General features: G+C 42.5%; 2 protein-coding genes across 3 annotated transcripts in view; both read left to right on the plus strand.

Annotated features, from left to right (window-relative positions):
• selenok (selenoprotein K) overlaps positions 1 to 6,558 on the plus strand; it is a 9,508-nt gene extending 2,950 nt beyond the window's left edge. The window contains exons 2-5 of the mRNA XM_068051720.1: positions 458 to 548; positions 662 to 748; positions 4,720 to 4,809; positions 6,299 to 6,558. Of these exons, the coding sequence (XP_067907821.1) occupies positions 458 to 548; positions 662 to 748; positions 4,720 to 4,804 (263 nt within the window). The 3' untranslated portion in view covers positions 4,805 to 4,809; positions 6,299 to 6,558. The remainder of the gene's footprint in view (positions 1 to 457; positions 549 to 661; positions 749 to 4,719; positions 4,810 to 6,298) is intronic.
• An 8,895-nt stretch (positions 6,559 to 15,453) lies between these two features.
• Positions 15,454 to 51,539, plus strand: actr8 (actin related protein 8). Of its 2 annotated transcripts, XM_068051721.1 has the most exons (14): positions 15,454 to 15,787; positions 15,916 to 16,123; positions 18,356 to 18,526; positions 19,473 to 19,583; positions 19,936 to 20,040; positions 21,618 to 21,791; positions 25,392 to 25,485; positions 25,940 to 26,072; positions 28,142 to 28,295; positions 33,838 to 33,933; positions 34,918 to 35,058; positions 35,258 to 35,522; positions 39,092 to 39,255; positions 51,095 to 51,539. In XM_068051721.1, exons 2-14 carry the CDS (start codon positions 16,016 to 16,018, stop codon positions 51,236 to 51,238), a joined length of 1,860 nt encoding a protein of 619 aa, XP_067907822.1. In that variant the 5' UTR covers positions 15,454 to 15,787; positions 15,916 to 16,015; the 3' UTR covers positions 51,239 to 51,539. The 2 variants fall into 2 exon arrangements, with proteins under 2 accessions (XP_067907822.1, XP_067907823.1); XM_068051722.1 differs by lacking the exon at positions 15,454 to 15,787 and having other exon boundaries at positions 16,035 to 16,123; positions 18,409 to 18,526.
• The last annotated feature ends 20,550 nt before the right edge of the window (positions 51,540 to 72,089 follow it).

Below are 72,089 nucleotides of genomic sequence, written 5' to 3' on the forward strand. Positions count from 1 at the left end.
CGCTCAGTATTGTTCCCCGGCAACATTTAATCTTTTATAGGGGAACATTCAAAATTGTGGTTGGCAGGCCCTCTTTGGATAGAGTACAGAGCTGTTATTATCCTAGTGGAAAATTGTTTGTATTCAGTTTATATAGAGAAGTTTCCTAGGTTCAACGTTGGCCATGATATTTCTTCTGTATATCATCAGTACTTGTTTACGACTATGTTGGAAAGATAAAAGGTTACGCAAAAAAACTTACAGCAGGATGATTTTGATTAATTGGGGCTGAGAAATGGTCAAAGCTATGCCTGTTCACACAGCTTATAGTGAAATTGCATTCTAGGATTTGAACTGTTGTAGGCTAAAGAGGACCAGAGTATTTAAATGTTCATTTGAATAATGTATATTTCTATGGTGTATTGTTATGTACTGAATAAAATGCATAAACACTATATATTGTAATTCTTTTTTGCAGGGCAAGTTGTGGATAGCAGGAGTCAGGCACCATGGAGTTTGTCATCAATTATTCAGTTTTTCTGGGGAATAGTGGAGTTTATTTCTTTTTTGTAAGTTTCAACTTGCATTTATGATCTTTCTTAAACATACATAATATTTCTAGTGATTAAAGCAGTGTATTTATTCTGATGAATAATAAAAAACGGTTGTGTTCCACTTTTAGCTTTCGAACATTGTTCAACCCAGCTGGAGCTGAATATAAAAGAACTGGAAGTCAGTCATCCTGGGGAAGACCTGACGATGGAAGAGGGTAATTCTATGTTAAATACAAGAGGATATTTCTTTCAGTAAAATATCTTTTTTTGTTCTTAAGCTTTTCCTTCACACATTTTCCTCCAATTGTGTCTCCTTACTCCTCCTGTGCTGAAAATGGAAGTTCAGTCATTTAGTGGTGAGGTTCATCACAGCTCAATCCAACCTGTCATTTGAATTAACTATGTTGAACAAGTATTAAAGAGGAGAGTTTGACAGTTATCTCTTACTGTATATAAAATTCTTTTGTTTTTGTTACGACTGCGGCGGGAGCAACGCACTGTCAATTCAGTCCCTTCGCTCCACAGGTCACAGCATATTATTTAAAGCTTTCCACTCGCCTGGAAAACAGACAAATTAAATAATCTAGTAAGCCCCGGAATAAAACAGACCAAATCAGGTATCTTTAGACAACAGCAAATTAACTATTTATTAGAAAACTAAATCTTAAACACTATTAAGATAATCCTATGACTAAAGACCTTATAACTTATTTTAATCAACTCCCCATTTGCACGCGCACTCAAAAATAACATTAGTTAACCGGTTTTACAAGTGGTTTTAAAAATTAGCTGCTTCTTAATAAATAAATAGGTAAGTCGTTGTGGGTTACGTTCCTGATGGATGAGGTATTCTAATGTGAAAATAGTTAAAGGCCACACATAGTCTTCACGTGGATTTGATGCAGTAGTCTATTAATAGGCATTCAACTCTTCGGCTGCAGTAGGCATCAACAGTTCCTTCAGCAGTATTAAACGATTTCTTGAAAAAAGGCTTTTCGTCTTTAGGCAATTAATTCAGCCTGTAGTTCCCTGTAGAATTTTTGCTGAGAGAAAATAGACAGCTTTCTTCTCTTCAGTAGCACACCTCATTGGAGAGTCTTTCAAAACTAACTCATTCAGACCAGTTTTTGCCAGTTTTACACACCGTCAAATCGAAACATTAAACCATGTGAGCGCTCTCCTGCCTAAGGTAACAAGTGCAGCTGCTGGCACACTGTCACGCAGGCCCCCACCTGCCAAGAATGAGGCACACATTATTTTGCCACATGAACATTTTAAAAACTTAAAAGATCTTGCTGGAAAGAAGAGAGGACATATCACGGGGAATTACCAGGCCCCTCGCCTGAAAGACCTTTTTTGCATGCTCGCAAATAGTGTTGGAACAAAGGACCCAGTCCCTGTTTCTCCAATATACACAAGACCTGGTGAGACCAGTTTAGTCACATGGCTAACTGTCTGTTTGAATTTGAACTTGTCACAGAATGTTTGTAACTCAGAAAGCTCTTTTCTCCCGGACTGAGAACACCCCTCTCCTGTCTGCTCCCATCTCTTTCTCACGGTACAGAAGACCCATTGAAGACACATGAACCCCAAGAGAGAAAAGTATGCTACAGTGAACAAGGTTTAAGAATAATACTGGGCCTCACCGAAAAGCAAGACTACCTACAAAAGGACTACAGTGACCTCTAAGCACAGTAAATGAGAAGCTCTTCTGATATTGCCTCAAACATCTATTTTTCTTCTCTTTTCTGTCCCTATTTGCATATGTGTATCGCGCGTGCATGCTAGCATAGGCGCGTCGTATATTCGTAGGCGTTAACCGTATTAGAGTTTAAGTTTTAATAACTTTCACTTTTCTTCTTTAAACTTAAGAAAACCTGGTGTGCTAATTTTTTTGCCTTATAATTGGAAAGCGGTAAACAAGGGTTCACCAAGGGGAGCTCAAAACTCTGTGTTTAAAAATTAAACCCTGTTACAATAAAACCAGGTGAAGACCGTAAAAGACCCCTAGATACCTTTCTCACTTGTTCATAACACTGTCTTAGAAATTCCAGAACTTTCTCTCCCTTAAAGGTGCACTGTTTTTAACAATCTTAAAGGCACACACTCTTTTTAATCCGAGGAGAAAAAACAAGAAACCTTGGGTTGTTAGGATTTATTTTCAGCTCAAATTAATCTGTATTGCCTATTCCTGTAATTATGCAAATAAAAACTCTTTAAAAAATTGCATCAATTTAAAGAACCTCTGTTGTAAAACAAAAATATAATGTAAATCTTTTTGTTCAGTGTTTAAAACAAACAGATTAACAGCTTTGTTTACATAGCAAAGGCATTTTATATCAGCATCTGTAACTCCTCAAAGTAAATAACTATTTTGACCAAAAATGTTCAAGCAAATATTCAAAAAGCAAGAATTTTGAAGCTAATGACAGTCATTTGTAATTTACTTTTTTTCCTGCCCTATGTACGAATTGCAACATTAGCTCCTGAGTTGTAGATGTAAGTTACTCCTGGAATATTTCTGAAATATTAAAATAGATGGGATATTGCCATCTTAAACACAAACATAATGTGCCTTTGATATTTTAAGATATTTATTAGTATCTCACAACATGATTTCAAGGTGTATATTATGTGCTGATTCTTAAGCACCCTTGCAGTATAGTACCTTGTGCACTATTTTGATGCATTCTTTTACAAATTGAAGTAAATTCTGTACAGTACATTGTTTTCCTTTCCATAAATAAAATCTAAATTGGACAAAATGTTACATTCATAGAATCAATTGTACCAGCAAAAGAATATTAAAGAAATACAAATGATTATGATATGCAGCCACAAAGACATTATGGTCACACGTGTTGTGTCTATACTCCTAACTGAAGTTGGGTAAATAAATAAGTTATCCAGTAGTGCATATTAGATATGTTTGAAAGTGTGTTTGGAAAAACTGCAGTTGAAAACTTCTACTGAAAAAAGCTATAGATCTAATTCAAACTGTTAAGTACTGAATCAAGTAAAATCTTGAATGTAGAAAGATAAAATGACAGAACTTCAGCATTTGTAAAAAAATTATTTTTATTTTTAAGTGTGACTTGTGATTTTACTATCTATGCTACTTTGTGGGCAAAACATGATGGGAGAATGATTTTTAACTGATGAATTAGTATGTTTTCATTACATTTTTAAAGAAACAAAGAATGTTGCCTTCATATTTGTCTTAGTTCACTATTTTACACAGTGTAGCAAAGACATGCAACAAACTGAACAGGGTATGCTTACTGTTTTTTGACCAATGGCACCTGGAGTGCTGACCTCTTGCAACCATTGAGAAAGAATTTTGTAGACTGGTGAGAAAGATCAGTTCACTGGTCTCCCTGGCTGCCATCGTTCAGAGAGGGATGGGCGAGTAAACGTACTGCTGTAGTGGTAGCATCATGACACTGTCATGGCATCAGCAGAACTTAATGGCTCGTTAATCATCAATAATACTTGTATTTAAACTGGTCAAAATGTCATGGCCAGTCAGTGCATGCACTTTCCCCCTTTGCCATCAGCCCATGTGGAGACTGGTAGTGCAATATAAAAATAAATTCAAGAGAGCAGCAGTCCGAGTCCCCTCGCTCACTGGTCAATGTACAAGATTCTGAAGGGTTGACAAAGTAGACACTGAGAGGTTGTTTCTACTGGCTGGAGAATCTAGAACACAGTTGTGGCGGTGGGTACAGTCTCAGGATAAGGGGTCGAACATGTAGGACTGAGATGAGGAGAAATGTTTTCATTCAGAGGATACTGAATCTTTGAAATTGTGTATGCTTCATTGTTGAATATATTAAAAGCTGAGATATATAAATCTTTGATCTCAGGGAATCCAGGGATATGGGGAGCGGGTGGGAAAGTGCAGTTGAAGCAGAACATTGGCCATGATTGTGTTGAATGGCAGAGCAGACTCGAGGGGTCATATGGTCCACTGCTGCTCCTATTTTTTATATTCAGTCTATAATATAAAAGGCCCTTATGAATAATGGGGAGTGGGAGTGCTTATTAAATTTATACAGAAGCTTCTGACTGTACATAACTTATGTTCAAGCTGAATTATTACCTGTAATAGTGGTTGGCTGTATATATGAATCCTATTATAGCAATCTTCTTTTAAATTCCTTGTTTACTAATTTTTTTTTAACAGACCTCCAGGAGTTCCACGAAGGAAAATGGGTCGAATAAATCATGGTGGAGGGGGTCCTGCACCGCCTCCAATGTCTGGGGGATGAGGAAGGTACAATGCCTGTTTCAAAGCATATATTACGAAGTTTAGTATGTAAAATGATTATTTGTTGACAAGTTCAGTAGGAATCCTAGTCACTTTTTCTTGTGTTTTATCCTCATGTTTTTCTGTGTATAAGGACAGCAAATCAAATAGAAATAATTATGGCAAAAATCACATTTATTGTTTACAAGTGAGAAAATAATTAAACAGGTCAGCAGGGCTACTCATTACAATGGCCAAATAAGTCAAATTCCATTCTTATTTCATGGGATATTTAGAAGTTTTTTTTTATTCCTTCGTGGGATGTGGGCATCGTTGATAAGGTCAGCATCTATTGCCCATCCCTAAATGCCCTTGAGAAGGTGATGGTGAGCCACCACCTTGAACCACTGCAGTCCATGTGGTGTAGTTATACTCTCAGTGCTGTTGGGAAGGGAGTTCCAGGATTTTGACCCAGCTACAGTGATGAAACGGTGATATATTTCCAAGTCAGGATGGTGTGAGATTTGGAGGGGAACTTGGAGTTGGTGGTGTTCCCATGTGCCTGCCTGCTGCCCTTGTTCTTCTGGGTAATGGAGTCACCGGTTTGGAAGGTGCTGTCTAAGGAGTCTTTGGTGAGTTGCTGCGGCGCACCTTGTAAATGGTACACTCTACTGCTACAGTGCACTAGTGGTTGAGGGAGTGTATGTTTAAGGTGGTGGATGGGATGCCATTCAACTGGGCTGCTTTGTCCTGGCTGGTGCCGAGCTTCTTCAGTGTAATTGGAGCTGCGCTCATCCAGGCAAGTGGAGCGAATTCCAGCACACTTGTGGCTTGTTGATGGTGGACAGGATTTAGGGAGTCAAGTGAGTTACTTGCCACAGAATTCCTAGCCTCTGAGCATCTCTTGTATGTACAGTATTTATGTGGCTGGTCAGTGGTAACCCCTAGATGTTGATGGTGGGAGGTTAGCAATGGTAATGCCATTGAAAGTCATAGGGAAATGGTTAGATTCTCTCATTGGAGTGAATCTTACTTGCCATTCAGCCCAAGCCTGAATGTTGTCCAGATCTTGCTGCATTCAGGCACAGACAGTTTCATTATCTGAGGAGTTACGAATGGAACTGAACACTGTGCAATCATCAACGAACATCCCCACTTCTGACCTTTATTATAGAGGAAAGGTCACTGCATTGAAGTTAGGTGATTTCATACTGCAGTTGTCCATCTTTCCATTACAACTGTATTCTTGGTCATCTGATTCACAGAGTCGGTTTGTAAGCATGATCATTGATGCACTTGTAAATGTTGAGTCTGCACAAAATATTTCTTCTACTGAGTTTGGGGAATTCCAAGTGCAAAACCACGCTTTACTATTCTATAGCAGTGTGTGTTACACAAACTCAACTGGAAAATTGAAATTGATGTGCAGTGATTACAGATTAGAATCAGTCATTAGATTGATTATTGGGGGGGGGAAATAAGTTAACGGATATATTTTGTGAAACTTCTTTTACAGGTAAATGCCTGCTTTCCAAAGCAGGCACTTGGACGTGCATTCGCAAGATGATGCGTAAGAAAATTGCGAGAAGGTGGTGAAATTGGAAAGATCGGGTGTTACTGATAATGTGAATGCACTTGTCCATCTAGAAGAGTTGCTCAGTGTTAAATACACTGATTAATGATTTTGAGCCAGGAATACCTGAATTTAAAGGTACTGGCACAATGGAAAGGCAACTGTGCAATATCTTGTGTTTAATAAAATTGACTTTTCAAGCATTCCTTTCAAAATTTATGTTGAATAATCATCTATTGAACTGAGCTTTTCTTCAGGTCTTGGCATCAGTAAAGTATTTAAGAATGTTTTGCTTTGCAGTCTAAAAATGCTTAGTTTGCAGAGTTGGAGCAGAAACACCTGATAGCACAGCTATATTTTTGTTAGCTATATGTCTAATGTGTGGAATATTCCCATTATGCTTCATGGTCTCCAAAGTCAAACTATTGAGAAATTGACAGAAGTAATATCCATTTGCCTGACATGGACACAGGTTTGTAAGAAGGAAGTCCTAGAAACCATTTTTTTAATGAAGTAATACTGGAGTTTAATCTCAAAATACAATGCATCATTTTAGTACAGAGTACTGGTAAGTTTCCTGCTCGGATCCCTGCTGCCCAACACGAGTAGTCACCAGCTTTATTTTTAGATAACTAATAAGCATTGATTTTTGGCTTCTCATGGCAGAAACTAGATAGCTGAATCTGCTGCTTAAAGAGCATGGAGAATGCCACAACTCATCGTAAATTGTGTGAGTGCATCGTCACCTTTTCCCCTGATCATAGTGAAGACGCATACCATTCCCAGTCAAACACTGGTTCCACCAGTTTGATGTGCAGATCTTCAAAATTAACTGCCTTTCTGTAACTGTCTGGGAAGCCATCGCATGCATATTTTCATTACCTGTCAACGAGAACGCCTTCTCACACCTGATGTCACTAGCTTCCAGTTTCCTCATCAGCTATATGTTATATTCCTCAAACATGAGGGTAGGACCTTAGGACAGTTTGTGACAAGCCAGCCACTTATTGTTTTAAACATCAGCAGTACAATATTGCACACTTTAATACTTGTTACTCATGGAAGGTTTTGCTAAGAGATATGCCTGCTTCTATAGGAACAGAAGTACGCCATTCAACCTCTCAAGTATGTTCCACAATTCTATTCGACCATGTCTGATCCCATCTTTCCTTCATATCCTTTGATACCTGTTCTGATCAAAAATCTATCACTCTTAAATTTCAATGCACCCAGCATCCACAGTCTTTTGGGGGAGAAAGTTCAACTTCCCTTTGTGTGGGGGGAAAAGTGCTTCCTGATACCATGCCTAACTGGCCTAGCTTAGGGTGTAAAGTTAATGGGATTGTAAACATAAAATTCAGTGGTAGACTCTATGATCTACTTATTTATACAATTGCCATGTCAAAACAAAGGGATTTGTTCAGTGGATTTCTGAAGGTTGTTGAAAATAAAAAGTTTGATTCGTGTGAAACTCCATAGAGAAAGAAATTCTAGCAAGAGGCTAGAGGAAGGAACTGATGGAAATGGAGCTGTAATGGGAAAATTATGCATATATTTTAAAGTATTGTTCTTTTGTCCATCTTGGTGGCATTACCCTTGCTTTGTTTCAACTTGCTAGCCAGAAAATCTCCAGCAATGATTTCTTTTCCTGCCCTGCACTGTTAGAGCCTTGGGGGACTTCAAAGCTATCTTTGGGCCCCCTCCTCTGTCTCATCTACATGCTGCTCTTTATCGAAATAATCCACAGACATTGGATCAGTTTCTACATGTAAGATAATGGTATCCAGCTTTACTGCCCCTCCACTTCTGCCAACCCTTCAACTGTCCCTGGATGAGCAGCAATTTCCTCAACTTAAACTTTGGGAAGACTGAAGCCATTGTCTTTGGACTCGCCACAAACTCCATTTTCATTTTGCCCCTTGCCACTGTCTCATGCTGAAGCAGTGTTGGTATTCTTGGTGTCCTGTTCACTGAGATGAGCTTCAATCCCCATACAATTTCAATCAGAAAAAATTCTGTTAAAACATTTTGAAGTTATTTAAATGGTCAAAGTAGCCCAGCATGCTTTGCTTTAGCCAGAGAGGAAATGTGGAGGAAAGGGGACATTACGTCAACACATGAACAAAGACAGTTTGGAAACTGAAGACAGAGATTGATAAATTCACGAGTCAAAAAATGACCGAAACAACAATAAGGCGCCACATACCACTGTAATAGATGGCTTTGAGATACTGCTAAGGTAATCTGAACTCTGAAAACCTGCAAGGCCGTTTGGCCTACACATTTAAAGTACAATAAACAAATCCTCAAACAAAGGAGGAGGCCGAAAGATTAGAAGGGGGGGGGGGGGTAAACACTTCAATATGTGACCTCAGCAAATGTGCGCCTCTGCATACTGTTGTGCATGGGTGCAACCTAAGGTAGCCAAGTAGTATAAGAAAGGTCCTGTGTCCTCTAAATGTTAGCATGCTCTCGAGAGAGTTGGAAGTCCATTTGTCTTAATGGTGACCCACAAATCTGATCATCTTGCACAGTACTTTGTGGAGGAAACGGGTTGTAAATTGTTCGCTAATTAATGTAATATTGTTAATGTATATTAAAGTTTTTTTAAAAAAATCACTTGAGCTTGTATCATGCGGAGGTTATCGTTCCAGGATTAACAACCCTTTGAGCAACTGTTTCACAAGAAATCTGCTAACAACCACCTCCATAACATCACTTGCCACTACCTTGTTGAAATACTCATCTGTGCCTTTGTCACCTCCAGACTCAACGATTTCATTGTTTTCCTGGCTGGCCTAGTAACCTCTTCCCCACCATAAACTTCAGCTGAACATGTACTGACCCAATACCTGGTTCTCCACAATGCCTCCAATTTAAAATTTTCATCCTTGTGTTTAAATCTCTTCTTTGGCCCCTTCTCTGTTACCACCTGCAGCCCTATAATACTCAAAGAACTTTACATTTCTCTGCTTTTGCCTATTGTGCTTCTGCTCTTTGCCCCACCATTAGCTGCTATGTTTTCAGCCTCCTAGGAATTTCGTCCTTAAATCCGATGCCCTCCTCTTTTAAGGCTGGGCTTAAAACCCACCTCTTTAATTTAATTTTTGGTCTTAGCATCCATTAAACCTCTGAAGAGCCCAGAATGTTTTTGTACATTAGAGGTGCTATATAAGTGCAGGTTTTTGTTCTGTATATTAAATGTAATTAAATTGGACTCATTATTTTAGCCTATACTGATTTGGTTTAGTGTGAGAATTTTCACTATCCAATGGATAGAAGGCAATATGGGAATCTTCAGAATCACAGAATTGTTACAGTGCAGAAGGAGGCCTTGCAGCCCATCGTGTCTGCAGTGGCTCTCCAAATGAGCAATTCACCTAACACCATTCTCCTGCCTTCTCCCTTTAATCCTGCACATTCTTCCTTTTCAGATAACAGTCTAATTGATTTTGAATGCCTCAACTGAACCTGCCTCCACCACACACACGCAGTGCATCCAGATCCTAACCACTCGCTGCATGAAGAAGTTTTTCCTCATGTTGCTTTTGCATCTTTTTGCCAATCACTTTAAATCTGTACCTTCTAGTTCTCGATCCTCTCGTGACTGGGAACAGTTTTTCTTTATCCACTCTGTCCAGACCGCTCATGATTTTGAATACCTCTATCAGATCTCCTCTCAGCCTTCTCTTCCCCAAGGAAAACAGTTCCAACTTCTCCAATCTGTCTTCATGACTGAAGTCCCTCAGCCCTGGAACCATTCTCGTGAATCTTTTCTGTACTCTCTCCAATGCCTTCACATCGTTCCTAAAGTGCAGCATCCAGAATTGGACACAATACTCCAGCTGAGGCTGAACTAGTGTCTTATACAAGTTTAACATAATTTCCTTGCTTTTGTACTATATGCCCCTACTAATAAAGCCCAGGATACTGTATGCTTAACTGCTCTTTCAATCTGTCCTGCCACCTTCAATCACTTATGCACATATACCCCAGGTCCCTCTGCTCTTGCATCCCCTTTAGGGTAGTACCCCTTCTGTTATATTGTCTCTCCATGTTCTTCCTACCAAAATAAATAACTTCACATTTCTCTGCATTGAGCTTAGAATCATAGCGAGATACAGCACTGAAACAGGCCCTTCGGCCCACCGAGTCTGTGCTGGCCATCAACCACCCATTTATGCTAATCCTACATTAATCCCATATTCCCTACCACATCCCCACCTTCCCTCAATTCTACCTACACTAGGGGCAATTTACCTATCAACCTGCAAGTCTTTGGCTGCGGGATGAAACCAGAGCACCCGGCGGAAACGCACGCGGTCACAGGGAGAACTTGTAAACTCCGCACAGGCAGTACCCAGAATTGAACCCGGGTCACTGGAGCTGTGAGGCTGCGGTGCTAACCACTTCATCTGCCACTTGTCTGCCTATTCCAGCTTGTCTGTCCTTTTGAAATTCCACTCTATCCTCACAGTTCACAATTGTTCCAAGTTTTATATCATCTGCAAATTTTGAAATTGTGCCCCGTATACCAAGGTCTTAGTCATTAATATAAATCAAGAGGAAGGGTCCCAACACTGACCCCTGGGGAACTCCACTACCAACCTTCCTCCAGCCTGAAGAACATCAATTGTTTCTTATCACTCAGCCAATTCCATATGCATGTTGCTCCTGTTGCTTTTATTCCATGAGCTATAATTTTGCACACAAGTCTGTTGTGCAGCACTATATCAAATGCCTTTTGGAAGTCCATGTACGCCACATCAACAGCATTGCCCTCATCAACCCTCTCTGTTACCACTTCAAAAAAGATCTCCAGCAAGTTAGTTAAACATGATTTTCCCTTAACGAATCCGTGCTGGCTTTCCTTAATTTTTTTAATGCATTTGTGGGAGTCGCTGGGCTAGGCCAGCATTTATTGCCCATCCCTAATTGCCCTTGAACTGAGTGGCTTGCTTGGTCATTTCAGAGGGCATTTTAAGAGTCAACCATATTTCTGTGGGTCTGGAGTCACATATAGGTCAGACCAGGTAAGGACAGCAGATTTCCTTCCCTAAAGGACATTAGTGACCATTTTTATTTTTACAACAATCAACAATGGTTTCATTTGACTAGATTTTAATTTGAGATTTATTAATTGAATTCAAATTTCATCATCTGCTGTGGTGGGATTCAAACCCATGTCCGTTAGCCTGGGCATAGCCTGCATTTCTCCATGTGACTATTTCTTTGGTCCCGGATTATTGTTTCTATAAGTTTCCCCTTAAATAAATTCTAGTATTTAATTTACCACAATAAGGCTTAATTGTTGGTCCATGCTACATTGTTGTTTCAAGGGTAGAAAGGGAAAGTTGCATTGTTCACCCTGTAAATGTACCTTAAAGAAACTGTTGTCAGGTTGTTAGAACTAGAAAACAGTGATTTAAAAGCCTGAACTACAAGACCCTTGTTTGTGGAAAATGTAGTTGCATTTATTACATACACCAATTCTGGCCAAATGGACAGGAGTCCTTTGGTCTGAGTGTCATGAGCTTTGACTGAGATTGTATGGGACTCGTAAGTCCTCACATTTTTCTCACTCTGGAGAGGAGAAAGCATATGCACACTATGGAATTGGGACTATCACACTAAAGGCCTGCTCAGGTCGGGAAAAAGAACCCGAGCGATCCACAGCGGACCCGAGCCCGACCCGGCCCGAGTCCCTCCAATTTCACCCCGACCCGAACATCCCTTTACTTACCTTCCGACTGGGAAGCTCCACGAAGCTGCAGTGCATGCGTGATGACATCATAGTGACATCACTTGCTCACTGCGCAGACTCTGTTTCGTCCCGGACTCCCAGCTCAGCTAAGTTTTTTTATTTTTAATAGTTACTGGCAGAGCACTTACCGTGTGTGTCCAGCCCGACCCGGAAGAGGGGCCCGACCTGAACCTGACATATGCTGTTGGGTGGGGTAGCAGGCCTTTATATCACACCACGTAGCGTGAGTGAAAGTCCCTATTAAGTCTACACTTATCTTTGTTTTATTAGAGCATTCATTATGACTATGAATCCTCTCACTTTTCACTGAAAGAAAGCAAATATAAAATATTTGCAAATCCTATACAAATCAGAAGTGTTATGAGGAGAGATAAGGAAAAACAGTTAAAAGAAAATGTATTAATGCTAATTGACTGGCCCATAAAGAGACACGCAGCATAATTTTTTTAAACTATATTTAGGTTTTTGGCATTGAGTGGATGCCTCAGATATACAGCTCACAACTGAAATTATACCTTCGATTTGCCCAGTGTTGGCAACTCTGAACCCAGGATTCTTTAGATACAGAGACTTGCACACAGAGCAAGCAACATCAGCAGACAACAACTGCACAGGTTTTTTAAAAAGAGGACAGTGAGCAGCACAAGCTCTGCAGCCACACACAGGAGAAGCAGACACACAGAGGGGAAGCTGCACTGCCACAGGATCTGCAGCCACATAGGCTGGAAATTTACACACCCCCAAAGAGTGGGTTGGTGGGGGGCGGGAGTAAAATGGATAGGGAGGCTAGGGGGACCCTTCCTGGCCCGCTCCGCCCGCCCCAGGCCAATCAAGGCCCTTAAATGGCCAGTTAACAGCCACTTAAGGGCCTCCGCCCGCCACCCCAGGGATTTTACCCGGGGTCATCCTTTGTCTTATTGAAGCTGGGTTGCAAACCCAGCAGTGGCTACAGCTCCCCATGAGCTGCTTGGACTAAGAGCTGCCGGGCGGCTGATTGGCCAGCAGCTCTATTAGACGGGACTTCCTGCCTCAATGAGGTGGAAGTCCTGCCCAAAACCAATTAAAGGCCTGGGGACCGTAAAATGCAGTCCGGATCCCCAGGCCAGACAGAGGCGGGTTGGACACTGACTTTTCAGTCGGTGGATGGCTCCCGTCCAATGAGGGTAAAATTCAGTCCACAGAGTGGAAGCAGCACTGCCACAGGATCTGCAGACACACACACACGGGAAGCAGCACTGCCACAGGATCTGCAGACAGACGCACAGAGGGGAAGCAGCGCTGCCACAGGATCTGCAGACACACACACAAGGGAAGCAGCACTGCCACAGGATCTGCAGACAGACACACAGAGGGGGAGCAGCACTGCCACAGGATCTGCAGACACACACACAGAGGGGAGGCAGCACTGCCACAGGATCTGCAGACACACACACAGAGGGGAGGCAGCACTGCCACAGGATCTGCAGACACACACACAGAGGGGAAGCAGCGCTGCCACAGGATCTGCAGACACACACACAAGGGAAGCAGCACTGCCACAGGATCTGCAGACAGACACACAGAGGGGGAGCAGCACTGCCACAGGATCTGCAGACACACACACAGAGAGGAAGCAGCACTGCCGCAGGATCTGCAGACACACGCACACACACGGGAAGCAGCACTGCCACAGGATCTGCAGACAGACGCACAGTGGGGGAGCAGCACTGCCACAAGATCTGCAGACACACACGGGAAGCAGCACTGCCACAGGACCTGCAGACAGACGCACAGCGGGGAAGCAGCGCTGACACAGGATCTGCAGACACACACACACGGGAAGCAGCACTGCCACAGGATCTGCAGGCAGACGCACAGCGGGGGAGTAGCACTACCACAGGATCTGCAAACAGACACACAGCGGGGGAGCAGCACTGCCACAAGATCTGCAGACACACACGGGAAGCAGCACTGCCACAGGATCTGCAGGCAGACGCACAGCGGGGGAGTAGCACTACCACAGGATCTGCAGACAGACACACAGAGGGGAAGCAACACTGCCACAGGATCTGCAGACAGACACAGAGGGGAAGCAGCGCTGCTACAGGATCTGCAGACACACACACAGAGGGGAAGCAGCACTGCCACAGGATCTGCAGACAGACACACAGAGGGGAAGCAGCGCTGCTACAGGATCTGCAGACACACACACAGCGGGGGAGCAGCACTGCCACAGGATCTGCAGACAGACACACAGAGGGGAAGCAGCACTGCTACAGGATCTGCAGGCAGACGCACAGCGGGGGAGCAGCACTGCCACAGGATCTGCAGGCAGACGTACAGCGGGGGAGCAGCACTGCCACAGGATCTGCAGACAGATGCACAGAGGGAAAGCAGCACTGCCACAGGATCTGCAGACAGACGCACTGAGGGAAAGCAGCACTGCCACAGGATCTGCAGACAGACGCACAGAGGGAAAGCAGCACTGCCACAGGATCTGCAGGCAGACGCACAGAGGGGAAGCAGCACTGCCACAGGATCTGCAGACAGACGCACAGAGGGAAAGCAGCACTACCACAGGATCTGCAGGCAGACGTACGGCGGGGGAGCAGCACTGCCACAGGATCTACAGACAGACACACAGAGGGGGAGCAGCACTGCCACAGGATCTGCAGACACACACACAGAGAGGAAGCAGCATTGCCGCAGAATCTGCAGACACACGCACACACACGGGAAGCAGCACTGCCACAGGATCTGCAGACAGACGCACAGTGGGGGAGCAGCACTGCCACAAGATCTGCAGACACACACGGGAAGCAGCACTGCCACAGGACCTGCAGACAGACGCACAGCGGGGGAGCAGCACTGCCACAAGATCTGCAGACACACACGGGAAGCAGCACTGCCACAGGATCTGCAGACAGATGCACAGCGGGGGAGTAGCACTACCACAGGATCTGCAAACAGACACACAGAGGGGAAGCAGCGCTGACACAGGATCTGCAGACACACACACACGGGAAGCAGCACTGCCACAGGATCTGCAGGCAGACGCACAGCCGGGGAGTAGCACTACCACAGGATCTGCAAACAGACACACAGCGGGGGAGCAGCACTGCCACAAGATCTGCAGACACACACGGGAAGCAGCACTGCCACAGGATCTGCAGGCAGATGCACAGCGGGGGAGTAGCACTACCACAGGATCTGCAGACAGACACACAGAGGGGAAGCAGCGCTGACACAGGATCTGCAGACAGACACACAGAGGGGAAGCAGCGCTGCTACAGGATCTGCAGACACACACACAGAGGGGAAGCAGCACTGCCACAGGATCTGCAGACAGACACACAGAGGGGAAGCAGCGCTGCTACAGGATCTGCAGACACACACACAGCGGGGGAGCAGCACTGCCACAGGATCTGCAGACAGACACACAGAGGGGAAGCAGCACTGCCACAGGATCTGCAGACAGACGCACAGAGGGGAAGCAGCACTGCCACAGGATCTGCAGGCAGACGTACAGCGGGGGAGCAGCACTGCCACAGGATCTGCAGACAGATGCACAGAGGGAAAGCAGCACTGCCACAGGATCTGCAGACAGACGCACTGAGGGAAAGCAGCACTGCCACAGGATCTGCAGACAGACGCACAGAGGGAAAGCAGCACTGCCACAGGATCTGCAGGCAGACGCACAGAGGGGAAGCAGCACTGCCACAGGATCTGCAGACAGACGCACAGAGGGAAAGTAGCACTGCCACAGGATCTGCAGGCAGACGCACAGAGGGGAGTAGCACTGCCACAGGATCTGCAGGCAGACGCACAGAGGGGAAGCTTTCCAAGGTGCGGAGACTCTCACTGAAGCGGCCTGTTAACAGTGCGAACCATTTTGCCTAGAGCCCGGGGCCGGTAAAATGACCCAAGTGGAACAGGATAACGGCAAAGAGAAAGAGAAGGAGAAGGAGCAGCGCGGGGTGAAGCGGCCGATTGTCCCCGCCGCCATCCCCGAGTCTGTACTGGAGGTGAGTCCCGGCAGAGTGCGGGGCCGAGAGCCGGAGTTCAGCAGAGATAGTGACTGGTTTCACATCCTTCCAGCTGGCACAGCGGCCTGGGGCTGGGTATTGGAGCCTGCGGCCGAGCATGAGAGCCGGGGTCTGGGGCCGGGGATTGGAGCCTGCGGCCGAGCATGAGAGCCGGGGTCTGGGGCCGGGGATTGGAGCCTGCGGCCGAGCATGAGAGCCGGGGTCTGGGGCCGGGGATTGGAGCCTGCTGCCGAGCATGAGGGCCGGGGATTGGAGCCTGCAGCTGGACACCGCGGGCTGGGGCTGAGTACTGGGACCTAGGGCTGGGCATTGTGGACTGGGCTCGGGGCTTGGTGTTGGGTACTGTGGACTGGGGCTGTACACCGCGGGCCGGGACTGAGTACTGGGGCCGGAGATTGAAGCCTGCGGCCGAGCATGAGAGCCGGGGGCTGGGGATTGGAGCCTGCGACTGAGTACTGGGACTTATGGTGGGCACTGGGGCTTGGTGCTAGGTACTGTGGACTGGGGCTGAGCACTGGGGCCTCAAGCTGGACACTGGGGCCTAGGGCTGGTCACAGATGGCCTCGGCACGGGGCCTGTCGCTGGGCACTGGAGCCTCAGGCTGGGCACAGTGGCCTGGGTCGGGGCCTGATGCTGGGCACTGGAGCCTCAGGCTGGGCACAGTGGCCTGGGTCGGGGCCTGATGCTGGGCACTGGAGCCTCAGGCTGGGCACAGTGGCCGGGATCGGGGCCTGATGCTGGGCACTCTGGGCTGGGCTGCGCACAGTGGCCTGGGTCGGGGCCTGACGCTGGGCACTGTGGGCTGGAGCTGGGCACTGGAGCCTCAGGCTGGGCACAGTAGCCTGGGGCTGGGCATCGGGACAGCAGCCTGGTCTGGGGCTGGGAACATCAGGCTGGCCTGCCTAGGTCTGGGCTGGGCCTCCCCTCCTTCACCTGCAGCTTCTCCCCTCAGTACCAAAGTGCTGGGAGTTTGTCAGAAGCATTGGGTAAAGATGTACCTTTCTTCTGTAGACTGCCCACGATTTATGCAGTAAGACAACGTATATAACCGTGACCTGTAATTGGGTGGCGGGGGGTAATAGTTAATATCAAACTGAAAGAGCATGCAGAAGCGAGTAGTGCTCAAAAGCAATGGGGATGGATTATAATTATTCAGAAATGAAATTAGCACAAGGTGCTTTAAATTTTTTTAAACCTCTGCAAGATTTGAATAATGCTGTTAAGGCTACATTTATTGCTCCTCCTAAGTTGCTCTGAGAAGCTGGCAGGCTGTCTTCTTCAACTGCAGCTATTGTAATGATGGTGATAGGTATGCAATTCCAAAATTTTGACTCTGTCACAATGAAGGAATAATGGACGACGTATGTCCAAGTTAGAACATGTGTGACTTGGAGTTTATGGTGTCCCGACCACATTGCTGCCCTTGACCTTCTCGGTGGTGGAGACCACAGGCCGGCAGGTGCCATTAGGGCAAAGTTGGTCTATGGATGCAGTGCATCCATGGATACTGCATACTACAGTCAGTGAGCAATGGTGGTTGAGGGAATTGTTACTGAATCAAGTGGCAAGTTGCAATCAAGCACACTGCTATATTCTGAATAGTGGTGAGCTCAAGTGGTGTGGTGAGTTGCATGTTTTCGATCACGCTCCTGACATGAGCCTTTTAGATAGTGGAAAAGCTTTGAGATCAGGAGGTGAGCCATCATCACAGAGTACCCAATTGCTGGTCTATTCTTGTCACCATGGCATTGATACAGCAGGTCCAGTTAAGCTCTTAGCAATGAACCCTTGGAGAGGAGACAAAGACAAGCAGCATAACTAGTCTCCAAGTGCATATGGGATGAGTTATGACTGAGGATAACACTTATGTACCACCTTCACCATAATACAAGTTACCTAAATTTCTTTAAACTTGAGCTGTGTAGTCTATAAAGAAGAAAGTTAAAGGAGGTATAATTAATTAATCACTTTAGATTTGCCTTATCTAAGCTAGGAAGATAGGATCAGGGATTTTAAATTAAATTAGTGAAAAATGAGTTAAAAATGTGAGATAAAACTTTACCCACAGATCAATAAATGTTTGGAATAATCTACCCAGCAAGAGTAGAATACTCGAAGGTTGAACTTTAATTACTTTTTTTGTCCTTGACTTTTCTTGTGTATGTTCTTAAGATAGGTTAAAACTGAGCCTTCTAATATTTACTTTTGAAGCCAATCCAGAGTAACTTCATTGTGGTTATTCATCCTGGTTCATCCACTCTAAGGATTGGTCGAGCTGCAGATACACTTCCCGTTTGTGTGCCTCATGTCATCGCCCGAAGACATAAACAGCAAGGACAGACGCAATATGAGGACCTATGGCTGCAAAGGGATGGTCTCAATGTAAGCTTGTTTTTTTATTATTGTGTCCTTTTTAATGTCTGAGTTCAGCTTTTTAGCCTCTAGTCATTCAAATTGTAGATGAGGTAAAGAATTAATGGCCCCAGTTTTGTGGTCAGCAGCAAAGTGACAGCGCTCAATGCTGATCTCAAAGAAAGCTGCCTACAAAGATCTAGCGATCTCTCTGGCATGGATTTCCCCTGTCCTGATAGTTTGAATCTGGCGCCAAGTCAAGGGGATCTCCTGGCGTGATCTCATCAAGCAGGGTACACGGCCAATCGCATTGAAGTGTTCTCCAGCAAATTAGGAAGCAAAATGCACTGATTATCTTTCAGTTTTAATTAAATTTTACAGTGAGTGAAATAAGTAATTGGGACATACACATAGGATTAAGGTAGAAACTGATACATCATAAATATTTTTAAAAGAATAATTATTTTTGAAATGTAAATTTTTTTTTATCATAATTTCGAGATTTAGCAGTAACTTAGTCTGCAGTTGAAAACCCAGTTACACCTCATTCAACAAGGTATAACTTTTTCAAGGGTTTTTTACAATGAGATTAATGACATAAAAGGGCAATTCCTGTCAATTTAATGACTTATAATTGATTGCAGTCTGAGGGGGGACTTCCAACAATGCACCCTTTGGGGAAGCATTGAATCACTGACAGAAACCTCTTGATTTCCATGTTTAAGTGCACATGTGCAGACTCCAGAAGTTGCTGTCTGTTGCAGAGGAGCACTAACAGTTTTGCCGTCATAACACTGCAAAGTCTGGGCCAAAGTCGGGCTAAATCCTATTGGACAAATTTTTGTCTGAGAAGACGAATTTCATCTTCATTTTCATTCGAGAAATGTGTTTTCTATCTAATGATATACTTAGTTGCTAAAGTGAAGATAAGCTAAAATTGAAAATCCATAAATCAATGCACTTGTTTTTTTTTAAGAAACCAGAAAGTAATGAGCAAAGACAGAATGGTCTTAAAATGGTGGATCAAGCCATATGGTCCAAAAAGATGTCAAATGGTGCGAGGCGAATTCCAGCTCCTCCAGATCAGGTATCGTTATACAGTTTTCTGGAGTAAGATTTCATTACAGCATTGATTGTGCACATGGGGAAAAGGTGGCCATCTCCTTTAAAAGAAAACTTGGTTAGTCTCCGCAATCCTTATTGAAATATTACTTTTGTACAATAAAATATGATCGATAATTCAGAAGATCATATATTATTATTAAGCTCTTTACAGTTTGACATTTTCCTTAGAGTTTAGATTAAACTTTTTTGCTTGGAAACAGATATTTGTAAAAAAAAAATCTACAGGTGGCAAGGCAAATGTTTCCCCAGTACTTTAAATTTGAGAGCTTACTGAGTAGTGGCTGGCATGTTATAACGTCTTATGTACTTTTCAGGTGAGAGCATATAACAAGCAGATGAGACCAGCAGTCTTGGACACCAATTCTGGGGTCAAATGGACAAACACCTCGCATCAACCTGAGTTTCTTGTAGGAGAAGAGGTAAAAAAAATTTAACTTGTAATGTAAACGTTTTGTTGTCCTAGGTGTGTGTATATTCTATATAAATAAACATTCTATGATTGAAATGAATTTCTGTACACGCGAATAAGCACTGGCTTCTAGAAATTACCTAACAGTCTATAATCTCAGATGTGGCTAGTTAGCAATTTTATGCAAACAGAAGGGGAAGTGAACCACACTGTTGTTATTTCTTAAGTTCAAGCCTTTTGTTTATATTGGGAATAAAAGAGCTGGATATCAACAATGTGTCAAATAAAAAGTCCCAGACATTACACCAGCAATGAAACTTTATGCACCACATCAGCCTATGGTTATTAAGCTGTGTAACTTCAAAATAACAGTCACTAAACTTCAGAAAGTAATCTATTAAGTATGAAATCTGTTGTGACATTCCAAAGATATGAAAGGCCCCACATAAATTGTGGCTTCTACCAGTTTCAGCCTTGGCTCAGTGGTAGCACTCTTGCTCTGAATCAGAAGGTTATGAGTTTAAGTCCCATTCAACGATTTGAGCACATAATCGAAGCTTGCTCGTAAGTGCAGTACTGAGGGAGCACTGCAGTGTCAGAGGTGCTGTCTTTTGGGAGTAAGGTGATAAACGAAGACCCCATCTGCCCTCACAGATCAACGTAAAAGATCTGATGACACTATTTGAAGAAGAGCAGAACAGTTCTTACTGGTGGTCTGGCCAATATTTATCAATCAAGCTACAACACTTCAACAGATTATCCGGTCATTATCTCTTTGCTATTTGTGGGACCCTTAGTGAATTGTAAAGTGCTTTGGGACAACCTTGGGCTGTGAAAGCCATTTTATAAATGCAAGTTCTTTTTTTCCTTTTCTTTCTCAGTTTATTGTACATTAACTTTCAAATGCAGGGCTAACTATTACTTGCTTTACATTCATTGAGTCAACAAGAAAATCCTGGGCTTACCCATTAACAGTCTAGCACATCTTCCCTGGACCCTTTGTTCTTGCGCTATGGTACGATTCGTGAGATATTCTCCTGTTAACATTTGTCTCATAGCTTCTTATGACACCAGATATACAAACTTCATAATCCTGCTGGTTATCACAGTTTTTTCTCCTATCATTGGAAATGTTGGTATTAGCACTTTCATTTCATTTTAACCAACCAATCTTGTGAAACTATTTTATACTTGCTCTCGGATATTTTGTGCAACTTTACTAATAAAAAAGGGTGTGATTTTCTGCACTGTGGTAATTAAGTTAATGATTAGACAATAATGATAGAATTTTCTCAGAGGTGAGGGGCTACAGCCTATTCCAACTACTGTGGCAACTAATTCACTAGTCTTCTATCCATCATGTTAGTCTCCTTTGTTCTTGTTCTTTCTATTATTTTTTACATTGAATTTACAGTGTAGAAACAGGCCATTTGAACTGTGCTGGTGTTACTAGAATATGATCTGTCTAGCTTTTGGGTTAATTTAGTAATGAATAGAGTAGCAACTTTGTGTTATAATAGAAGTTGAAATTGTACAATCAAGATTAAGCCTGATGAACAGTATTATCATCTCATTCTTTTCCAACAGGCATTGTATGTAAATCCATCAGATTGCTACAATATACATTGGCCAATTCGCAGAGGCCAGTTTAACCTTCACGCAGGGCCTGGAGGTTCTCTCACTGCAGTACTGGCTGATCTGGAAACTATATGGACGTCTGCTATTCAGAAGTTCCTAGAAATTCCCCATAAAGACTTAAAGGTTAATAACAACTTTCTTGATGAAAACCGTAAAACTCTGAAGTGTATTAGGATTTATTCTGTTTTTAGATAATTCAATTATTGACTACTTTGCCATCAATCACGTTATTAGTGAGAATGTTTTATTATAAAACTGCATTTTAACTTTAAATTAAGAAATCAAATGGATTGTGCACTATTTACTTTTGTTGCATAATTATTTTCTCTAATTCAGTTATACAATTAATTCCTGATGAGCCTTTACCAAAAGTTGTCTTATTCATGAGAGGTTCAGTGAAACAACAGTAAGAATTTTTTAGTACAAAATTTATACTTTTTATTATGACATTTCCATTATTGTCATTTCCACATTAGATTCTCAGCAAGTCCAAAGAAATAATGCACTGTAATGGTGGGACAGACACTAATACAATTTCCAGGAATAAAATTAACACTGCACTACAGGAATTTAATTCAGATTAAAAATAAACGCTTGGGGTGCGAAATTGGTCTATGCCAGTAGCACGAAACGAGCTCATAACTAATCGGCAGCCGATTTCTCACTACGCCAATTTTTATTTTCATTGACTTGGAAAATATTGCCAAAATTTTGAATTTCAAACCAAGTTAAAGCAACAATGGACATAAGTCTCCAAAAAGAGTTTGAACTATTGTTCTGTGAACTTAAGTGGAAAGAAGATCAGATGCAGTGAAAAATCATCTGCCGATTTTCTACAAGTCCATTTTGCACTTCCGGTGTGGGCCAATGTCATGCCCAAGAACTCTACTTCCCCTTCTTTCTCCTCTTTCATCTTTTAAACTGCATTTTTATCTTTTCCCTTTAATCTAATCTCCTCTATCTTTTGTATACCTGTTTCTTCCTGGCTTCCATTATTCATTTTGTGAAGGTGTCGGCATGTCCAAAAACCTGGACTTTTTACTTGCTGAAAATTGGTTGCAAGGCTGGTTTCTCAGCAAACCAGGATTCCTTAGTAAATGATCATAGCGTTATGAGTAAGTGTGTACTTAACATACTGAAGGTTAATTTGCTGGAACTTTACATCAAAATTGAGAAACGCTGTGACATCTAATGCAGAGGATAATTGTAAGCTGAGTAATATATGTAATATAGCCAAAAAAGCATAAAATCATAGGAAGTTTACAAGCACTGAAAGAGGCCACTTGGCCCATCGTGTGTGCTGGCCGGAAAAAATAGAGCCACCTGGTCTAATTCCACTTTCCAGCATTTTGTCCGAAGCCCTGCAGGTTACGGCACTTCAGGTGCACATCCAGGCACCTTTTAAATGAGATGAGGTTTTCTGCCTCTACCACCTTTTCAGGGACCCTTTCAGATCAATTCAGGGAAATCTTGCAGTTAATACTATGGACTATATATACAAAATTTCAGAATAAAGTATTGTCCCCAGCTACATAAAATAAAATTTCCAATTTATATATGATTATATTGTTCCTTCCTTAGGTCACCTGCCACTTTTGAGTCACTTTTCATAACCAGCAACTCTGAAGTTGCTCCAGTGATAAAGGTTGTGGAGGTATGCAGGAGTACTTTTACAGTAACTGGGAATTGGTGCTTCAGACTAACATAGATACTAATGCAAGCCACGACATCTGAGTATTATCTGAGTACATAAGTTGATAATGCATAGCATTTGAGAAACTGGATAAAGTAGTCTTGATAGACCAGAGACCTTGTTCAGTCCGCCCCATCATAAATTCTGTTCTGTTTAATCTCGTAATGGAGAGTGCAGAAATTTCTGTCTGACCCAAAGACAATCCAGTAAAAATACAGACATCCATTAACATTTACACCTCCACTATTCAAACCTGTCAAATTGCTATTAACAGAGGGGTTTGTGATCACAGAAGTCATTGTGTTCCATATGACATTTGATTATCTGTAATTATATTTGTCCCTATAGGTGTCGGCACGGTCCAGTGATAGTAATGTCACCTACTGGAAGTCGTTGCTTCAAACCCCATTCCTTGAGCACATAATCTAGGCTGGCACTTCAATCCAATACAGAAGAAGTGCTGCCTTTTTGGAGGAGCCATCTTTCAATTGATATGTTAAACTAAATCCCTATCTGTCTGCGTAAGTGGATGTAAATAATCCCATGGCACTATTCGTGTCCTGGTTAACATTTATTCCTCAAAGCTCCAAAAATAGATTAACTGATCATTTATTTCATTGCTATTTGTGGCACCTTGCTATGTTCAAATTGGCTGCTGCATTTGCCTCCAAAACCAATTCCATTGCTGTGAAGTGCTTCGAGACATCCTGAAGACACAAAAGGCACTATATGAGTGCAAGTTCTTTCTGTTTAATCTTCAATCCCATTTCTTAGCAAAATATGTATTTGGTCTTTTTATGAAAAAGCTCATGGATACTGCGTTAGCATCCTTTGCTGGGAATCTGTTCCACATATCACCTACTCAGGGTGGAGGGGAATTTTCATCTCCACTTGTGTGAGGCATGTTATTTTTGTCCTTTAGTTCTGCGCTTGCAACCCTGGCTACACTGCCTAAGTATTTATCTACATTACCTGTGCCTTTGTAAATCATCTCCAATGGGAACAGGGTACTGAGTTTGGATGATCAGCCATGATCATATTGAATGGCGGTGCAGGCTCGAAGGGCTGAATGGCCTACTCCTGCTCCTATTTTTCTATGTTTCTATGAAAACATTCAGCATGGTAAGTCTCCGTTTATAACTTGAAACATCAAATTGTCCAATTGCCCTTTATGCTATCTGAACTCTTTTCAATGCACCATCTCTTCTGTGACATATCTAAAATTGCATATGATATTCCAATTATGGATTTGCCAGCAATCTGTACAAGGTTTTGCTAACTTGTTTCAACTCATAAACACATTATCCAGATTGTACTAAACTAGCTTGAGTGTCAGGATTAATACTTAACCTAGTTTAAGGTGCCTGTTTCCAGCTTATTATGTGAACCCACTCCACAGCAATGTAGCAGCTCCAATGAATGATAAAGTGCAAGAAGTGATCTAAAATAATGGGTCTTCATTGTAGGCAATATAACTAATCAAATCAACTTGTAGGAAAAATTTGCAGCCATACTTGTTTTTATAAAAACTTATAGCTTACTAAATTTATTACAACAGTGTGTATATTCCATATGTATGCGAGTAAGTTGTTTATTTTACCGTTCGTCACACTGGCTGAAGATTCAATAGCAGCAATTAATCCAGCATGAATGGAGCTTTCACAAATACAGTATCTATATTTACAATTGGAAAGCCATCTTGTGAGGGAGCAGCCTAGAAAACAAAGTTCACTTTATTGCAGCACTTCTTTAATACTGTGCTGAAGTCTCAGTCTAGATTATGTGCTCAAGTCCATAAAGAGCATTTGGGGGCAAAATATTGTTTTAAACTTTTAAAATGTATTTTGCCGTAGGTAGGTAGCACCTGACATAGGAACATTCAAAGCATTTTGAGAAAGAATGTTGCGACCCAGTCAACACTGCTAATGTATAACAGATACATTAAGATACTTTTTCTTTTTGCACTGAACTTTTTAAAATATTTTTATAATTCTGAGATTTATTTGATTGTTTTGTTTTGACTACACAAGTATTACAGGTGTATTCTGCTAATCCCAGATATCTACAACAGACAACATGTTAAAGAGCTGATAAATCTACTTTTGAACAATATAGGATTCTCGGGTAAGCGTACATAGTATATTTATTATTGCAGATGATCTGGTTGCACACTTTTAATTTCAATGCGGACCTGTATCCAAATATTCAGCAAAGGAGTACTGTAAATTGTTTCTGTAAGAAAAAGAAAGAGTAAAGTTTTGGATGTGACACTTACTCAGAATATAAAACTTGAATTTTACTTTCCCTTTCACATGCTGATGAATCTGCGGTGCATTTCCTGTCTTATTTTGCATTTATGATTTTTCATTTTAAGTCTAAAATAATTTTCCCATTTGATAGGATTATCGGAGGTTAATAACTGCTCATTTTTAAATGAGGTAATGTTTAGTTATTCAAGAATCAGCAGAATTCTGCTTTTTAAACTATATTTGCTCAATCGTGCATATTTGCTCAGTTTTAAAATCGTTCGATTGTGAATGTTTTAGTTATTCTTTGCCTTTTTTATAATGTTTTCCAGGTGTTGTTGTCCATCAAGAATCAATCTGTGCTACATTTGGAAGTGGTGTAAGCAGTGCTTGTATTGTAGATGTGGGGGAACAGAAGACCAGCGTGTGTTGTGTAGAGGATGGAGTGTCGCATCGAAATACCAGGTCAGGTCAATGTTCCATTTTTAATGGTGGATTAAAGACTTTTGATTTGTTGTTAATTGGGTTTCGAACCATGTAACCAGTGGAACATCCTAACCTGCTGTGCATTATATCTGAGGAGAAAAGTTTTTAAGCATTTCAACTTGGGCAGAGATTTTTTTTAAGCAAGCACTAACTACAAAAAGGAAATAATCTGAAATCCAGGTATTTCAGGTCTCACTCATTTGATATACAGCTCAACTCATATTAGTCTGAATTGTAATCTATTTAATGTATGCCACTTTCAAAATGAAATACTGCTCTATATAGTTAAATGGTTTTGCAATCTGACTTGCGCTCCTAGAGCTGAATTTTATTAGCACGCCACACCTCGTGGCGGCACGCTTTGAACTCGGCGGCCTTCCAACCCGGAGGCGCCGCCGCAGAGCCCCCACAATATTATGCACCGGGGCCCATTTAAATGGAGGGGGCAGAGCGGCCGCCCCCGATGACGTAGAGGGGCGACCGCCGCATCCCCGGCAAAGGTGTTCGGCGCCACTGTGCCGGCGCCATTTTTAAAAGGTTTCAAGCCCAGGACAGATTTAAATATTTTAAGGTGCTGGTCCATAAAAATTTCAAAAAAGATTTGTCTGCACCTGCAATCCCCTCTCCCACGTCACCCCCTCCCACCCCCCACCCAATGCATAAATACATAGTTTTATGCCCTATCTTTCCAAAAGAAATGAGTTCTCACTCACGACCTTGCCCCCCCCCAAAATCTTTATTCGCTTTGCCCCAAATCCCCTTCCCACCATCCCCACAGCCCATGAGGATTGTTTTTCCCACTCCCTCCAACAACCCCCCCCCCCGCCCTGATAATTTTATTCCTCCCCCCCCCCCCCCACTAGTGTCTCACCTTGGAACTCCATAAAAAGTTCTGAAGGCGCGCGGGTTGCGGCCGGTGACCGTAAAATTGGCGCGGGACAGCCACCGGGAGCAGGTAAGTTGATTTGCATTTTTATTAACCTAATTTCAATATTTTAATGAAGGACCCGCCGCCAGGTGGCGGAGGGGGTGGTGCCGCGCTGACGCCTCGCCGCTGCCGCTAATATCTGGCGGGGCCTTCTCTGGGTCGTGGCGGGCCGCTCCTGCAAGCATTTTACAGGCCTCCCCGCCACAACCCATGACATCAAGAGGCTGGTAAAATCCAGCCCCTAATATTTTCTTGATGTTATCGGCATTGCCCAACTTGCAGTTTTAAGTCACAATGGTGACAGTTGATGATAAATAGTAAATGATCCAGTGCTGCTGTAATGTCAAAAGAAAATCTTGTTTAAAAATCTGTTGGACAGTTGACTGGGAGACTTATTCACATTCCAGTAATGACTGAACGTTTCAGCTGGACTTAGCTTAGAAGGCCACATTTACCAGTCTAGTCTGCACATTTGAGGATAAATATTTATTTGTCTTTTAGCTCTTTGTGCAAGACGTTTCCATGACTGGATTATTCTGACCTTGTAACAAAGACTGATGGTACAGATCTGGGATGGGGAGAGAAAGTGAACAAGACCAGGGCCCAACTTACTTGAGTTTATTAAACTAGTCCCTTATACAGTGAATCTTAAAGGAACATATATATATACACAAACAACTTGCATTATATTGTGCTTTTAAGATAGGAAAATGCCTCAAGGTGCTTTACAGAGGCATTATCAGACAAAATTAGATGCCAAGCCAAAATAGGAGACAGTAGAGTGGTGACCAAAAGTCTGGTCAAAGTGATGAGTTTTCGGGAGAGTTTTCAAGAAAGAGAGGGAAGTGATGAGGTGGAAAGGTTTAGGGAAAGAATTCCAGAGTGTGGGGCTGAGATGGCTGAAGGCACAGCTGCCAATGGTGGAGTGAAGGGGAGGTGCAGTTGGGATTTGGATTTACATGTATGTAAATCTTAATGAACATGTGCTACTTCAGGTGAGTTTTCCAAGAATCAGTTTGTTTAGATTTGTACATTCTTATTCAATTCTGTACCACCCATATGCATGTATAATTGAAGGTAACGTGCATGGAGACTGAACTGATTCATCTATGACCTACAGATTGCGTTTAGCATATGGAGGATCTGATGTGACCAGATGTTTCTTCTGGCTTATGCAGCGGTCTGCTTTCCCATATAGAGATTGTCAACTGTTCAATCGAATGGACTGTCTTCTTCTTCAGCGGCTTAAAGAGACATTCTGCCATCTAGACCAGGTCAGACGTGGCTCCAATAAAAGTTTAAATAGGAAAATTCCAGGAAAATAAGTGAAAAATATAATTCTCGATCTTGTAATCTTAAGTAAAATAGTAGTTTGTCAGTATTTTAAAACAATGTATTTTGGGGAAAGGCTCGCAAAGGTGATTTAAACCTCCTTATAGTTAAAAGATAATTTTGAAAATAAGACTTGGGTGTATTTTGCTTTTTGAAGTTAACCCAGGTTTTAATTTTCCAGTTGCAATTCCACAGTTTGTTAAAGAGTACAACCAATGCCTATTGCGCTAAATTTCAGTGAGAGCGCAAACTCCCAAAATGGTGCATAATAATTTAGGAGTGATAGACGCTTCTTCCACTGTGAACCAACAGCTGACTCAATTTCATTCTGTTAGTGTGCTTTCACAAAATAGTAAAAAAATCACATGCTGGACGCAAGTGAAGTCTGCACCCAAGCATGCTGAACCAACTGGGTGCAATAAATGTTGGAAAATTAGGAATGCAAAATTGGAGCACATGCCTTACAGAAACTCTATAACTTTCCTTCACTAACTTAAATGGAGAAAAATATAAAGGTATGCACTCTGACCCACCCAACTTTCTCATATTCGCTTCACCAAGGTTATCCAATGTATGCAGACACATACCCAAGAAAATTTTTCCTTGGGTCCAATGTTCTGTCCTCCTACAGAGTTTGGGGCTGCTGGAAAAGACTGCTTTCACCTCAGATTATGGGTCTGCCATTGGAATAAAGTTAAATTGTATCTTCTTTTTAAATACCCTATGTTTCATAAGGGTCACCTGCCAGACATGACCTAAGTCTTCCATAGAATAGCAACAACAAGCAACTTACATTTATATAGCACCTTTAGCATAGTAAAATGTCCCAAGGTGCTTCACAGGAGTATTATCAAACAAAATTTGATATTGAACCACAAAAGGAGAGGAAAGAGAGGTGGAGAGGTTTATGAATGGAATTCAATAGCTTAGGGCCTTGGCAGCTGAAGGCATCGCTGCCAGTGGTGGAGTGATTAAAATCAGGGATGTTCAAGAGGTCAGAATTGGAGCAACTCGGAGGATTGTAGAGCTGGAGGAGATTACAGAAATATGAAGGGGGGAGTCCATGGAGGGATTTGAAATCAAAGATGAGAATTATAAAATCGAGGCATCACTTAACAGGGAGCCAATGTAGGTCAGCAAGCGACAGTGATGGGTGACTGAGACTAGGGGAGAGTTGGGAGTTTATGGAGGGTAGAATGTGGGAAGATAGCCTGGAGTGCATAGAACATAGAACAGTACAGCACAGTACAGGCCCTTCGGCCTACGATGTTGTGCCTTTAACCTACTCTAAGATCAAACTACCTACATACCCTTCATTCTACTATCATCCATGTACCTATCCAAGAGTCGCTTAAATGTCCCTAATGTATCTGCTTCTACTACCAGCGCTGGCAGTGCATTCCACGCACCCACCACTCTCTGTGTAAAGAACCTACCTCTGACATCTCCCCGAAACCTTCCTCCAATCACCTTAAAATTATGCCCCCTGGTGATGGCCCTTTCCGCCCTGGGAAAAAGTCTCTGGCTATCCACTCTATCTATACCTCTCATCATCTTGTACCCCTCTATCAAGTTACCTCTCATCCTTCTTCGCTCCAATGAGAAAAGCCCTAGCTCCATCAACCTTTCTTCAAAAGACATGCCCTCCAGTCCAGGCAGCATCCTGGTAAATCTCCTCTGCACCCTCTCTAAAGCTTCCACATCCTTCCTATAATGAGGCGACCAGAACTGAACACAATATTCCAAGTGTGGTCTAACCAGTGCTTTATAGAGATGCAGCATAACTTCGCGGCTCTTAAACTCAATCCCCCTGTTAATGAAAGCCAACACACCATACGCCTTCTTCACAACCCTATCAACTTGGGTGGCAACTTTGAGCGATCTATGGACATGGATCCCAAGATCCCCCTGTTCCTCCACACTGCCAAGAATCCTGTCTTTAAGCCCGTATTCTGCATTCAAATTCGACCTTCCAAAATGAATCACTTCACACTTTTCCAGGTTGAACTCCATCTGCCACTTCTCAGCCCAGCTCTGCACCCTGTCAATGTCCCATTGCAACCTACAACAGCCCTCCACACTATCCACAACTCCAGCAACCTTTGTGTCTTCGGCAAACTTACTAACCCAACCTTCCACTTCCTCATCCAAGTCATTTATAAAAATCACAAAGAGCAGAGGCCCCAGAACAGATCCCTGCGGAACACCACAGGTCACCGAGCTCCAGGCTGAATACTTTCAATCTACTACCACCCTCTGTCCTCTATGGGCCAGCCAATTCTGTATCCAGACAGCCAAATTTCCCTGTATCCCATGCCTCCTTACTTTCTGAATGAGCCTACCATGGGGAACCTTATCAAACGCCCTGCTAAAATCCATATACACCATATCCACTGCTCTTCCTTCATCAATGTGTTTTGTCACATCCTCAAAGAATTCAATAAGGCTTGTGAGGCATGACCTGTCTCTCACAAAGCCATGCTGACTATCTCTAATCAAACTATGCTTTTCCAAATAATCATAAAACCTGTCTCAGAATCCTCTCCAATAATTTGTCCACCACCGACGTAAGACTGACTGGTCTGTAATTCCCAGGGTTATCCCTATTCCCTTTCTTGAACAACGGAATAACATTTGCCACCCTCCAATCATCTGGTACTACTCCAGTGGACAGTGAGGACACAAAGATCATCGCCAAAGGCGCGGCAATCTCTTCCCTTGCTTCCCGTAATATCCTTGGGTATATCCCGTCTGGCCCCAGGGACTTATCTATCCTCATGTCTTTCAAAATTTCCAACACATCCTCCTTCTTAACATCAACCTGTTCGAGCATAACAGCCCGTTTCACGCTGTCCTCACAAACGACAAGGTCCCCCTCACTAGTGAATACTGAAGCAAAGTATTCATTAAGGACCTCCCCTACCTCCTCCGACTCCAGGCACAAGTTCCCTCCGCTATCCCTGATCGGCCCTACCCTCACTCTGGCCATCCTCTTGTTCCTCACATAAGTGTAGAACGCCTTGGGATTTTCCTTAATCCTACCCGCCAAGACTTTTTCCTGTCCCCTTCTAGCTCTCCTAAGTCCATTCTTCAGTTCCTTCCTGGCTACCTTGTAACCCTCTAGAGCCCTGTCTGATCCTTGCTTCCTCAACCTTAAGTAAGCTTCCTTCTTCCTCTTGACTAGCTGTTCCACATCTCTTGTCATCTAAGGTTCCTTCACCCTACCATCCCTTCCTTGCCTCATCGGAACAAACCTATCCAGCAGTCGCAGCAAGTGCTCCCTAAACAACGTCCACATTTCTGTCGTGCATTTCCCTCAGAACATCTGTTCCCAATTTAAGCTCCTAATGCCTAATAGCATTGTAATTCCCCCTCCCCCAATTAAATATTTTCCCATCCCGTCTGCTCCTGTCCCTCTCCATGACTATAGTAAAGGTCAGGGAGTTGTGATCACTATCACCGAAATGCTCTCCCACCCAGAGATCTGCCACCTGGCCTGGTTCGTTGCCAAGCACCAAATCCACATAGCCTCCCCTCTAGTTGGCCTATCTACATATTGAGTCAGGAAACTTTCCTGGACACACCTGACAAAAACTGCTCCATCCAAACTATTTGCACTAAGGAGGTTCCAATCATTATTAGGGAAGTTGAAGTCACCCATGACAACAACCCTGTTACTTCTGCACCTTTCCAAAATCTGCCTCCCAATCTGTTCCTCCGTGTCTCTGTTGCTATTGGGGGGTCTATAGAAAACTCCCAATAAAGTGACTGCTCCTTTCCTGTTTCTGACTTCCACCCATACTGACTCAGTAGACAAACCCTCCTCGACGACCTCCCTTTCTGCAGCTGTGATACTATCCCTGATTAGCAATGCCATTCCCCCACCTCTTTTACCTCCCTCCCTATTCCTTTTGAAACATCTAAACCCCGGAACATCCAACATCCATTCCTGCCCCTGTGATATCCAAGTCTCCGTAATGGCCACAACATCGTAGCTCCAAGTACTGATCCATGCTCTAAGTTCATCACCCTTATTCCTGACACTTCTTGCGTTAAAATAGACACACTTCAACCTATCATACTGGCTGCAACTTTGCCCTGTCAACTGTCTAACCATCCTCACAGACTCTCTGCACTCTGTATCTGCCTGTTCAACAGCTACCCCATCCACTAATCCGTAGCTCCGGTTCCCATCCCCCTGCCAAACTAGTTTAAACCCTCCCGAAGAGCTGTAGCAAACCTCCCGCCCAGGATATTGGTGCCCCTCTAGTTCAGATGCAACCCGTCCTTCTTGTACAGGTCCCACCTTCCCCAGAAGGTATCCCAATAATCCACATATCTGAAGCCCTCCCTCCTACACCAGCTCTGTAGCCACGTGTTCAGCTGCACTTGCTCTCTGTTTCTAGCCTCACTAGCACGTGGCACCGGTAACAATCCTGAGATTACTACTCTGCTCGTCCTGCCTTTCAGCTTCCAACCTAACTCCCTATATTCGCTTTTCAGGTCCTCATCCCTTTTCCTAGCTATGTCATTGGTACCGATGTGTACCACGACTTCTGGCTGCTCCCCCTCCCCCTTAAGAATCCTGTAGACTCGATCTGAGACATCCCTGACCCTGGCACCCGGGAGGCAACATACCATCCAGGAGTCTCATTTGCGACCACAGAATCTCCTGTCTGTTCCTCTAGCCATTGAATCTCCTATCACTATCGCTCTCCTATTCTCCCCTCTTCCTTTCTGAGCTACAGAGCCAGGCTCAGTGCCAGAGACCTGGCCGCTGTGGCTTTCCCCTGGTAGGTCCCCCCCCCCCAACAGTATCCAAAACGGTATACTTATTATTGAGGGAACGGCCACAGGGGATCCCTGCACTGTGCGCCTATTCCCTTTCCCTCCCCTGACGGTCACCCAGCTACCTTTATCCTGTAACTTAGGTGTCACTACTTCCCTATAACTGCTCTCTATCACCCCCTCAGCCTCCTGAATGATCCGAAGTTCATCCAGCTTCAGCTCCAGTTCCCTAACGCGGTCTGTGAGGAGCTGGAGTTGGGTGCACTTCTCGCAGGTGACGTCAGCAGGGACACAAGTGGTGACCCTTACCTCCCACATCCTGCAAGAGGAGCATGCAACTGCCCTAGCTTCTATCCCCTCTGCTCTAAATTGACAAAAGAGTGCAGTAGAATAGTCAAGAATAACCTTTAAAGTACTTAATTTTCATTTTTACAAGTAGTCCCATATTCCATATTAAAGACTTTTTAAGTAATCAGGGTATAAATTTGTCAGGGATTACATTAATAAAACAGATTAAAATGGAAGTTTCTCAGATCCACTTTCATCCCTTCCTGCATCTTGCCCTCTTCCCATAGCCTAACCTCCCAAAGTTTTAAGGAAGATTATTTTCTGACAGTTTTCACATGATGATGTTAAGCTGAAAGTTTTGTAAAGGTATGGAGTAAAACTTTCCTATTGCTCCACTTCACTGAACAGGATATCTCAGGAATTCAGGATCATGAGTTCAAGGTCCGTCACCCAGATTCTCCAGCATTATTATACCAGTTGCGACTAGGAGATGAGAAACTACAGGTGACTGAAATGTGTATTTTAAAAATATTTCCTTTGAGTAAGTTTATAATTTGTAATGACTGAAGAATTGTACTCTTCTTAAGAAGAATTTCAAGTTCAGTCTGAGCCAAGTAATGTGTTTTGAAGAAATAGGATCACTGAATTTTTCAGGGTGGATGCTATTGTTTTCTTACCTTAATGTGTTCTGGGTGCAGAAATATCTGATTTTTTTTATGCACCAAAATTCAGTCAAAGATAGTTGCAAGAACAAACTAGCCACCACACTGTCCTGGTATGGATTCTAAAGGAAAAGTAGCGGTATCTTTTGATGGTGAAAAAATGCATTATTACAAACAGAGATGTGCTTTTCTTGCATAGCAGCAGCAAGTTGTTGAGGTCATAGAATCATAAAAAGTTTCAGGGAGATGATGGTGATTGCAAGTAAACTAAAGACGCTTACAAGTTTATAATAAGCCAGAGTTTTTTTCAAAAGCCATTTTCCAATGCATTATTAATAATTTCTAGATAAACTTATTTCTGAATTTAAATGCAATTTCTTTGGACTTTAATTTGGGCAAAATGAGGACTTGTCTTTGACAGGCACTTAGGGATATTAGCTTGTTACCTTCCATTCAGAGTGCTTATTCAGAGTAAGGGGGAATATGAGGAAGCACTTTTTTACACAGCGGGTGGTAATGACCTGGAACTCGCTGCCTATACAAGGGTGGTGGAAGCGGAAACAATCAATGACTTCAAGAGGAAGTTGGATGGCCGCTTGAGAGAAATAGACTTGCAGGGCTATGGGGAACGAGCTGGGGAGTGGGACTGACTGCATAGCTCCATTGAGAGCTGGTATGAACTCGATGGGACGAATGGCCTTCTATGAATGCCAATTAATAAATTTAAGAGCAAAATACTGCGGATACTGACAGACCTTGTGAGTAATTCTGGCACTTTCTGTTCTCATTTCAATAATTTTCATATTTGCATACATCCACATGATAGGCACCAATGGCATTATTTTATCCAGCTACCTTTGGAATTGTGGGACAGAAGATAACCTCATTACAACACAGATCACATGGTGATTCAGAAGATCCGCATGATGAACACTACTTAGTGGCAACCCAGAGTAAACAGGAACAGGTGAGAGTTATGAATTTTGTAATACATGACAGCAAAATAGAAGAGAAACAAATAAATCATTACTCACTGAAAAATAATATATATGAGCTTGCTGAAGAATCTGCAGAGCTAATAATGGATTTGTGCTTGTAATTTTGTTGAAATAGTTTCATGTATTTTATACTAAGCCATTTAATTTGTTACCACTATAATTGCCTAGGCTGCCAAAGCTATTGCTGAGAGGAAAGCACTGGCTAAGTTTGCTGGATTTGAAATAGAATCAGGCGCTCAGAATGCTGACAGTGCAGAGAAGGGTCATTCGCATGAACTGGAACTTGGAACTTCTCAGCATGATTGCCTACTGGCAGGAAATGATTCTGAGGATCTACCAGCAGCTCTGATGGCTAGAAAAACAACTGTGTCACAATTTGAAGGAAAGGCTTTGGGGCTTGATAAATCAATACTGCACAGTATTGATTGCTGTGGTAAGAATAATTATGAAATGTACTGTAATTTCATAAAAATGATGGGGATTAACTTGAAAACTGGTTTTAATGAATATTAGGTTTACAGGAATATTATGTGTACTTGTATTAAAACAAAGGGTTTTAGGTTTTATATGTATGATCACCAAATACAAGAATAAAGAAGTAACTGTGTGCAGTTTTGAACATCTCATTATAGTGTTACGACCAGGTGAGAAAGAGGTCTAGGGTTCCCTTTCAGCCTTCATCAGGACTTGCTGTAACAGGGTTTAATTTTAAACACACTGTTTTTAGCTGCCCCTTTGTGACTCATTGTTCACCACTTTCCAATTAAAGGGCAAAGAAACCTATAAAAGGCTTTCTTAGGTTTAAAGAAGAAAAGTTGAAATTTATTAAACTTGAACTCTAATTTGGTTAACGCCTACGGATACACGCCGTGCCCCACGCTAGCATGCATACGCGATACACACATACAAATAGAGACAGAAAAAAGTTTTTGGAATTCTCTTCCTCAAAAGGCAGTGGAAGCAGAGTCTTTGAATATTTTTAAGGCAGAGGTGATAGATTATTTATAAGCAAGGGGGTGAAAGGTTATCGGGGTAGGTGGAAATGTGGAGTAATCAGTTCAGCCATGAACCTATTGAATGACGGAACAGGATCGAAGGGCCGAGTGGCCTACTCCTGCTCCTAATTCGTATGTTCGTATGTAAAAGAGCAGAAGAAAAATAAAGTGGATAGGTTTGAGGCAATATCTGAAGAGTTGTTGTCACGGTTGTTCGAGCTCACTGATTGTAGGTGAATCTTGCTTTTCGTTGGGGCCCAGTATTCTTCTTAAACCTTGTTCGCTGTAGGAGACTTTTCTCTCTTGGGGTTCATGTGTCTTCAGTGGATTCAGAGGCTTGTGAGAAAGAGATGGGAGCAGGCAGGAGAGAAATCTTCTCAGTCCAGGAGCAGACAGCTTTCTGCCCAAACTGTTTGTACAAATTCACAGAACTCAGGTTGCCCATCAGGTTAATCATGTGACTAGCTGGTTTGACCATATCCGTTTGTGTATTTGGCCATCTTAGCAGTCAACCTGGAATGCAAGCTCCCCCACTTTCAACGTCTGGTGATTAAAAGTCCATTGTGGGTTGAATGTTAGGGAATGGCTGCTTTGTCCTTCCAAACACCGTCTGTTAATATGCAAATATCTTTTCCAGCCACGGCTATCTGTTCAACAAGTCTTCCCCTCACTCCAGTAACAGTTTAAAATCAATGTTCATGACAAAATTAATGTGTCTCATTCTTGGCAGGTGGGGGCCTAGCATGACATTAGGAAAGGAATTAAAGACATTGAGATTGAACAGTATTCACTAGGATGATGCCCGGAATGGGAAACTAACGTTAAGAGGAGAGTTTTGAGATGTTTTCAATGTTGCAGAGAAGCTAATAGGAGATTTTTAATAAGAGGTTTTTTTAGAATTGTGAAGAATTTTGATGAGTGATTAAAGAAATACCATTTCCTCTGGCTAGGGAGTCAATGACAGGGTATCATCAAGTTAAAATGATCGCAGAAGGAGGGCAGATGTGAGGAGAAAGTTCTTTATGTGGAGTATAGAATCCTTTGCCACAGAGAATGGTTGAGTCTAATGCACTCCTTTAAGGAAAAAATGTATAAATCTTTGAAACAGAGGAAAGAAATAAGTTTAAGAAATAAGTGCAGGGAAATGGGATTAATTTCACAAGAAAAATCTGGCACAGACATGTTGGGCCAAGTGGCTGCCTTCTATGCTATAAACATTTATGATTCTATTACAATATAGGTAGAAAGCTTATTTGTTCAGTTTTTCTCTTTTATTATTTATGCCAAAATCTCTCAAAAAATATACAACACCCCCACCCAAAATACAATTTATACACAAAATTCCAGGCTCACCGAATAAAATCCCCTAAACACACAATCTAAACCTTTCCTCTATACTTTACTTATCTTTGTGTATTTCACTGGTCTAGCCTGGTCTGCTTCCCCTTTGTGCACTGTCCTCTCCTTCCTCTTTGTTTGATCTAGTCCATTGCCACCCATAATATTCCAGTGCTGCTTGCTTCCCACTGTGATTCCCTCCTCTTTGTATTTGCTGCTGCTCAAAGCTTGAAAACTTAGAAGCTGCATTCGCAACTTTTTAAATCTTGTAAGCCTTGGAAGGCTTGTAGCGGATAGTTCCTGATTGCTGTAAGAAGGCTGCTTCCTTCACTGGCTTAAACAGGGAGCAGCCTTTTCCAATTCACCAGACCAAGAAAGTTTAAGGAGCCAAAGCTCTAAAGTCAGGAACTGTGCATTTTACCAGATTCACCTTGGACACTCCCAAACTTATTCCGTATCTTGTATTTGCTTTTAGCATAGACTATATAATGCGATTCTCTCTAGATTTACAACTGCTCTGTAGCAAGTTGGTACAATAATTTGCAGTTGATAAATGTTGGAATTAGATTAGATAAGGGCTACATTTTCTTAGCCACTGTATTTTTGACACATTATTTTCTCTTAACATTATTGCCTTATAGAGAAATTGTCACTGATAGTATAGGGTCAGTCCTGAACTGCCCATGTATTCGACACGTTGCACCCTTGTCACCTGTGACAGTTGATGAGCCATGTGGGCCACAGCCTAAAGATAACTGCTGTAAACAGGAGGAGGGGAAAGGTGAATTCAAACATTGAGCACTTTGGGGCGTTTTACTATGTTAAAGGCTCTATATAAATGCAAGTTGTTGTGAAGAGACAAGAGAAACTGGGATTGTTAGCCTTAGAGCAGAAAAGGTTAAGGGAAGGTGTAATAGAAGTGTTCAAAATGATGATGGCTTTTGATAGAGTAAATAAGGAGAAACTGTTTCCACTGGCAGGAGTGTTGGCAATCAGGTAATTGGCAAGAACCAAAGGGGAGATGAGGAGAATTCTTTATTATGCAGTGAATTGTTAAGATCTGAAATGCACTGAAAGGATGGTGGATGCAGATTCGGTAGTAATTTTCAAAAGTCAATTGGATACATGCCTGAAAAGGAATACTTTGCAGTTTTATGGGGAAAGAGCAGGGGAGTGGGACTATTAGGAGACAGCTCTTTCAAAGAGCCAGCAGAGGGCTCGATGGGTCAAATGACCTCCTGTCCTGTACAATGCTGTGATGCTATATTTCAAGGTAAAGCTATTTGAGTCATTTATAAATGATTTGTAAGCATAAGTTTAGAAGTATATTTAAATTGGCATATAGCAATTTAATGATACACTGCATTTGTATGTAATATGCCCTATCCTAGAGCAATAGAGCTCAAATTTCTGTCTGACATACCAAATTTATGGAGTTGAGTTACTTTTGTGAAATTGCTGTAATCAAACAATTGAAATTCCTCATGAGGAATATAACTATCTAAATTTTGGACTAAGTTTGAGTATGTAACTTTTAATGGATTAATTCACGAAAATTGTTCTGAACGAAAGCACTTTGCATAATTGAAGGAAAAAACATTTGAAGCCTGTACTATTTTCATATTCTCCTGTACTGTACATCACATAAGAAAAACATGTACACTTTCAGGTTCTGATGAAACAAAAAAGAAAATGTACAGTTCCATTTTGGTGGTTGGAGGAGGTCTAATGTTCCACGGGGCTCAAGAATTTTTACAACACAGAATTCTGAACAAGATGCCACCTTCATTCCGCCGAATAGTAGAGAATGTTGAAGTTATCACAAGACCCAAGGTGAGAAAAGTAACTTTTATACTGTACCAAAATGTTATATAGTGTTATTAAAAGGTCAGTTTAAATATCTGTCTAATCCAGACGACTGACAGTTCTGTCTGATCTAGATTACTGACAGTTTAGAAGGCCACCAAAGACATGCTGTTTTACCTATGTCGTCAAAGCCTTCAGCTGACTGATGGTTACTTGAGTAATAGTGCTACAGAGTCCATCCACAACTTAAAAGATGAGCATTTTAACTCCTGGGGCAAAGGTGCAAATCGCGTGGCATGCTGTCTGGGAGCAATAGCAGACTGGCATGGCCTCATTTGCATGCCATTTGCTGACTTCCCAACCAAAAGAGCAGGAAACGGCTGTCCTGACATGATAATCTGGCAGCAGGAGGCCACCACTGCAGACTCTATAAGGAATGGTCCTTATCACAAGCCAAATGTTAAGGCTGGGGAATCCTCCTGCCCCACTTGGAAACCTCTGGAAAAAACATTTAAAATGTTCCTAATGTTGGGCTTCTTTACATTTTGGCTGCTGTTCCCAGCAGGTTTTGGCTGGCGGTGAAGCCATCACTGCTTCCCTGCTAAGCATACAATAAAAAATCAGTTTTTATTTTCAAATATTTGTGAACTACAAATTGTGACCATTTTGATGCACACATGTAAATTTGTGAGATTTTCTTATTTGTTCTTGGGATGTGGGCATTGATGACAAGGGCAGCATTAACTAGGGAAGTAGGAAGTGGGGCAGTGCAGTGGCTAGCACCGCAGCCTCACAGCTCCAGCGACACAGGTTCGGTTCTGGGTACTGCCTGTGCAGAGTTTGCAAGTTCTCCCTGTGACTGCGTGGGTTTCCTCCGGGTGCTCCGGTTTCCTTCCACATGCCAAAGACTTGCAGGTTGATAGGTAAATTGGCCATTGTAAAAATTGCCCCTAGTATAGGTAGGTGGTAGGAGAATTGAGGGAAGGTGGGGATGTGAGAGGGAAAATGGGATTAATGTAGGATTAGTATAAATGGGTCATTGATGGTCAGCGCGGACTCGGTGGGCTGAAGGGCCTGTTTCAGTGCTGTATCTCTCTATGACTCGAGAGAGGATTTTAAACTGAGTAGTGCGGGCAAGGGATCAAATTTGGGAAGATATGGTAAAACAAGTAGAGATAAGACAAGAGAGAAAGATAATAAGAGAAATGATAGACTGTGACAGGAAGGGACAGAGCGCACAAATCTAAGAGTAAATCAACAGCTAAGGCTAGAGGTTACAAAAATAATAAAAGGACACAACTAAAGGCACTGTATCTGAATGCACGTAGCATTTGAAACAAAACAGATGAATTGAGAGCGCAAATAGAAATAAATAAGTATGATCTGATAGCCATTACAGAGACATGGCTGCAGGACAACATAGATTGGGACCTGAATATTGAAGGATACATGGCATTTAGGAAGGACAGGAAGCTAGGAAAAGGTGGAGGGGTAGCTCTGTTAATTAATGATGGTATTAGCACAATAGAGAGGGATGACCTAAGTTCAGGAGACCAGGATGTAGAAGCAGTTTGGATAGAGATAAGAAATCATAAAGGCAAGAAGTCACTTGTGGGAGTGGTGTACAGGCCATCTAACATTAACCACACTGTGCGACAGGGTATAAAGGAAGAAATAATGGCAGCTTGTCAGAAAGGTACAGCGTTAATTATGGGGGATTTTAACCTACATATTGACTGGAAAAATCAGATGGACAGCGGTAGCCTAGACGAGGAGTACATGGAATGTTTTCGGGATAATTTCTTGGAACAATACATCCTGGAGCCAACCAGAGAGCAGGCTATACTAGACCTGGTATTGTGCAACAGGATAGGATTAATTAATGACCTCATAGTTGAGGCACCCCTAGGTAGCAGCGATCATAATATGATTGAATTTTACATTCAGTTTGAGGGAGAGAAGAGTGGATCCAAGACTAGTATTTTAAACTTAAATACGGGCAATTACGAGGGCATGACAGTGGAGCTAGCTAAAGTGAACTGGCAAATCAGGTTACGGGTTAGGTCAACAGAAATGCAGTGGCAGACATTTAAGGGGATATTTCAGAATAGATACATTTCAGGAGAAAGAAAAATTCCAAGGGTGGGACCTGTCATCCGTGGTTAACTAAAACAGTTAAAGATAGTATCAAACTTAAAGAAAAAGCCTATAATTGCGCAAAGATGGGAGGCAGGTCAGAAAATTGGACAGAATATTAAAAATAGCAAAGATTGACTAAATGATAAGGAAGGTAAAATTAAGTACGAGAGAAAGCTAGATAGAAATATAAAGACAGATTGTAAGAGTTTCTACAGATATTTAAAATAGAAAAGAGTTAACAAAGTGAGCGTTGGTCCTATAAAACGTAAGTCTGGGGAATTAATAATGGATAATAAGGAGATGGTAGATGAATTGTACAAATATTTTGCATCGGTGTTCACTTTTGAGGATACAAGTAACATCCCAGTATTAGCTGTAAGTCAGGAAATGGAAGGGAGGGAGGAACTCGAGAAAATTACAATCACCAGGAAAGTGGTACTGAACAAATTGTTGGAGCTGTGAGCTGATAAGTCCCGGGGTCCTGATGGACTTCATCCCAGGGTGTTAAAAGACGTGGCTAGTGAGATAGTTGATGTGTTAATTTTAACTTTCCAAAATTCCCTAGATTCGTGGACGGTTCCTTTAGATTGGAAAATAGCGAATGTAACTCCTTTATTCAAAATGGGAGAGAGACAAAGCAGAAAACTACAGGCCAGTTAGCTTAACATCTGTCTTAGGGAAAATGTTAGAAGCTATTATTAAAGATGTTATGGCAGGGCATTTAGAAAAATTCAAGGTAATCAGGCAGAGTCAACATGGTTTTGTGAAAGGGAAATCATGTTGAACCAATTTATTGGAATTCTTTGAGGGAGTTACATGTGCTGTGGATAAAGGGGAACCAGCTGTACTTGGATTTCCAGAAGGCATTTGATAAGGTGCCAAATCAAAGATTATTGCAGCAAATAAAAGCTCATGGTGTAGGGGGTAACATATTGGCATGGATAGAAGATTGGTTAGCTAACAGGAAACAGAGTAGGCATAAATGGGTCATTTTCTGGTTGGCAAAATGTAACGAGTGGTGTGCCACAGGGATCTGTGCTGGGGCCTCAACTTTTTACAATTTATATAAATGACTTAGATGAAAGGACCGAAGATATGGTTGCTAAATTTGCTGATGACACAAAGATAGGTAGGAAAGTAAGTTGTGAAGAGGACATAAGGAGGCTATAAAGGGATATAGATAGGTTAAGTGAGTGGGCAAAGACCTGGCAAATGGAGTATAATGTGGGAAAGTGGGAAATTGTCCACTTTGGCAGGAAAAAAAGGAGCATATTATCTAAATGGTAAGAGATTGCAGAGCTCTGAGATGCAGAGGAATCTGGATGTCCTGGTGCATGAATTGCAAAAGGTTAATATGCAGGTAAAGCACGTAATTAGGAAAGCTCATAGAATGTTATCATTTATCGCAAGGGGAATAGAAATCAAAAGTAGGGAGGTTATGCTTCAGCTATACAGGGCATTGGTGAGACCACATTTGGAGTACTGTGTACAGTACTGATCTCCTTATTTAAGGAAGGATGTAAATGCATTGGAGGCAGTACACAGAAGGTTTGCTAGACTAATATCTGGAATGGGCGGGTTGTCTTATGAGGAAAGCTTGGGCAGGCTAGGCATGTATTTACTGGAGTTTAGAAAAGTAAGAGGCAACTTGATTGAAACATATAAGATCCTGAGGGGTCTTGACAGGATGGATATGGAAAGGATGTTTCCCCTTGTATGATGCGACCTGTGGAGCAGCGGGACTGAATTGACATTGCATTGTTCCCACCGCAGTCAGAATTTTATATATATATATATATTGATTGGGGGCTTTGTCTTGAGCGGTCGTGCCATAACAGTTACCATTAACCAGAAATCTAACTGGACCTGCCATATAAATACTGTAGCTACAAGAGCAAGTCAGAGGTTGGGAATTCTGTGGCGAGTAACTCACCTGATGACTCCTCAAAGCCTGTCCACCGTCTACAAGGCACAAGTCAGGAGTGTGATGGAATACTCTCCACTTGCCTGGATGAATACAGCTCCAACAACACTCAAGAAGTCCAACACCATCCAAGACAAAGCAGCCTGCTTGATTGACACCCCATCCACCACCTTAAACATCCACCATCGACGCACAGTAGCAGCTGTGCACCATCTATAAGATGCACTGCAGCAACACACCAAGGCTGTTTTCACACTTCTTCCAAACCGATGACCTCTACCACCTACAAGGACAAGGGCAGCAGACGCATGGCATCACCATAATCTGCAAGTTCCTCTCCAAGCCTTTTACAGACAAATTAATTAATGAAACCGTATTTCTAAATGAATCCAACGACATCAATAATTACAGCTGCTGACAGAAGCTTGATTTTCATTTCCCACTCACTTAACTAAGGCTACATTAAATTCACATGTTCCGCAAATTGCAGAATTTACCTAATGTGCACATTGCCAACCAGCGCTCCCAGTGAATTTAATTGTATACATGTCAGTTCATCTCTCAACAAAAGGATCTATTTTAACTTCCCCTGCCCACCGGAAACTAGGCGGAGGGAGGGGGGCAGTTAAAATGGAGCGGGGTTCTTACACATTTCTTTCTTAATCCAATATGCCTGACTGCAATTTTAAATTACAGGCAACAAGAACATCCACCACTGGCCTGGGTGGGCATCCTCTTTAAATATGTAGATTGAGCTCTGAAATTGTGCTTTTAACCTGAGGCCAGAGCAGCACCCATTAATTCTTCTGGAAACCTATTTTAAAATTTAGAAATTACTATATCATCTGTGCCTGGCCTACCTGCAAGTAGGCTTGATGGAGAACACTTGTGAAAATTAAAACCACGTTCATCCAACTTATACAGAGGATGGAAAATCTTGCACGCTCCCAGATAATAGAAGAACCATAGAAAAATCTTAGAAAAATTACGGCACAGAAGGAGGCCATTCAGCTCGTCGTGTCCGTGCCAGCCGGAAAACAAAACTAGCTGCCAATTCTAATCCCACCTTCCAGCATTTGGTACATAGCCTTGCAGGTTACAGCACTTCAGGTACCTGTCCAGGTACCTTTTAAAAGAAATAATGTTTTCTGATAATGCACCTGAATCCTCAGTGTGCACTGCCGTCATGCAATTATGAAAGGTAGGAGCACTAAATCCTAATGTTTACTCCAATGTATTTTGAGACTACTGTAACTATCATAATTTCTCTTGATGGTGTAAAGTAATCATCTACATTTGTCACCATTTCCTCTTCTGAAATTTGAGCCCTCTGTTGCTAAAGCTGTCTCTAAAAACCTTGTTTTCCTCTTAGCATTCTTGAATTTCAGCCGAATCCTGAATTGAATACTGCTCCCATATTTGGAGAGCAACTCTAGCACATCTGAGCAGGATACAAGAAACACATTCTTATCCATAGGATGGTTCCTACGCTTATAGTCTCCACTCCTTGTTTCCCACTGTTATCCTCTTTTTCATTCCCTTCTCTCTTCACCTTTATCCCTTGTCTAATGTCTTCCCATTTGTGTCCATGTCCTCATGCCCTCTCCTTGTCACCCCCACCCCACCCCACCACTCTCCCTTGCCCTAAATACACTTGCTGTATAAGCTAACATATGAAAAATTACCACCTAGGTGATAAGCCTGGAAACTATTTTTAAGGAAGTCATAGTATGATCCGACAGAGTCAACATGGCTTTGTGATAGGGAAATAGTGTTTGAGAAATTTATGAGGATGTAACTAGTAGTGCAGATAAAGGGGAGCCAGTAGACAGGTTTCCAAAAGGCATTCAATAAGGTGCCATACAAAGGGGTAATACACGAGATAAGGACTCATGGAGTTGATAGTAATATATTAGCAAGGATCGACAATTGGTTAACGGAGAAAGAGAAGGGATAAACGGGGCATTTTCAAGTTTACTGATGACACTATGAGGAAGACACAAAGAGACCTCGACAGGTTCACTAGAATGCTTGCTGGGATGAGAAGGTTGTCCTCTGATGAGAGACTGAGTAAATTGGGCCCAACTCCATATGCCTTTATCTTGCATACTAACATTCTTTGTGGCACCTTATCGAATGCCTTTTGGAAATCAAAGTATACTATATCCACTGGTTCCCCTTCATCTCCCCTAGTTAGTTACATCTTCAAAAAACTTTGTCAAACACAAGTTCCCTTTTTTAAAACCATATTGGCTTTGTCTGATCATACTATGATTTTCTGATTGCATTGTTAAGACTTTCTTAATAGTAGATCCAGCATTTTCTTGACGTAAGGCTAACTGGCCTGTAGTTCCCTGTTTTCTCTTTCCCTCCTTTCTTAAATAGAGGTGTTACATTTGCTAACTTCCAATCTGCTGGGACCGTTCTAGAATCTAGGGAATTTTGGAAAATCATGACCAATGCATCCACTATTTCTGCAGTTACTGCTTTTCGAACCCTAGGCCAACAGATGCTGAAGATTTGTCAGATTTTAGTCCCTTAAGTTTCTCCAATACTTTTTCTTTTATATTATTTACCTTAAGTTCCTCATTCTTATTAGTCCCTTGGTTACCCTTTATTTCTGGTATGTAATTTGATATCTTCTAATGAAGACAGACACAAAATATTTGTTCGATGCCTCTGCCATTTCCTCATTCCCCATGATTATTTGTCTTGTCTCTGTCTTTCAGGGACCAATGTTTGCTTTAGCTACTCTCTTCCTTTTTACATATTTGTAAAAGCTCTTACGATCTGTCTTTATATTCCTGGCTAGATTACTCTCATATTCTATTGTTTCCCTTTTTATCAACTTTTTAGTCGCACTTTGCTGGTTTCTAAAACGCTCCCAATACCCAGGCTGCTTATTATTCTTTGCAACATTATAAACTGCCTTTTTTAATCTAATACTATCCTTAACTTCCCTTGTCAGCCAGGGACTCATGCTGAGTGTTTTTTTTTAATGGAATGTATTTTTGTTGAACATTTTGAATTGTTTCTTTGAATGTTTCCCACTGTTTATTTACCACCGTACCTTTTAGTCTATGAACCTAATCAACCCTAGCCAGTTCTCCCCTCATACCAATGTAATTGGCTTTGTTTAAGTTTAAGATTCTTGTTTGTGCCTGGAATATGTCACTTTCAAACTTAATATAGAATTCAATTGTATTTTCTCTTTTCCCAGTGGATCTTTTACTATGAGATTACTAATTAACCCTGTCTCTTTGCACAATGCTAGATCTAAAATAGCTTTATCCCTAGTTGGTTCCACAATGTATTGTTCCAGGACACTGTCACAAAAGCATTCTACAAACTCATTTCCATTTAATTGATTGAGTCTATATGAAGATTAAATTCCCTCACCATTATTTCAGTGCCTTTGTTGCATGATCAAATTATTTCTTGCTTAGGGGTCTGTCCAGTGGTATAACTATTGTTAGGGAGCCTATAAACTACTCCCACCAGTGTTTTCTGAGCTTGTAACCATGTCTCTGTAATACCGATTAGATCTAAACCGTTTATCTCTATTTGTACCACTAGTTCATCTTTTTGCGAATGCTTTGTGCATTCAGATAAGGAGCCTTTAATTCTATTTTCTTACTGCTATTCTTTGCATGGACCTTATTCGCAAATGCACTATTACCACTAATCTCTCTGACACTACCTATCCTGCTCTGCTTGTCTTTACCCAAATCGCTACATCATTCTATTGTCGCGACTTTTTTTAGATTTCCAAATCTTCCTTCACCTGAACACTCCCATCCCTTTTTTAGCTTAACATCCTATCCACAGCCCTCTTTATACAATGCACCAGGGCTCTGGTCCCAGTTGTTGTAAGTGGAGCCCATCCCAATGGAACAGCTCCCTCTTTCCTGAGTACTGGTGCTGGTACCCCATGAATCGAAACCCCGTGCCCCCACACCACGCTTTGAGCCATACATTTAGTTCTCTAATCTGCTTGACCCTATGCTGAATGGCATATGGCTCAGGTAACAATCCAGAGATGATTACTTTTGAACTTCTGCAATTTAATTTGGACCCTAACTCCTCAAACTCTCTCAGCAGAACATCATTCCTGGTTCTACCTATGTCACTGGTTCTTACGTGGACCACGACAACTGGATCCTACCCCTCCCACACCAAGTTCGTCTCTAGCTTCGAGGAGATGTCCATATCCCTGGCACCGGGCAGGCAACACAACCTTCGGAACTCCTGGTCATGCCTGCAGAGAACAGTATCTATCCTCCTGACTGTACTGTACCCTATCACTACCGTTTCACTTCCGCCACTTGAATGGCATCCTGCACCATAGTCAGTTTGCTCAACCACCCTGCAGTCCTTGTTCTCATCCACACAGGTAGCAAGTACTGTAATGAGGTGTGGAGCCAAGTGCCCCTGATGGAACCCAAACTGAGGAGGTGTTGCTGAGTAAGTGCTATTTGATACCACTGTGAATGGCACCTTCCATCACTTTGCTGATAATTGAGATTAGGCTGATGGGGTGGGACTTGGCCAGTTTGGAGTTGTCCTGTTTTTTGTGGACAGGAAACCTCTGGGAAATTTTCCACATTGATGGGTAGATGCCAGTGTTGTATCTACTGGAACAGCTTGGCTAGGGGTGCGGCTTGTTCTGGAGCATAAGTCTTCAGTACTGCAGCCAGGATGTTGTCAGGGCCCATATCTAAGAAAGGATATACTTGCATTAGAGGCAGTACTGCAAAGTTTCAGTAGATTAGTTCCTGGAATGAGAATGTTCTCCTATGACGAGAGGCTGAGTAAATTGGACCTATATTCTCTGGAGTTTAAGAGAGGTAATCTCATTGAAACTTACAAGATTCTGAAGGGGCTCAACAGGGGAGATACAGAGGTTTTTACCCCTGTCTGGGGAATCTAGAACATGGGGAGACAGTCTCAAGATAAGGAGTCAATCATTTCGAACTCAGGTGAGAAAAAATTTCTTCATTCAGAGGTTTGTGAATCTTTGGAATTCTCCACCACTGAGGGTTATGGATGGTCCATCGTTGAGCATATTTAAGACTGAGATAGACAGATTTTTGGTCTCAGGAGATCAAGGGATATGGATATTGGGTGAAAACGTGGAGTTGAGGCAGAAGATCATCCATGATCGTATTGAATGGCGGCGCAGACTCGAAGGGCATATGGTCTACTCCTGCTCCTATTTCTTATGTTCTAGTGAAAACCAATCCCATCTTGAGACATACTTACAGGAGAGACGAAGAGGTGAAATTGGAGGGAAAGAAAACCACTACAATGAAATTAACAAATTATGTGTTTCTTCTCATCCTATATTTCAGCACCTTCACGTAATTGCGAATCCAATTATTATATATATATATATATATATATATATATATACTTTACAGCATAGTAGCAACACTTCCTTCTGTCTTTTTATTTTTTGTGAAACATTGTCTTTTGGAAACAGTATTTATTTCTTAGTAATCTATGATATATTTTGTATGAGCAATATATTTGTAAAATAGTGCAGTAAAGAATGGTGACATGTATTTTGATTTTTTAAAGTTACTTGACTTAGTTTTGAAGAATATTGTCAGTTTTGAGTGTCTGAGTAGATCTACTGGTGGAAGTACAGAGCTAAGCAATTCCACAACCAAATGGATCAGATCAAAGCTCTGCAGTCCTGCCACATCCAGTTGTGAATGGTTGTGGACAATTAAAAATCTAACGAGTGGGGAGGAGGCTGTACAAATATCCCCATCCTCAATGATGGGGGAACCCATCACATTAGTGCAAAGGATAAGGCAGAAGCATTTGCAACCATCTTCAGCCAGAACGGCCGAGTGGATGATCCATCTCAGCCTCCTGCTGAGGTCCTCAGCATCACAGATGCCAGTCTTCAGCCAGTTCGATTCACTTCATGTGATATCAAGAAACGGCTGAAGGTACTGGATGCTGCAAAGACTATGGGCCTTGACAACATCCCGGCAATAGTACTGAAGACTTGTGCTCCAGAACCTGCCATGCCCCTAGCCAAGCTGTTCCAGTACAGCTACAACACTGGCCCCTATCCAACAATGTGGAAAATTGCCCAGATTATGTCCTGTCTACAAAGAGCAAGACAAATCCAATTTGGCCAATTACCGCCCCATCAGCCTCCTCATGATCATCAGCAAAGTGGTCCAAGGTGTCGTCGACAGTGCTATCAAGCAACACTTAAACGGCAATAACCGGTTCACTGATGCTCAGTTTGGGTTCCGCTTGGGATACTCGGCTTCTGACCTCATTATAGCTTTGGTCCAAACATGGACAAAATAGCTGAACTCAAGGGCAGGTGAAAGTGACTGCCCTTGGTATCAAGGCAAGATTTGACTGAGTGTAGCAACAAGGAGCCCTGCAAAATTGAAATCAAAGCGAATCGGTGGGGGGGGGGAGGGGGTGGAAACTTTCCACTGGTTGGAGTCATACCTAGCACAAAGGAAGATGGTTGTGATTGTTGGAGGTCAATCATCTCAGTCCCAGGACATCGCTGCAGGAATTCCTCGGGGTAGTGCCCTAGACTCAACCATCTTCAGCTGCTTCATTAATGACCTTCCTTCCATCATAAGGTCTGAAGTGGGGATGTTCGCTGATGATTGTGCAATGTTCGGTGCCATTCGCAACTCCTCAGATACTGAAGCAGTCGGTGCCAATATGCAGCAAGACCTGGACAGGCTTAGGCTGATAAGTGGCAAGCAACATTTGTGCTACACAGGTGCCAGACAGCGACCATCTCCAACAAGGAAGAGTCTAACCATCTGCCCTTGACATTCAAAGGCATTACCATTGCTGAATCCTCCACCATCAACATCCTTGGGGTTACTGTTGACTAGAAACTGACTGGACCAGCCATATCAATATTGTGGCTACAAGAGCAGGTCAGAGGGTGGGAATTCTGATGCGAGTAACTCACCACCTGACTCCCCAAAGCCTGTCCACTATCTACAAGGCAAAAGTCAAGAGTGTGATGGAATACTCTCCACTTGCCTGGATGAGTGCTCAACACTCAAGAAGCTTGTCACCATCCAGGACAAAAGCAGCCCGCTTGATTGGCACCTGAACCACCAACTTAAAGCATTCACTCCCTCCACCCTGCCACATAGTGGCAGCAGTGTGTACCATATATAAGACGCAAGGCTCCTACAGCACCTTCCAAATCAACGATCACCTAAAAGGACAAGGGCAGCAAACACTTGGGGACAACACCACCATCTACAAGTTTCTCTCCAAGCCACAAACCATCCTGACTTGGAACAATATCACCATTCCTTCACTGCCGCTGGGTCAAAGTCCTGGAACTCCTTTCCTAACAGCACTGTGGGTGTACCTGCACCAGATGGACTGCAGTAGTTCCAGAAGGCAGCTCACCACCACCTTCTCAAGGACAATTAGGGACGGGCAACAAATGCTGGCCTTGCCAGCGATGACCACATCCCAAGAAAGAATAAAAGAACAATACATTCTGTGCTTTCTCCAAGGAAGCAGAAGTGGTCACCATACCATTCTCTGGGCAAGATATGTTGACCTTTAGGAATTCAGTTGCATATCCTAAATAGAACTGTGGAAAAATCTACATTTTATGCTTGCGCTGTTGTTTTTATTCTATTTGACATTCACCAGAGCTTCAAAAATCCTCAAGTGTTCTGGAAAATGAAAAGCAATGCAGCATAATTTTAAGTTGCCTTTCACCAATTTGTTGGAGGGATTCATAAGCTGATTCTTTTTCACTTTATATCCTTTTATAATTAGGACATGGATCCACGCTTAATAGCATGGAAAGGTGGTGCTGTTCTAGCTTGTCTGGATACAACGCAGGAGCTGTGGATACACCAGCGCGAGTGGCAGCGGTTTGGAGTGCGCATGCTACGGGAGAGAGCACCATTTGTATGGTGAAAAACCCTATCCACAATGACCCTTACCAAAAAAAGGTCCATGACTGACTTTTCTTAAAGCATGAAAATATATCAATATTGATTTTTAATAACCTGCTTGTCCTTTTATTTTGATAAAATGAGAACAATTGCAAAACTTGCAGAAATGATTAAAAGGTCTGCTGATACATGTACAATGTTTTAGAAATTGAAGAGGAAGAGTTTATCCAAATCCATGTCACGGCTGCAAAACCATGTTCCTGATGATGCAGTTCCTGTGTAAATATTTTGTATTCATTATAAATAAAGTTTTTCCTAGCTCACATTTGCTTCAAATTTAAGGCACATAAGGAACAGAGGAATGGGTACATGTCTAGCAGATCATATTTAATGTAGATGAATGTACTGTTGTACATGTAGGTTGAGCTAGTGGCAAACATGTATATGCCCTGCAGGACCTCAAGCTTAAGTTTTTTAAGTGGGCAAGCAATCTAGGTGGTATAGAGTATAGAGTCTCTTAAAATTCATGATCAGTGCCAAGAGGCCATAGTAAACGCTCATAAAATATTGGGATGCATTGCTAGAACAATCTGATATAGGACAGAAAAACACTATAGTTTCCTTATATAAGACCTTGATTAGGCCTCATCTGGAATAGTGTGTCCAATTTTGGTCCCCTCAGGTGCATGATTATAGAGGTCCTGGAAAAGTTTCATAGGAAGGTCATTAAATTGATACCTAGGTAAGCTATTGCAATGGGCTGAGAGAGCTGGATCTTTCTACTTGTTACGGGAGGAGTCAATAACTAGGGGGCATAGATTTAAGGTAATGGGCAGGAGGTTTAGAGGGGAGTCATGGAAGAATTTTTTCGCCGAGAGGGTGCTGGAATCTGGAACACACTGCCTGAAGGGGTGGTAGAGGCAGGAACACTCACGACATTCAAGAAGTGTTTGGATGAGCCAAAATATACAAGGCTATGGGCCAAGTGCGGGGAAATGGGATTGGTTAGGACGGGTGCTTGATGGTCGGCGCAGGCGCGTTGGGCCGAAGGGCTTGTTTCTGCACTGTAAAACTCTATGACCGATGCAGGAGGAGTGCACTGTTTATTCTAGTTCCACTTCTCCGCAGGTCACAACATATATTTAAATGTTCCCTTTACCGATATGGTCAATCATATACTCTATTTTTCCCAGCATAAAACACACCAACCAGGTTTCTTTAATAAACAACAAAATTATCAGTTTATTATAAAACAAGTCTTAACCAGTAATGAACCAAAGCATAAGCACACAGATTGAAGCATAACAGTTCCCTTTTCACCTTAGCCCTACACACACACATATATACCTAGGTTAACCAGAAAAATAAAAGGGATTTTGGTTTTAAAGCTCTATTACAAATAAAAGACCAAAAAAAACACAAGCTGAATACTTGCTCATTCTTGAAGAAAAAAAGATATGAAAAAATATCCTTTGTTTTGATTTGGCGTCCCAATTGCGTACAGATGGCTGTCACTGGAATCTTCCTAGAACAGTTCTTTCCAGGCGATGTTGAAGATCAGTTTGGGTAGACTTTTCCAAGAAATGCAGCTACGGCGGTGTCAGACGGGCCTTACAGCAGAAATGCAGCAACAGGAGTTCCAGTTCCCACACATTCGATACGCAGGGTTTTTTTCAAATACAGGAGGAAACAGGAGACTGACACTGGACATGCAGGGTTTCTTTCAAAGGGAGAGAAAGAGATGAGCTGGGTTTCCTTGGCAGGCAAAAAACAACTGTCTTCCAAACGGTTCACTCCAACTGTTTTTTAAAGACTCTTTTCCATATACCAAAGCTGTCCAAAGCGAAACATAAAAAATGTCACAAGAGCCAAGTCACCTGACCGCTATAAATCTTGACCTGTCACTTCTCTGTAAACATCTTCTCCAAATCAAAACAACAAACTCCCTGCTGGTATTTTATCTGAAAACAGGTGCCTTCCAGTAAGGGATTGTTTGCAAGCCAAGTCCATGAAGCTTTCTGGTGACTTAAAAAAACACAAAGTTCAGCATCTCTTCAAGCTTCTCGATGAATCAATGTGTATAATTCAACTATAAGTCCTTAAAAACATATTTTACAAAAAATAGAAGCACTCCCCTAACATACTGTAAAAACATATAGACTTAGGAGATTTGATACTTAAAATAATGGAGACTAAAATATGTTCATGTGGTTAGACTATTTAAATTAGATAAGTTAGAGGGAACTAGGAGACATGCATACAAGTTATCATAGATTGAGCATTGGTTAATGTACAGAAAATAGACTAGGAATAAATGGGACATTTTCAGGTTGGCCTGGTGTAACTAGCAGGATACTGGAAAGATTAGTACTTGGGCTTGAACTACTTATAATCTATATTAATGACTTATGAGGGGGCTCGGTGTAATGTATCCAGGTTTCCTGACGATACAAAGGTGGGAGAGGACGCAAAGAGGCTGCAAAGGGATGTAGACAGTTGGGTGAAGTGGCAAGAATATGGTAGATGGAATACAATGTGGTGAAGTGTAAGTTATCCACTTTGGATGAAAAAATAAAAATTGAATGGTGAGAGACTGGGAAATGTCTGCATTAAGAGGACCTGGGTGTCCATGTGCATTAATCACAGAAAGTTAACATGCAGGTAGCGCAAGCAATTAAGAAGGCAAATGGTATGTTAACATCTGTTACAAAGGGAGTGGAGTATATGAGTAAGAAAGTCTTACTATAATTATACAGGGCTTTGGTGAAGCCACACCTGGAGTACTGTGTGCAGGTTTGGTCTCCTTACAGAGAAGGAAGGACATACCTGCACTAGAGGGAGTGCAATGAAAGTTTACTAAACCAGGTGGGGGATTGTCCCATGAAGAGAGATTGGTAGGCTAGCCCTGTATTCCCTGGATGTTTAGAAGAATGAGAGGTGATGTGACTGAGTCACAAAATGCTTATGGGCTTAATAGCCTGGGGAATCTAGAACACAGTTTCTTCACTCAAAGGATTGTGAATCTTTGAATTTCTCTATCCCAGAGAGCCATGGATGCTTAGTCATTCAGTATATTCAAGAAAGGGATCGATCAATATATTTTTGGGTCTTAAGGGATATGGGGATAGTAGAGGAAGATAGTAGAAGATAAGACATATTTTTTTTAATGGCAAAGCAGGCTTTTTTAAATTCATTTGTGGGATGTGGGTGTCACTGGCTAGACCAAGCATTTATTGCCCATCCCAAATTGCCCTTGTCACTGACCCGAAACGTTAACTCTGCTTCTCTTTCCACAGGTGCTGCCAGACCTGATGAGTGGTTCCAGCATTTCTTGTTTTTATTGCCCTTGAACCAAGTGGCTAGCTAGGCCGTTTCAGAGGGCATTTTAAGAGTCAATCACATTATGGAGTCACATGTAGGCCAGCAGATTTCCTTCCCTAAAGGGACATTCGTGAACCAGATGGGTTACAACAATCAACAATGATTTCATGGTCACCATTAGACTATTCGAATACTGTGTGCAGTTTTGGTCTCCCTATTTAAGGAAGGATGTGAATGCATTGGAGGCGGTTCAGAGGAGGTTTACTAGATTGATACCTGGAATGAGCAGGTTGCCTTATGAGGAAAGGTTGGACAGACTGGGCTTGTTTTCACTGGAGTTTAGAAGAGTGAGGGGAGACTTAATTGAAGTATATAAGATCTTGAACAGTCTTGACAAGGTGAATGTGGAAAGGATGTTTCCTCTTGTGGGTGAGTCCAGAACTAGGGGGCACTGTTTTAAAATTAGGGGTCGCCCTTTTAGGACAGAGATGAGGCGAAATTTTTTCTCTCAGAGGGTTGTGCGACTTTGGAATTCTCTGCCTCAGAAGGTGGTGGAGGTGGGGTCATTGAATATTTTAAGGCGGAGGTAGATAGGTAGGCAAGGGAATCAAAAATTATTGGGGTAGATGGGAGTGTGGAATTCAAGACAGAAACAGATCAGCCATGATCTTATTAAATGGCAGAGCAGGCTCAATGGTCTACTTCTGCTCCTAATTCATATGGGCCAGCTTTTTAGTTCCCAGATTTATTTAATTCCAATTTCACCATCTGCCACAGTGGGATTCAAACACATGTCCCCAGAGCAGGAGCCCTAGTTTCTGGGTTACTAGTCTAGTGACATTACCACTATGCCACTGTGGGTCAACCGATTCAAATTGGGGGCCTAGGTATACTGGCTTCCCCGTGCCTGCTAGCTGTATTCTACCAGCCCAGTTGTGGTTGTGGGTTAATTTTGTCCTATTTCCTGGCTTCAGTTTCTTCTCTCTGCCCTTAAATTTGAATTTTTCGGGGCTGCTTGTTGCCCTCTGTTCTCTCCATTTGCCCGCCTGATTCTCCCATCAAGCTGAGACCTACTCACCTGCCTGTTGCCCAGGTTTGCTCACCTCATTGTTTCTGTTGGTGGGTATCCACATTTTTCATCATTTGACTTCCTGCTCATGACACTGACGACCTCAAAGCCATTCCCAGAGCCACAAAAGTACATGTAGGACTTTTCAATGAACACAATGCCAAGTTTGTTTTCATCCCGAACAGCATTTTATTCTCTCAATACAGTATTATGCAGCAATAACAGCTTACACAGCTGAGGAAACAATTGGCAATGGAGGAAGAAGGATCAATAATAGGTTGGGGCAGACCAATTCCACTGCCAATTTTCCCAGGTAGGTGGTGTCCACCTACTTACATGCTGACCCTGCGTGTTTCTGCATCTGGCATACTGGCCAGCTCATGTCCACTAGCCTCCCCAAGAGCTTCCTGGCTCGCTTATGCATTTTTGGGTACTACCCAACTTCCCAGCCTGTTGTGATTGCATGGTGGCATCTGTTGAGAGCATCTAAACAAACCAGCTAACCTTCCAATATTCACAATCAAACCTGAGTGTTTTCCAGCCATCTACTTGCCAGCTTGCTGAACGTGACACACCCATCCTGAGTATTTTCCCACCTGCTCACTTTTTTACTCTTTCATGGGATGTGGGTGTCACTGCCCAGGCCAGCATTTGTTGCCCATCACTAATTGCTCCTTTAGAAGGTGGTGGTGAGCTGCCTTCTTGAACCACTGCAGTCCATCTGGTGCAGGTATGCCCAGAGTGCTGTTAGGAAGGGAATTCCAGGATTTTGATGCAGTGACAATGAAGGAATGGTGATATATTTCCAAGTTAGGATGGCATGTGACTTGGAGGGAAACTTGCAGGTGGTGGTGTTCTTGCTGTCCCTGTCCTTCTAGGTAGAAGAAGTCATGGGTTTGGAAAGTGCTGTCGAAGGAAGTGTGGTGTGTTGCTGCAGTACTCATTGCTGCCACTGTGTGTCAGTGGTGGAGGGAGTGAATGTTTAAGGTGGTGGATGGGCTGTTTTGTCCTGGATGGTGTCGAGAGCCCCTTGATTCCATACTCGGTCACATGCTGCCTTGATATCCAGGGCAATCACTGTCACCTCACTTCTTGAGTTCAGCGCTTTTGTCCACGTATGGACCAGGACTGTAATGAGGTCAGGTGCCGAGCCGCTTAGGCGGAACCCAAACAGAACTTCGGTGAACAGTTTATTGCTGTTTAAGTGGTGTTTATAGCACTGCCGATGACACCGTCCATTATTTTGCTGATGATCAAGAATAGTCCTAGTCCTTCAGGTCCCCATGCAAGGTCACCTCAAGTGGTTCCCAGGTCCCCATTTATCCAAATGTTTCCTAGCCAGCCAAGACATGAAAAAGGGTGAAAGGTGTAATAGTAAAGTGACAAACAGGAAGGTGAAGGAGGAGAATGAAATAGTGGAATCAAACAAGCATTGAAGAACAGCATGGCTGAAAAGTAAAGCAGGAGAGCATCATGAAAAAGGAGATATAAATATATTGCCAAAGGATATAGAATAGAAAGAGAGTTGTTCACTGAGCATCATGTGACAATATCTTGAATAAAAGTGTGGAGATGGTAGCACAGAAGGAGATATGGTACTTCATTTTTTTTTTAAACATTTGAGTGACTGAGCAATCACATGGTATGAAATATCTAATGACTAGATCATTAGGGGGAGAAGAAATTGTAGGAGCAGTAGCAGAAAATAAATGGGGGAGGGAGGCAAAGAAATAAGTCTTCACTTTTGGAGGGGATTTCAGGGAATTATTTTAAATTTCACTACTTTCTTTATACATGCTGGGCGGTTCTCTGTTCAGAAGGGCCGAAAGATGACTCTCAGCATTAAATAATAGCTAAAGGTAACTGATAGGAAAGATTATTAATGGTTCATTCATGTCAACTGACTGTTTGATATAAATAATCAGTATTGTGGAGGCATTGGCTGCATTTGCAGATGAAAATCAGTGTGTGTCAAACTTCTCCTTCACTTGTCCACATACTTACTATGGACTTTTGCAGTGGAATTTGCTGTGATTACAAAGCCAAAAGGTGAACAGGACAAATGAGTGTATCTCCTTAACCAATCACATTGAAGAATCCTTACTGATGCATACAGAGTCCAAACAAGAAGTGTCATCTAGAATAGTTAATTCAATGCCAAATCACAAAAAGAAAAATAAAGAGGGAAAGAAAGATGGGATTAAGAGAGAGATAAAAGGCAGAAAGAAAATGTTTTTAAAGAAAAAGTATTAACATTTTTTTTAAACTCCAACAACAATTAAAATCTGAATGAATGAGACACACAGGTAAATGTTAATTTTCATGCCAGAGAGGTTGTTTAGCAGTAATTAAGACTTATCATGCCGTTAAAAAGTTCTAATGTTGTAATGGATAAACCCTCACTACTCTGGTGAGTATAGTGGGCATCTATCACAAAATTGCCACATCTCCATACCCTTCCAGGTGTTTCAATGCCAAGTCTCTGGGATAGGTACCAGTGTAGCAAAGCTTCTGAAGGAGCAGGGCAACTCAGACAGCATCTTCCTGATTTGTGCAATTAACTGGTCGTCGATATTTTCTGACCACTTTACACTTTAATAATAGTGAACACTGATTGCCTCAACATATTTCATCCCAAAATCCTGGCCAATAAATTTCAAAAGGGAATTGGATATGGGAAAAGGGAAAGGAAGTGGACTTAATTGATTGGTTCTTTCAAAGAGCTGGCCCAGGCATAATGAGCCGAATAGCATCCTTAGGTGCTGTATCATTCTATGATTTGCATACTTCAGCCTGCAATATCCTGTAAGTTTGCACCAAAGCAAATGCATAACTGTGTTGTCATGCCAATTTCCAATGCAAAAGATTGAGGAAATTTGAACACAAGTAACTTACGTCCATTTTTCTGCTACATCTAAATTTCCTCAATTTTTTGCACAAGTTCTTCGAAACCTCCAGCCAGAACTTCATTAACATAGCTTCACTTCTCATGCCTAATTTGAAGAGCCTTTCCTTACAACAACATACATTTCTATAGTGCCTTTAACATAATAAAACATCCCAAGGCGCTTCACAGGAGTATTATAAAGCAAACTTCAACACTGAGCCATTTCAGACAATATTAGGGCAGATGGCCAAAAGCTTGGTCAACAGGTAGGTTTCAAGGAGCATCTTAAAGGAAGAAAGAGAGGTGGAAAGGATTATCAGCACAGTGGTCAAGAATTTCACAATTTCAACCTGAGGGCATGTAAGTTTGTTGGTGGATTTGATCCAGTGAATTGAATCTTAAACCAGCGTAAAAGATCACGGAAAACACAAACGTAACTCACATTTAATATTCCCTGATCTTTTGCACTAAGTAGGCCATGGATTGTGCTGATATTACAAGTGAAAACTCTACCCCACTGTTCCCAATGTGCATACATGATGCTTAGATGGCTGTTTGACATCAGGATCTGCACAAGTTACTAGTAGCGGAGTAAATAACCCTTGCCAATTATCAAAGAGGAAGTCAGACTTCTGCTACTTAATAGCTTTAAACACTTGAGGCCTGGAATTTCCTGTTAAGGTTTAATCGATATGTTAGACCAAAATTTTAAGTCTGCTGTTACAACCGTTTTGCTAGTAGCAATTTCCTGCCATTCTCATTAACATCGGTGTAAGCAAGTGGAAATCAGCGTAAATAATCAGAACCCGAGAAAAGTGCAAAACTCACACCATGGGCTGGATTTTATAAGCTTGACGCCGATGGGGGTGGACCGCACGTCGCAGAGCCGCTGCAATATTCAGCACGGCAGTTCGTTTAAATGGCTGGGGTGGACAGCCACACCCCGATGTCATGGAAGGGATGTGCTGTCCATCCCCGGCAATGGCGTCAGGTGCCACTGCACAGGCGCTGACGCCATTTAATTTAAATTTTTAAAGATACAATGTTTGTAAAAAATGAAATAAATTTATCCTGACCCTCTCCCACCACCCCTCCCAATCACTATGGAAATAAAAACCTGCCCTCTTCCCCCACCCCCCAAAACACTTACCTTGTGCTTCCGACCATCCCCCACCCCCCCCCAGAGTTCGTCAACTTTAAACATTACCCCTTCCCACCATCCCCTAAACCAATGAAATTACTCTGACGCCGCTCCGCCTCTCACACAGAGAAACTTACCTGCTCCCTCCTCCCCACCAGTGTTCCGCCTTGGATCTCCGGATACAGATCCGAAGGTGCGGGAGTGCCGGTCACCGGCACCAATATGGCACCGGAACAGACGGCAGGAGCCGGTAAGTAATTAATTCCTTCATTTGGATTGTTTAAAATATGCAGATTTGGCTCCTGTCGCCGAGCGGTGGTGGGCCGCCACAAGGCCTCGCCGCTGTCGGCAATATCGGGCAGGGCCTTCCTGGCATCGAGGCCCATGGCGGGCCTCTATCGGAGGCATTTTCTGCCCCCACCACGACCCCCAGCGTTGGGGGGGGCTGTAAAATCCAGCCCCATAGATAGTCCTTTAAGTATGAAATTTAAACCTGCTCAAAACCTGTTCCATTTCTAACTTTAGCCAATTCTGATGAAAGGTCAAGACCTGAAACGTTAACTCTGTTTCTCTCTCCACAGATGCTGCCTGACCTGCTGAGTATTTCCAGCATTTTCTGTTTTTGTTTCAGATTTCCAGCATCCACAGTTTTTTTCTTTTGATTTATCACGACTCTCTGCTTTCTGTCCTTAAGCCTATTTTTTATCCAAGCTGACATTGACTCTCCTTTTCCATGAGCCTCAGTTTTGTTAACCAGCCTTTTATGTGGTACTTTGTCAAAGCCTTTCTTAAATGTATGTAGACAACATCCACCACATTCCCTTCATCAACCTTTTCTGTTACTTCATCAAAAAAATTAATTAGATTAGTCAAGAACGTTCTGCTTTTTACAAATCTGTGCTGGCTCCCCCTAATTAACTCAAACCTCTCCAAGTGCCTGTTGATTTTTTCCCCCTGATTATTGTTTCTAAAACCTTACCCAGCACAGATGTTAAACTGACCTGCATGGAAGCTACTAGGAATGTCTTTACACCCTTTCTTGAATAGGCACTCTGCAATCCTCTGGTACCTCCCCCATTTCTAGGGAAGATTGGAAGATTATGGCAATCTCTGCTATCTCCACTCCCACTTCCTTTAGCAACCTGGGATGCAAGCCATCTTGACCAGGCAACTTATCCACTCTAAGCATAGCCAGCCTTTCCAGGACATCCTTCCTATTAATTTTCACCTCATCCATTACCTCTACCATCTCCGCTTCTACTAATATTTTGTCAGCATCCTCTTCCTTAGCAGAGACTGATACAAAGTACTCATTAAGTATTCTAGCCTTGCCCTGTGTATCTCAGCATATATCACCCTCTTTTGTCCCTAACTGGCCCCATCTCACCTCTTAGTATTTTTGGGTTCCCTTTTATGTTAACTGCCATTCTATTCTCACATTCTGTCTTTGCCAGTCATATTCCTCTTCACGTCTCCTGTCAATTTATTGTATTTGGCCTGGTTCTCGCTTGAAGAATTCATTTCACATCTCATGGCACTATTCCGAAGAAGAGCAGGGAGTTATCCCTGGTATCCTGACTGATATTTATCCCTCAATCAACATCACAAAAACAGATTATCTGGTTATTATCACTTGCTGTTTGTGGGAGTTTGCTGCACATATACTGGCAGCCGGATTTACAGCAGTGACCACACTTCAAAAAGTACTTCATTGGCTGTAAAGCACTTTGAGACCTCCGGTGGTCGTGAAAGGTGCTATAAAAATGCAAGTCTTTCTTTTTCTTTTCACTGCAATGTCTTCCCTAATCAGTACTGTTACCCTACCTCCCTTTTTCCTCCCCTAGTTTCCCTATCCTTGAATATTAAGCTCCCAATCCTCACCATCTTTAACCACGTTTCCGTTATTGCCATTACATCATATTTCCACAGGGCTATTTGTATTTGTAGTTCACCAATCTTATTTACCACATTTTGTGTATTTACATAAATGCATTATAAACCTGTCTTTGTATCCTTCATGGTTGGGAGTGTGGAATTCGAGACACAAACAGATCAGCCATGATCTTATTGAATGGCAGAGCAGGCTAGAGGGGGCAAATAGCCTACTTCTGCTCCTAATTTGTATGTTCATGTGTACGTTTGATAGTCTGCTCCTATCTAATATGGTACTACTTCCTTCTCTCGTACTATCCAACTCTCTCACTCCTTTATGCATCTTATTCCTCTTTTCTACTTCTATATACACTGATGCCCGTCCCCCAGTCAATTTAGTTTAAACCCTCCCCAACCAAACTAGTGAACCTCCCCACGAGGGCATTGGTCCCAGTCTTGTTGAGGGCAACCGGTCCCTTTTGAATAGGTGCCTCCTGCCCCAGAACTGGTCATAATGACCTCATGAATCTGAAGCTCTCTATCCTGCACCATGCCTCATGCCATGCATTGATCCTCTCTATCTTTCAATTTCTACTTTCGCTAGCATGTGGCACTGGGAGTAATCCAGAGATTGCAACCTTCTTTTTAACTTCCTCCCTTGTTCCCAAAAATCTGACCATAGGACCTCAATACCTGCTCTCTCCATGTGGTTGGTACTGACGTGTACCACAAATTCTGGCTCACTCCCTTCCTGCTGCAGAATATTATGCACCATCTCCATGATGTCCTTTATCCTGGCATCAGGGAGGCAACACTTGCAGGACTCAACGACGGTTACAGAAATGCCAGTTTGTCCCCCTAACTATGGAATCTCCTATAACGATTGCATTGCTACTCATTGCTGCTCCCTCCTGTACAGTCCATTGCCCACTGGTGCCAAGGTCTGGACCGGATTCCTTCAAGGTGTCATCACTCCCAGCAGTCTCCAAAGTTGAATACTGGTTTAAGTGTGCTGTACACCCCAAACACTCCTGCACTTCCTGACTCTTCCTACTCTTCCAGATGGCCACCTATCTACAATCCTGAACTCTCCCTGCCTGAGGGGTGACCAGCTCCTGGAACGTACAATCCAGGAAACTCTGCTGCTCCCTGATTCTCCACACTGACTGCAGCTGCTCCACAAGCACAGTGGCGCAGTGGTTAGCACCGCAGCCTCACAGCTCCAGCGGCCCGGGTTCAATTCTGGGTACTGCCTGTGAGGAGTTTGCAAGTTCTCCCTGTGACCGTGTGGGTTTTCTCCGGGTGCTCTAGTTTCCTCCCACAGCCAAAGACTTGCAGGTTGATAGGTAAATTGGCCATTATAAATTGCACCTAGTATAGGTAGGTGGTAGGGGAATTGAGGGAAGGTGGGGATGTAGTAGGAATATAGGATTAATGTAGGATTAGTATAAATGGGTGGTTGATGGTCGGCACAGACTCGGTGGGCCGAAGGGCCTATTTCAGTGCTGTATCTCTAAATAAATAAAGCTCACAAATCCTGAGCTTGAGCTCAAGCAGCTGGAGATGCTTCCAACACATGTGTACCCCCAAGAGACATGAAGTGTCCTGAAGTTCCCACATGGTACAGGAATTGTAAGCAATAGATCTCAGCTGCCCATCCATAATGTAGAAAAATCTCTCTCTTCCATCTTTTATAGTCTAGTTAATACCTTATATAAACTATTCATTATCATTAAAATGCCTTTAGATCTTCTCTGTGCTCATACTCTTATTAATTCAGGTACTGTTATACTTACCCCAATTGGAATTCTATTAATTAATCTAAATTGTAAACTTAATACAGTACTTTATAGTTTCCTGGTGCCAATTTAAGTGACTACCTTAGATTAGAGAGAAAAAGTACCCTTAAAAACTTGCCAACCAGTCATCTACCTGCTATCCTCTGGAAAATGCCATGGAAGGTCCACTTGTTCCCGCTCTGGTTTATCAGCCACCACCTCTGCTGCCAGGTCTCGCTGTCTCCTGCTCCCTTACTCGGACTGCTCTTGTTTTGTAAAAGACCAGAAGCAGCACTGACCAAATTCCCAAGTTATGTACACTGTAGCAGAAGTACTCTGTCAAGCTGGATTTCATGTTATTTATGTGTGGTCTGTAGTGCTAATACAATCTATACTCTTTGAAGTAAGACAGTTCAGCAAACTAAATTTAGGAATAGATTGGGTTACACAGATTAAAAGTTTTAGGGAAAAGATGCAGGGGAATATGAGGAAGCACTTTTTTATACAGCAGTTGGTAATGACCTGGAACTCACTGCCCACAAGGGTGGTGGAAGTGGAGACAATGACTTCAAGAGGAAGTTGGATGGCCACCTGAAAGAAATAGACTTGCAGAGCCATGGGGATTGAGCCAGGGAGTGGGATTGACTGCGTAGCTCCATGGAGAGCCGGCACAGACTCGATGGGCCAAATGGCTTCCTTCAGTGCCATAAATAACTAACTCTATAAACTACTGTAAACTCCTTGACCAGGAGTTCAGGGTTAGCTTGGGGCCTGTTATATTTTTGGTGGGGTATCAATTTTAATTTTCTTACAAGGGCAGCTTCAAATACATTTTATAAATAATACAAGTTTTCATTGAAACTTTGTACAATGTTATACTTTTCTTTATTCCTTTTCTCACAATTTTTTGTACTTTGTATTCATTCTAACCTCCTGTACCACTAGAGGGAACTATTGTATAGTTAGTGAGAAATTCACTCCTGTAAACCAAGCGAGACTTGCTTTAGTCAAATTGAACATGACTATATATAGGATGTAAATATTTTTTATTTGTTCATGGATGTATCGTTGGAAAGGCCAGTATTTATCGCCAATCCCTAACTGCCCTTGGGAAGGTGGTGGTGGTGAGTAACCTTCTTGAACTGCTGCAGTCCTTATGGTGTAGGTACACCCACAGTGCCGTGAGGGATGGAGTTCCAGGAACTTGGCCCAGTGACTGCGAAGGAATGGTGATATCGTTCTGGGAAGAGCATAAAGACCTATTTATCACAAAGTTGTTTCCTTGAGTAGGTGGAATGCTCAATCAGAACATAAAATTGGAGGGTTCAGGTTAAAAATGACTCAGATTAAATTAATTTATGACATGTTCCATTATGTTCCAACACCACACATTTCTCATGTACCTTGAAAGAGAATTTATGTGAGTTTAATTTATTAATCTGTGCATAGGCCAGAAATGACTACCACTTTCACACAGCAAACCATTTTGCTGTACTATATAATGTGTAGTTTGAACTATCGAAACCATAAGATTAAATTTAATTGTAGCTTCTGTGATGAAAGTCCGAGTGCAATTACGTACTGATAATAAGTGTTCGGGGCAATATGCAGAAATACACACAATGCTCAAAGGATAATTTCAATAAAGACCTGGTTTAGGTTTTTTCCATTTTATGTGAATTTAGTACTTTCTGATAGGTGAGAGAATTTGCAACCTTTATCACCATTGTTGATAACAGGGTTGTCCAACCTTTTCATGTGGGGGTCACGTTATAATCAAGGACAGAGGAGGGAATCTATGTGTGGAGCCAGAGGAAATGGGCGAGGTGCTAAATGAGTACTTTGCATCAGTATTCACCAAGGAGAAGGACTTGGTGGATGATGAGCCTAGGGAAGGGAGTGTAGATAGTCTCAGTCATCTCATTATCAAAAATGAGGAGGTGTTGGGTGTCTTGCAAAGCATTAAGGTAGATAATTCCCCAGGGCCTGATGGGATCTACCCCAGAATACTGAGGGAGGCAAGGGAAGAAATTGCTGGGGCCTTGACAGAAATCTTTGCATCCTCATTGGCTACAGGTGAGGTCCCAGAGGACTGGAGAATAGCCAATGTTGTTCCTTTGTTTAAGAAGGGTAGCAAGGATAATCCAGGAAATTATAGGCTGGTGAGCCTTACGTCACTGGTAGGGAAATTATTAGAGAGGATTCTTCGGGACAGGATTTACTCCCATTTGGAAACAAATGGACTTATTAGCGAGAGGCAGCATGGTTTTGTGAAGGGGAGGTCGTGTCTCACTAATTTGATTGAGTTTTTTGAGGAAGTGACAAAGATGATTGATGAAGGAAGGGCAGTGGATGTTATCTATATGGACTTCAGTAAAGCCTTTGACAAGGTCCAAGTCATGCTGCAGCTGTACAGAACTTTAGTTAGGCCACACTTAGAATATTGCGTGCAATTCTGGTCGCCACACTACCAGAAGGACGTGGAGGCTTTGGCGAGGGTACAGAAGAGGTTTACCAGGATGTTGCCTGGTCTGGAGGGCATTAGCTATGAGGAGAGGTTGGATAAACTCAGATTGTTTTCACTGGAACGACGGAGGTGGAGGGGCAACATGATAGAGGTTTACAAAGTTATAAGTGGCATGGACAGAGTGGATAGTCAGAAGCTTTTTCCCAGGGTGGAAGAGTCAGTTACTAGGGGACATAGGTTTAAGGTGAGAGGGGCAAAGTTTAGAGGGGATGTGCGAGGCAAGTTCTTTACACAGAGGGTGGTGAGTGCCTGGAACTTGTTGCCGGGGAGGTGGTGGAAGCAGGTACCATAGAGACGTTTAAGAGGCATCTTGACAAATAAATGAATAGGATGGGAATAGAGGGATACAGACCCCGGAAGTGCAGAAGGTTTTAGTTTAGGCAGGCATCAAGATCGGCGCAGGCTTGGAGAGCCGAATGGCTTGTTCCTGTGCTGTACTGTTCTTTGTTCTTTGTTCTTACATAGGGGGCTGGTGAGATTATTTTGGAAAGATAAAGGCATTAAAAATTATCATACTATTAATCAAAACAGCAACAAATGTACAATTTTGCAAAGAAGCTTTAAATGAGAAGACTAATTTATTGACTTACTTTCTCGATCACTCTCTCTCTGTATCCCGCCCCCTCCCTCTCTCTCTCTCTATGACCCTGTCTCCCGCTCCCTCTCTTTCCCTTCCCTCTCTCTGTCCCTCTCCCTCTCTCTGTCCCTCTTTCACTCTCCGTCCCCCTTTCTCTCTCTCCCCCTTTCTCTCTCTGTCCCCCTTTCTCTCCCTCTACCCCCCTCTCTCTCTCTCTCTGCCCCCACTCTCTCTCTCTGCATTCCCCCCCCCCCCCCCCCCCACTTTCTCTCTCTCTCTCTCTGACAGTTACAGAGAGCAGGAACACTCAGCAGTTGACTGATTCATTTTTTTTTAACTCGCAAATCAGTTTCACAGCTGACAGTTGATGACAGTGAGAACAGCCGTTCCTCAACTTCGGACTGATTCAGGATTTTCCAGCGGGCTTTTAAAAAATCCTGAATCTGTCCAAAGTTGGGGAACGGCTGTACCCGCTGTCAGCTGTGAAACTGACTTGCGATGTTTTTAAAAAGGCCGGTCTGCAAGAAGAAGACAAAGGGAAATTTCCGATCTCCAGTCACGGAGACCTGGTGAGGATGAGGAACAGCCCCGGGTGTAGTTTACATTCACGGGTCGGATGGAAATCTTTGGTGGGCTGGATCCTGGCCTGTGGGCCGTATGTTGGATAACCCGAGTTTATAATCTTGTTACAGCTAAAAATTGCATCATGCAAAAATTGCTGAAATTATTCAAAGCTGTCAAGACACGTTAGGGCAGGTTTTAACTCCCAACGGGAGTGGACAGTGATGGAGACCCACCAGATTTGAACTGCTGAACTCATTTGAAAGCTGTTGGTCAGTTGCTCAGCTGTTTCCAACAGAAAGTGGCAGCTGAGATCAAGAGAGGGCTTCCAGCAGCAAGACAAGTCCAGGATGGGAATGTTATGGGGGTCTTGAGGCTGGAGAGGGGTGGGGGGAGACTGGAAGAGCAGAGGCATGGCCTCTAGCTCCTCCAGGACCCCCCAAAGGAAAGTTTAAAAAAATTACTTTCAGTGGCCTGGCTGGATTCATGACAACTTCACCTAATGGGGTGACTGCAGAGAGTGGGTTAAAATTCCATTGGTGTCCCATGTTATGTCATGGGACCTTGATTTGCATTTATTAGTGAGGCTCCCATCAGAGTCCAGATAGAGGATCATCCATTGCCAAAAGCAGCAGCAAATTGAGTCACTTCATTTTAGCTGTTCCCCTGCTCTTTTCCTCCTGATTGAGAAGGTACAATTCTTTCGTCAGATGAATAATTGTGGAGGACAATGTGGACCACGCACCTGATTAGCAGCAACCATAATTTTGCACTAAAAGAAAGATTTACATCTGTAAAAAGCCTGTTCACAAACTCAAGACATTGCAAAACACTTTACAGCCAATGAAGTACTTTAGAAGTGTAGCCACTGTTGAAATGTAGGAAACGAGGCAGCCACTTTGCACACACAAAGGTTCCACAAACAGCAAAGTGATAATGACCAGGTAACCTGTTTTATGATGTTGGTTGATAAATATTGGCCAAGACACAAGGGAGAACACCTCTATCTTTCTATATATTGCCATGGGATCTTTTATGTACACCTGGGAGGGGAAATGTGTCCGTGGTTTAACATCTCATCTAAAAGACAACACCTCCACAGTGCAGCAACTCCCATAGTATGCACTGCAATGTCAGCCTAGATTTTGTGCTCAAGTTCTGGATTGATGCTTGAACCCGCAATAAGGAAAATTGTTTGGCCTTCCATTCATTTGCTGTTCGTGGGACCTTGCTGTGCACAATCTGTCTTCTGTGTTTGCCTGCATAACAAGTGACTGCATTTGAAAACTAATTCACATTATAAAATGCTTTGAGACATCTCAAAGACGGAATAAGGCATGATATTTAACACAAATTCTGTCTTTGAAAAAGCAGTTGATGATTACTGAACAGATAATAAGGATAACTAGGACAAAGGAAAGGACATAGGAAAGTTGCAAAATAGATTAGAAAGGTTAAAGAGGGAGTACGAGGCCAATAAAAAAGATTTTCAATCAGCGCATTAGTAGCAAGACGATAGTCAAGGTAGAGATAGGCCACTAAGCAATGAAAGAGGCAAGCTTGCAATGAAGAGTTAGCAAATAGCAGAAACTTTAATTAAGTACTTTGCCCAAGTATTCAGAGGAAGGAAATATTGAGATTGTAAAACCACAAAATGTGTGTGCAGGATAATTAGGGAAAGTTATGATTCACAGAGAAATACTACTGAAGTTACTCAAACTTAAGGCAGACACATTACCAGGACCTGTTGGCTTACGTTAGGGTATCATGAGGAAAGGTAGGGAAGAAACAGTGAAACTAAATTTCTGTGGCAAGGAAAATTGCCCCGGGGGCTGGAGAAAGGCAAATGTCACTCCCCTCTTTTAAGAAAAGGTAAAATACGTGAGGAAATAACAGGTCAATTAATCTTACTTCAGTTGCTAGTAAACCACTAGAGCCTATATAATGCAGGATGAAATTATTGATTTGTTAATTGAAGGATGAATATTGGCCAGAACTCCCTGCTCTTATTCGAATACTGTCATGAGATTTTTTATGCCCACCTGAAAAGGCTTACAGGGCCTCGGTTTAATGTTTCATCCGTGATGACCAGCAGAGAAAGGTGTCTAGGGGTCTCTTTCAGCCTTCACCTGGTCTTACTGTAACAGGATTTAATTTTTAAACACACTGTGTTTTGAGCTCACCCTTGGTGAATCCTTGTTCAAACTTTCCAATTATAAGGCAAAGAAATGAGCACAGACAGGCTTTTTTAGGTTTAAAGAAGAAAACTGAAATTTATTAAAACTTAAACTCTAATTCGGTTAACGCCTACGGATACATGCCCCACGCTAGCATGCATACGCGATATGCACATGCAAATAGAGACAGGAAAGAGCTGAAGAAAAATAAAGTAGAGAGGTTTGAGGCAATCTCTGAAGAGAGGTTTTTGTAACTGTGCTTCGAGCTTGTTGTAGTCCTTGATTGTAGGTAGTCTTGCTTTTTTTCGGGGCCCAGTATTCTTCTTAAACCTTGTTCACTGTAGGAGACTTTTCTCTCTTGGGGTCTATGTGTCTTCAATGGGTCTTCAGTTCTGTGAGAAAGAGATGAGAGCAGACAGGAGAGGCTACGGCAAGCCAGCTATGAGAAGACTTGTCAGTCCAGGAGCAAACAGCTTTCTGAGTTCAAATTCTCTGTGGCAAGTTCAATGAAAACCTCCAACAGCCAGTTAGTCATGTGACTAAACTGGTCTGACCACATCTGTTTGTGTATTCGGCCATCTTCACAGTCAGCCTGAAATGCGAGCTCCTCCACCCTCAACATCTGGTAATCAAATGTCCATTGTGGATTGAATGTGTCAGGGCATGGTCTTTTGTCCCTTTTAAGCACTATCTGTAAATATGCAAAGGTCTTTCCAGTCAAGGGTCTGTTTTTTTAAAAAAGCAAGTTCTTTCTTTACTCCAGTAACAGTTTAAAAATCAATGTTCATGTGGCAAAATTAATGTGCCTCATTCTTGGCAGGTGGGGGGCCGGCATGACACCACCTCTGACTTTGTAACTCTACCTTAGCACTGCACTGGAGTGTCGGCATAGATTTAGTACTCAAATCCCAAATGTGAGACATGAACCCACAACCTTCTGACCCAAGCGAGGATGCTACCACTCAGCCAACAGCTGACATGGTAAGAAAATTTGTAGTCAAAATGAGGCTGCAGTGATTGCTAGTGCCTGCCTTATTGTATTCTGCCAATTATGGTGATGATGATCTTGCCAAATTTCATACTAAAAATATTGCAGATGCTGCGAATCTGAAATAAAAAACAGAAAGTTCTGGAAATACTCAGCAGGTCTAGCAGCATCTGTGGAGAGAGAAACAGAGTTAACATTTACATGAGGAGGTGCTCTAGTTACTTACCACCATGCTTGTCCCTAGTTACACTGTGAGGTGTACTTCTGCCACCTAATTTACTACTGCTAAGTACAGATGGCAGACTGCTGTGGTAAATTACAAGCCTCAAAGTTATGGAATACGAGTTGCACCTCTGGGCTGTGGGGTCGTGAGATGGCTCCACTATAGCCTTGTCCTAGAAGTCCGTGGCTACCAGATCCTACTTGCTAATTAACATTTCACAATCCTGCAAGGTTAGATCGTGGTACAATCACTCCAAAAGGAAATTGCCAAATCTATCCTCTCTCCTGCTATAACCGAACTGTTACACAGCCTTGCAGGATAATTTGCAATCTGTATATTGTCAGGTACCACAAAGGGGTGTGAAACCCATCATTATGTTTCTGTTGAGCTAATCCCCTCTCAAATCTATCAGTGACAAATTTGAAGCCACATGTTTCCATAGCCCTAGTCACAATATTTCTGAAACTGTCTGGGTTTGCTTCCTCTGTCACCTAGGGCTCCCCTGAAGATGCCATAACATTTTTATATGTTTTATGATGCACTGAATTTATGTAAATCCTTCACATATTATTGCACAGAGTGCAGAGGTGCCCTGATGAACATTCTTCCACAATATGTGCAAGATGTCTGTAAGACCTTTTGTTCATCAATCAATTCCCTTCTGGAATTAGATGGCCTAGTACAGTACATGCAGTGTTCATGCAGCAGAAGAACACCTCCATGACCCTGAGCAGCTGTTTGATGTAACTGAACAGTCAACTCCACTTGCTCCTCGTGTTTCATTCAGTGTTCGTTCCTCAACCTTGCTATCTAAATGAGCAAATGTTTAGATTTCCGAGTGAGCTTGCACAAGATGGAGAGTATGTTTTGGCCTACTATGAAGTGTATAAGTTCTGGCAGCCACCAGCTGAAACCTTGGGAAGAACCTTTAGCAAGCAAAAAGGAACATGTGTTGGAGAATTTCAGGATTTTTTAAAATTCTTTCATGGGATGTGGGCGTCGCAGGCCAGGCCAGCATTTATTGCCCATCCCTAATTGCCCTTGAACTGAGTGGCTTGCTAGGCCATTTTGAGGACATGTAAGAGTCAACCACATTGCTGTGGATCTGGAGTCACATGTAGGCCAGACCAGGTAAGGACAGCAGATTTCCTTCCCTAAAGGACATTAGTGAACCAGATGGGTTTTTACAACAATCGACAATGGTTTCATGGCCATCATTAGACTAGCTTTTTTTAAATTCCAGATTTATTAATTGAATTCAAATTCCACCTTCTGCTGTGGTGGGATTCGAACCCATGTCCCCAGAGCAATACCTGGGTCTCTGGGTTACTAGTCCAGTGACAATACCACTACGCCACCGCCTCCCCCTTAGATGGCATGCCTTCTAAGAGATGTAAGATGTGATATAATCCTGTAGTTTTTTTCTTCCAGGAAGTATGCAGTGTGCCTTTAAGCCTGTAACAGAATCAGTACTGCTTTAAGGCAGCAAACTCCAGGAACTGAGTCAAAGGATGCATTCTCATTGTCATAGGATACAGCCAGCTTCAAATATGCAGTCTCATTGCCGTAGGATACAGCCACTCAGGACCAAGAGCACGAGATACATTGTTGCTGATTGACATTTGAAACTAGCTGAAAAACTGGCTTTTGAGACATAGACAAACAGCTGGACCAGCATCTACTGGAGGAAATGAAAGCTCTTTCTTGGTTTATTTAAAACCTATTTAATATATTCTCAGAATTCTGATGTCA

The sequence above is a fragment of the Heterodontus francisci genome, chromosome 19, assembly GCF_036365525.1.
Source record: "Heterodontus francisci isolate sHetFra1 chromosome 19, sHetFra1.hap1, whole genome shotgun sequence".
NCBI classification, from domain to species: Eukaryota; Metazoa; Chordata; class Chondrichthyes; order Heterodontiformes; family Heterodontidae; genus Heterodontus; species Heterodontus francisci.

Coding starts and splice junctions, on each gene's coding strand:
- actr8 (XM_068051721.1), top strand. CDS start 16,016: ATGACCCAAGTGGAACAGGATAACGGCAAAGAGAAAGAGAAGGAGAAG. Junction 20,041..21,617: donor AGTTTCTTGTAGGAGAAGAG/GTAAAAAAAATT, acceptor CTTTTCCAACAG/GCATTGTATGTAAATCCATC. Junction 25,486..25,939: donor GAACAATATAGGATTCTCGG/GTAAGCGTACAT, acceptor AATGTTTTCCAG/GTGTTGTTGTCCATCAAGAA.